General features: G+C 41.8%; 1 protein-coding gene across 2 annotated transcripts; it reads left to right on the plus strand.

The window, feature by feature from the left end:
• The first annotated feature begins 35,848 nt into the window (after nucleotides 1–35,848).
• HCF208 (chaperone (DUF2930)) lies at nucleotides 35,849–47,876 on the plus strand. 2 transcript variants are annotated; one of them, XM_086781553.1, is made up of 6 exons: nucleotides 35,849–36,176; nucleotides 36,273–36,385; nucleotides 36,476–36,547; nucleotides 43,431–43,574; nucleotides 43,721–43,871; nucleotides 47,595–47,876. In XM_086781553.1, the coding sequence occupies exons 1-6, from the start codon at nucleotides 35,903–35,905 to the stop codon at nucleotides 47,813–47,815; spliced, it is 975 nt and encodes a 324-aa protein (XP_086637679.1). In that variant the 5' UTR covers nucleotides 35,849–35,902; the 3' UTR covers nucleotides 47,816–47,876. The 2 variants fall into 2 exon arrangements, with proteins under 2 accessions (XP_086637679.1, XP_086637680.1); XM_086781554.1 differs by lacking the exon at nucleotides 43,431–43,574.
• Nucleotides 47,877–71,250: the final 23,374 nt, after the last annotated feature.

Below are 71,250 nucleotides of genomic sequence, written 5' to 3' on the forward strand. Positions count from 1 at the left end.
ATATTCACCTTTGTCCACACTCTTCAGCAGCACTGCTAGTGCCTCATCATCTTCTACCTTTTTGCCAATAGCTGCCAGTTGTTGCTGCTTAATGCTTTTATATTTGTTCAAGTGTGTGATTAAAGGTTCACTTTTCTTCATGTCCAATTTGTAGAATTGCATTAACAGATTTATCTTTGAATTTTTAGCTTGCGTGCCAAATAATTTATTGAGTTCATCCCATGCATCTTTTGCCCATTGTATCCCTGTGATGTGATGAATGATTTCATCATTTAAACTGAGTGCGATAAGTCCCAATGCTTTTTCATTCCTGCTCTTCCACTCATTTTTCCCTCTCACCTCTGGGTATTCATCTCTTCCCTCAACTAGCCCCAACAGATTTTTCCTCATGAGCAGATACATGGTTTTTGTCTGCCATGTGTAAAACTCCTCCCCATTAAATTTGGCTATTTCTTGTGCTGTACTCATGATGATGTGAAGGGGGTCTTACCTCTTGATCCAATTTCAAGATTCAAGGGTAGTGTCTACCCTTTTACAACTCAATCTGGTGTTTAAGAGATGATTACAACAGATTTATCAGCATAAAATCACCAGAAATTACATTAAATCAAGGGTAACCAATTTGTACGGAATGGTTGGAGTATCAAACCATCTCTAAATTGCAATCTGAAGTTATAGGGATATGTATCAGATTACCTAATGGTTAATTTGAACCCTCAATTGTACCAAAATATAGTGATTAGCACTGATTAATCATTGATTAGCAAATTAATCCTCTGTTTTGTGTGCAAAAAAATAGAGTATGCAGGGAGCCCAGATCTGAGGCCTTAGAGTTCAAATGAGCTCAAATGCTTTCAAGGCTATCAATAGTAGAGAATTAAGCCAAGAAACATAAGATTTGACCAAATATTAAATGCTTAATCTCTGTTTTACCAAAGTCACCCTACAGATTTGATGAAGAGCTTGGATCTCACTGTAGACTTGATCAAATCAAATTCTGACTTCACCAGCTTGTAGAGCATGCTTGAAAACCCCCGGGGCTAAGAGGAATTAGACCCATTTCATTGGATGAAGTAGAAATCTTTGATTTGCGGTGCAGAAAAACGACGCCCACTAATCAACAAAAATCGACTGCGTTTCTTGGCGGTTTGCGCTTTTGATTAGCTTGGCTGGAGCATGAGTGAGTTAGCTATGTTGGGCTAGAAGGGTTTGAGCTAATTTGATGTGTGTAAGGAGATAGAGCTCCTCCACCAGCTAGGGGTACAGAGGGTTAGTTGAAAAAGAGGGAAAAATATTAACTTTCTACTAATCCTAATTAGCAAAGTGATTAGCAAGATAATGGGCTCACAAATTGATGGATTCTAGGCTTGGCTCTGATACCATTTTAAAATTATAGCAATGTGATGAGCTATGGTGGATCAAATGCTAGAATCAATATCATTAACATAGTGATTAGATGATAAATTAAGACGTGATTAGTGAGTAATTAACTAATAGCTTAATGTAGGCATGGATAATCAAAAACCAGCAAATTCTCATTAGGCCAATGCCTCAATTTATAGAGTTTACATCCAAGCATCTAATCCCACTTATTTCTCCTTGATTCACTCCACCTCTTTTGCTTGATTCTCTCCCCTATAGAAAAACGATGCCCACTAATCAACAAAAATCGACTGCGTTTCTTGGCGGTTTGCACTTCTGATTAGCTTGGCTAGAGCATGAGTCAGTTAGCTATGTTGGGCTAGAAGGGTTTGAGCTAATTTGATGTGTGTAAGGAGATAGAGCTCCTCCACCAGCTGGGGGTACAGAGGGTTAGTTGAAAAAGAGGAAAAAATATTAATTTTCTACTAATCCTAATTAGCAAATTGATTAGCAAGATAATGGGCTCACAAATTGATGGATTCTAGGCTTGGCTCTGATACCATGTTAAAATTACAGCAATGTGATGAGCTATGGTGGATCAAATGCTAGAATCAATATCATTAACATAGTGATTAGATGATAATTAAGACATGATTAGTGAGTAATTAACTAATAGCTTAATGTAGGCATGGATAATCAAAAACCAGCAAATTCTCATTAGGCCAATGCCTCAATTTATAGAGTTTATATCCAAGCATCTAATCCCACTGATTTTTCCTTGATTCACTCCACCTCTTTTGCTTGATTCTCTCCACCTCTCCTAGAATATCTCCACACTTCCTAAATCTTCTCATGCTACCCTTTATTCTCTCCCAGTAGATTCTTCTCACCTTTTGATAGGTTCTCTCACATTTACAGATTCTCTTTTATAGCCTCTAGCCAAGGGCTTGTTCCTGCACACACACCCTATTCACTTGTATATTTCAACACCTCCCCTCATGTGAATACTCCTAGCACACCTGGACCCTATACCAAGTTTCCCTCTTACTTGATAGTCTGCGTCCAGTGCCTCAAGTCCCTAAACTCATAGTCCTTGACACTCTCTCTGTCTATGTGTCCAAGGCTACTACAAGTGCCCGCGTCCTTGACACTCTCTCTGTCTATGTGTCCAAGGCTACTACAAGTGCCCGCGACCTTGACTAAAGTGCTCACACATACATCTACCATGTGGCCTACATCATCGGTGGCTCAGAGGTGGTTTTACTTTGTTGGGGCAGGTTACATTGGGTTCTGGGGTTTCTCTCTCTCTCTCTCAGAAAAGGTGATCCGTCTCCTCTTCCTTAGGAGCCTCCATGAAGTTTGCCGATGTCGTTTCTTCTCCACTGGGTTTGTTGTAGCAATCTCTTGCCATGTATCCTGGCTTTCCACAATTGTGGCAAGTGAAGGTCCTTCCTCCTACTCTACCTCTTCCTCGTCCTCGTCCTCGAGAGAATCCTCCTCGGGTGAAGAATGCTTTTTCTTCTCCTGCTGTTGAGTCGAGCCATTTCTTCTCTTTGCCTCTACTCTCTTGCTCTAGTAGAGCTCCTTCTATCTCGTGTAGCTTCAATTTAGGTACATTCTTTAGTGTTGCTACAATATTTTCATATTCACCTTTCTCCACACTCTTCAGCAGCACTGCTAGTGCCTCATCATCTTCTACCTTTTTGCCAATAGCTGTCAGTTGTTGCTTAATGCTTTTATATTTGTTCAAGTGTGTGATTAAAGGTTCACTTTCCTTCATGTACAATTTGTAGAATTGCATTAACAGATTATCTTTGAATTTTTAGCTTGTGTGCCCAATAATTTATTGAGTTCATCCCATGCATCTTTTACCCATTGTATCCCTGTTATGTGATGAATGATTTCATCATTTAAACTGAGTGCGATAAGTCCCAATGCTTTTTCATTCCTGCTCTTCCACTCATTTTTCCCTCTCACCTCTGGGCATTCATCTCTTCCCTCAACTAGCCCCCACAGATTTTTCCTCATGAGCAGATACATGGTTTTTGTCTGCCATGTGTAAAACTACTCCCCATTAAATTTGGTTATTTCTTGTGCTGTACTCGTGATGATGTGAAGGGATCTTACCTCTTGATCCAATTTCAAGATTCAAGGGTAGTGTCTACCCTTTTACAACTCAATCTGGTGTTTAAGAGATGATTAAACAGATTTATCAGCATAAAATCACCAGAAATTACATTAAATCAAGGGTAACCAATTTGTACGGAATGGTTGGAGTATCAAACCATCTCTGAATTGCAATCTGAAGTTATAGGGATATGTATCAGATTACCTAATGGTTAATTTGAACCCTCAATTGTACCAAAATATAGTGATTAGCACTGATTAATCATTGATTAGCAAATTAGTCCTTTGTTTTGTGTGCAAAAAATAGAGTATGCGGGGAGCCCAAATCTGAGGCCTTAGAGTTCAATGAGCTCAAATGCTTTCAAGGCCATCAATAGTAGAGGATTAAGCCAAGAAACATAAGATTTGACCAAATATTAAATGCTTAATCTCTATTTTACCAAAGTCACCCTACAGATTTGATGAAGAGCTTGGATCTCACTGTAGACTTGATCAAATCAAATTCTGACTTCACCAGCTTGTAGAGCATGCTTGAAACCTCCGGGGCTAAGAGGAATTAGACCCATTTCATTGGATGAAGTAGAAATCTTTGATTTGCTGTGCAAAAAAACGACGCCCACTAATCAACAAAAATCGACTGCGTTTCTTGGCGGTTTGCGCTTCTAATTAGCTTGGCTAGAGCATGAGTGAGGTAGCTATGTTGGGCTAGAAGGGTTTGAGCTAATTTGATGTGTGTAAGGAGATAGAGCTCCTCCACCAGCTAGGGGTACAGAGGGTTAGTTGAAAAAGAGGAAAAAATATTAATTTTCTACTAATCCTAATTAGCAAAGTGATTAGCAAGATAATGGGCTCACAAATTGATGGATTCTAGGCTTAGCTCTGATACCATGTTAAAATTACAGCAATGTGATGAGCTATGGTGAATCAAATGCTAGAATCAATATCATTAACATAGTGATTAGATGATAAATTAAGATGTGATTAGTGAGTAATTAACTAATAGCTTAATGTAGGCATGGATAATCAAAAACCAGCAAATTCTCATTAGGCCAATGCCTCAATTTATAGAGTTTACATCCAAGCATCTAATCCCACTGATTTCTCCTTGATTCACTCCACCTCTTTTGCTTGATTCTCTCCACCTCTCCCAGAATATCTCCACGCTTCCTAAATCTTCTCATGCTACCCTTTATTTTCTCCCAGTAGATTCTTCTCACCTTTTGACAGGTTCTCTCACATTTACAGATTCTCTTTTATAGCCTCTAGCCAAGGGCTTGTTCTCGCACACACCCTATTCACTTGTATATTTCAACACCTCCCCTCATGTGAATACTCCTAGCACACCTGGACCCTATACCAAGTTTCCCTCTTACTTGATAGTCTGCGACCAGTTCCTCAAGTCCCTAAACTCATAGTCCTTGTTGAAACTCTCTCTCTCTATGTGTCCAAGGCTACTACAAGTGCCCGCGACCTTGACTAAAGTGCTCACACATACATCTACCATGTGGCCTACATCATCGGTGGCTCAGAGGTGGTTTTACTTTGTTAGGGCAGGTTACATTGGGTTGTGGGATTTCTCTCTCTCTCTCTCAGAAAAGATGATCCGACTCCTCTTCCTTAGGAGCCTCCATGAAGTTTGCTGATGTCGTTCCTTCTCCACTGGGTTCGTTGTAACAGTCTCCTGCCATGTGTCCTGGCTTTCCACAATTGTGGGTGGCAAGTGAAGGTCCTTCCTCCTACTCTGTCTCTTCCTCGTCCTCGTCCTCGAGAGAATCCTCCTCGGGTGAAGAATGCTTTTTCTTTTCCTGCTGTTGAAACGAGCCATTTCTTCTCTTTGCCTCTGCTCTCTTGCTCTAGTAGAGCTCCTTCTATCTCGTGTAGCTTCAATTTAGGTACATTCTTTAGTGTTGCTACAATATTTTCATATTCACCTTTGTCCACACTCTTCAACAGCACTGCTAGTGCCTCATCATCTTCTACCTTTTTGCCAATAGCTGCCAGTTGTTGCTTAATGCTTTTATATTTGTTCAAGTGTGTGATTAAAGGTTCACTTTCCTTCATGTCCAATTTGTAGAATTGCATTAACAGATTTGTCTTTGAACTTTTAGCTTGTGTGCCAAATAATGTATTGAGTTCATCCCATGCATCTTTTGCCCATTGTATCCCTGTGATGTGATGAATGATTTCATCATTTAAACTGAGTGCGATAAGTCCCAATGCTTTTTCATTCCTGCTCTTCCACTCATTTTTCCCTCTCACCTCTGGGCATTCATCTCTTCCCTCAACTAGCCCCCACAGATTTTTCCTCATGAGCAGATACATGGTTTTTGTCTGCCATGTGTAAAACTACTCCCTATTAAATTTGGCTATTTCTTGTGCTATACTCATGATGATGTGAAGGGGGTCTTACCTCTTGATCCAACTTCAAGATTCAAGGGTAGTGTCTACCCTTTTACAACTCAATCTGGTGTTTAAGAGATGATTACAACAGATTTATCATCATAAAATCACCAGAAATTACATTAAATCAAGGGTAACCAATTTGTATGGAATGGTTGGAGTATCAAACCATCTCTGAATTGCAATCTGAAGTTATAGGGATATGTATCAGATTACCTAATGGTTAATTTGAACCCTCAATTGTACCAAAATATAGTGATTAGCACTGATTAATCATTGATTAGTAAATTAATCCTCTGTTTTGTGTGTAAAAAATAGAGTATGCAGGGAGCCTAGATCTGAGGCCTTAGAGTTCAAATGAGCTCAAATGCTTTCAAGGCCATCAATAGCAATTAGTCTAGTAGAGGATTAAGCCAAGAAACATAAGATTTGACCAAATATTAAATGCTTAATCTCTGTTTTACCAAAGTCACCCTGCAGATTTGATGAAGAGCTTGGATCTCACTGTAGACTTGATCAAATCAAATTCTGACTTCACCAGCTTGTAGAGCATGCTTGAAAACCCCCGGGGCTAAGAGGAATTAGACCCATTTCATTGGATGAAGTAGAAATCTTTGATTTGCGGTGCAGAAAAACGACGCCCACTAATCAACAAAAATCGACTGCGTTTCTTGGCGGTTTGCGCTTTTGATTAGCTTGGCTGGAGCATGAGTGAGTTAGCTATGTTGGGCTAGAAGGGTTTGAGCTAATTTGATGTGTGTAAGGAGATAGAGCTCCTCCACCAGCTAGGGGTACAGAGGGTTAGTTGAAAAAGAGGGAAAAATATTAACTTTCTACTAATCCTAATTAGCAAAGTGATTAGCAAGATAATGGGCTCACAAATTGATGGATTCTAGGCTTGGCTCTGATACCATGTTAAAATTATAGCAATGTGATGAGCTATGGTGGATCAAATGCTAGAATCAATATCATTAACATAATGATTAGATGATAATTAAGACATGATTAGTGAGTAATTAACTAATAGCATAATGTAGGCATGGATAATCAAAAACCAGCAAATTCTCATTAGGCCAATGCCTCAATTTATAGAGTTTACATCCAAGCATCTAATCCCACTGATTTTTCCTTGATTCACTCCACTTCTTTTGCTTGATTCTCTCCACCTCTCCTAGAATATCTCCACACTTCCTAAATCTTCTCATGCTACCCTTTATTCTCTCCCAGTAGATTCTTCTCACCTTTTGATAGGTTCTCTCACATTTACAGATTCTCTTTTACAGCCTCTAGCCAAGGGCTTGTTCCCGCACACCCTATTCACTTGTATATTTCAACACTTCCCCTCAAGTGAATACTCCTAGCACACCTGGACCCTATACCAAGTTTCCCTCTTACTTGATAGTCTGCGACCAGTGCCTCAAGTCCCTAAACTCATAGTCCTTGACACTCTCTCTCTCTATGTGTCCAAGGCTACTACAAGTGCCCGCGACCTTGACTAAAGTGCTCACACATACATCTACCACGTGGCCTACATCATCGATGGCTCAGAGGTGGTTCAAGAAGGGATCTTATGATGGGTCCTCAGGTGATGGATTGCACACTAGGCCAAGATACTTTGAGGTTTTCACCTTAGTGACTTGATGGGTCCCCCCATCCAAAGATGTGCTTGAGTGACTTTTAGAGTTGAGGCTTATCCTTTTGTGAATAGTGTAATTGTGAGGACCACTCCTCCATTCCTTTAACTTGACTCTTATGCCTATCACATCCCGCATAGGCTACTTGACTTGTCTTTTTATGCTTTCCCTCCTCGCACAAGTAGTGACTAGACCTTGAAAGTGTAGTGAAGTGAAGATATATTGTGCTTAGGATTTATGCTTGATCTTGTTTTGGCCTTTCACTACCCAACTCTTGACTCTAATTCCCTTGGCACATTTTGGCCTCCTATGACTTGACCTTAGAATGGGTTATGCACTTAAATGCATTGTTATTGGGTGAGCGAAGACTTCTTTTGCCCCTTGATTGTGTTGCTATTAGGTGAGCAACGACTTCTTTTGCCCCTTATCGAAGTGATGTAGATAACAACAATCCCTTCATGAATAAGTTTTATGCCCATGTAGGAAATGAGGACCTGAGAGATCTTGAGTGGCTCTGGGATAGGGTTTTCTTGATAGTCTTTGAGCATGATGATGATTTTTGAAACCATTCTTTTCTCCTTACCTGTTGGGTGCACCTTTTGGTTGGCTTCATTTTTGGGACCTAGATATGGAATTGTCTTTGCTAGTATCCTTGGGGTATTAAATGAGCTTTTTATGGTTAAATGAGCTTTCTGTGGTCTTCCATCCTTGTTGGGTTGGACCCTTTCTTGAGCTTTCTGTGGTCTTCCATCCTTGTTGGGTTGGACCCTTTCTTGAGCTTCTTCTCCTTCCTTGTTTAGGAATCCATGCCAATTTATCCTTTAGTGTTCATTGTCGATGTGTCGTGTTTAAAGATTGGATTGGAATATGATCGATTGGCCTGATTGTGAATGCATAAGCATCTGATCCAGTGCCAAAATCACGTGATGAGATTGGATTGGAATATAATCGATTGGCCTGATTGTGAATGCATAAGCATCTGATCCAGTGCCAAAATCACGTGATGAGATTTTTCTTGGTTTTTTAATGTTTTGGATTTTTTTGTTCTATATTTTTTATGGGTTTTTTTTATAATTTTCTAATGTTTTTGGATTTTTATATATTTTTTTATATTTTCTTGATCAAGGTCAAAGGACTGTGCAGTAATAGTGGCAGAGGCCACTTTGGGCTTCCATTGGAGGGTTGGTAACTACGGAATGACAAGAATAGGGAGTTTGTACCTTGGTGATATGGGGACCCAAATTTGGCAATTGCCCTTATAGTAATGTTGAGCCTGAAAGAGGAGAGGTTTTGGGAGCCACCGGTAATTTATTATTGGGCAAGGCTTAGGGTGTGAGCAAGGATGGTTTGCCCTGGGGGAGCATTTGGGTTGGCGATAATCCTATACCCTTTGGGCTTGGGGTTGTCGAATTGGTTGCCTCTTCGAGAGAGAGAAGATGTGATGCTCCAAAGAGTGAGGAGCCATGTGAAAATCTCTGTGAGAGAGAGAGAGAGAGAGAGAGAGAGAGAGACCCCACAACCCAATGTAACCTGTCCCAACAAAGTAAAGCCACCCCTAAGCCACCGGATGATGTAGGCCACGTGGTAGATAGATGTATGTGTGAGCACTTTAGTCAAGGTCGCGGGCACTTGTAGTAGAGTGTCAGGACTATGAGTTTAGGGACTTGAGGCACTGGTCGCGGACTATCAAGTAAGAGAGAAACTTGGTATAGGGTCCAGGTGTGCTAAGTTAACTTGAGGGGAGGTGTGCTAGACACTGGTCGCCTCGCAGTCTATCAAGTACGAGGGAAACTTAGTATAGGGTCCAGGTGTGCTAGGAGTATTCACTTGAGGGGAGGTGTTGAAATATAGAAGTGAATAGGGTGTGTGCGGGAACAAGCCCTTGGTTAGAGGCTATAAAAGAGAATCTGTAAATGTGAGAGAACCTATGAAAAGGTGAGAAGAATCTACTGGGAGAGAATAAAGGGTAGCATGAGAAGATTTAGGAAGTGTGGAGATATTATGGGAGAGGTGGAGAGGTGGAGAGAATCAAGCAAAAGAGGTGGAGTGAATCAAGGAGAAATCAGTGGGATTAGATGCTTGGATGTAAACTCTATAAATTGAGGCATTGGCCTAATGAGAATTTGCTGGTTTTCGATTATCCATGCCTACATTAAGCTATTAGTTAATTACTCACTAATCACATCTTAATTATCATCTAATCACTTTGTTAATGATGTTGATTCTAGTATTTGATCCACCATAGCTCATCACATTGCTGTAATTTTAACAAAACTCAAGGGTGTCACATTGGTAGCAGCCTTGTAGAATGTTCGATAGGCCTAGAGTGTTGCTGAGAGCTTCTGTTCCCAATCGTTTTGCAGCTGGCTTCAACCGTTTTGGTGAGAATGGCACATAGAACTTTACTTGTGCTTTCTGCTTGGCCATAAGCTTGGGGGTAATATGGGGAAGATTTCTTGTGAGTGACAAGGAATTCTTATAAGAGGAATTGGATTACCTCGTTAATAAAGTGCGTGCCAATCTCACTCACAATCTCAAGGGCGCATCCAAAGCAAGTGATTACTGATTCATACAAGAATTTTGCAGTAGAGCATGCATCATCTTTACGGGTAGCCCTTGTTTCGTCGACCCATTTCGTGCAATAGTCTATGGCTGCGATGATATATCGAGCTTGAGTGTACCTAACTGCGGAACTAATGGGTCCAAAAAGAAATCAATGCCTCATTTTTTGAATGGTTACAAGGACACAATGGGGTTCAGGGGAATACTGTCCTCAAACCAGAGAATTGCCACTCGTTTGGCATTCATCGCACACACTGCTTGACATATTCTGCTACATCAACCATTAAGGTGGGCCACTATAACCCGGCTGGCAATACTCTGCATGTGTAGTGATATGTACCACATGAAGTGCCCCCAACACAGGCAGAGTGAGCTGTTCTAAAAGGAAGACATATTTATCTTTTCAGACACAATGTTTGATAATTTTATCTTTCCCCTGTCTGTAGAGTTAGCCTGCAATTAGTTGGTAGAGGGCGTCCTATTTAATGAGGCATCATACACAGTCCTGTTGAGGAGGGGGTCAACTGGTAAGCCATTGGCTAGAAAGTGTGCAACCTCCTCTCCTCCCCATTCCAAAATTAAACATGATTGGAACAAGGAAACGTCTGGTAAATCGTCATTAACTCCCACTGGTGGTGGCTCACCATTGGGGATGCATGACATATGGTCTACCAAGACATGCTGTGAGCTCTTTTGCAGTATGACAATGAAGGAAAACTCAAGCAATGACAAATCGTCTCATTAACTCCCACTGGTGGCTCACCGTTGGGGATGCGTGACATATGGTCTACCAAGACATGCTGTGAGCTCTTTTGCACTATGACAATGAAGGAAAACTCAAGCAAGATCAGCGACCATTTGGTGATTCTTCCTATTGTATAGGGCTTGTTCACCAGATATAGAAGAACTTTATGGTCTACAAGAAGATAAATTTGGTCGCCAACAAAAGATAATGGTGAAACTTCTTAACCGTGTAAACCATGGCCAACCCTTCCCTCTTAGTGGTGGTATAATTTTGTTCTACCTCGTTTAGTTGGTGGCTGGCAAAGATGATTGGAAAATTCATCTTATCTTCATCGGGTTGGACCCCCAGTTGGGGGACCTCAAAATAGGAGCACTTACCAAGGCTTTCTTTAGGGTGGTATAAGCCTGTTGGCAATCCTATGTCCACTCAAAGAGGATCAAGAGTCCGTAAAGGGGGAAAGCTATATCGGCATACATGAAAATGAAATGCCAATAATAGCCAACATGAAGTTCTGGACTCCCTTAAAGTTGGTTGTTGGGGGCAGCTCAAGAATGAGCCGCAGCTTGCTATTATCAATGGAGATTCCTTGTTTGGAGATAGTTTGTGTCCCAGGAGGATAACTCCATGCCTAACTCAGAAGAACTGGCACTTGAGCTTCATTTGAGAGGGTTCAATGAAATATGGTATAGCCTGCATCTTTCTAGCACCTTCCATAAACATTCGAGGTGTGCTTTCCACGTGGAATTAACACAGAGGTCATCCATAAAGACCTCAAGAAATTTCTAAAGATACTCCTTGTAGGCCATGCACATCACATGCTGGAAGGTGGCAGGGGCATTGGTCAGCCGAAAAGGCATGATGCCGTATGCATAAGTTCCCCATTCAGTAGTAGCAAAGGCCATTTTGTGTTGATCCTTAGGGTCGATCAATACTTGATTGTAGCTAGAGAATCCATCCAAGAAGTTGTAGGCTTCCTTTCGCGACTCGTTCGAGCACGTGCTCTATGAAGGGTAAGGGATAGTGATCCCATATAGTGGAGGCATTGACCTTTTTGAGGTCTATGCATACTCATACCTTCCCATTATTTTTGGATACTATTACTATGGGTGATACCCATTCTATGTGTTCAATTTCATAGATGAATCCAGCATCAATGAGTCGATTGATTTCTTTTTGGACCATCTTGGAGTACTTTGGATTCATAGGGTAAGCTCTTTGCTTGACTAGTCTTACTCCATTGACCACTCCATTGACCATAGCAATGGTGTGTTTGACTACTTCGGGAGGTACACCCTTCATATCCGTGTACTTCTAGGCGAAGCAATCCTGGAATTCAGTGAGTAGAGCATTGAGTTTAGTCTCTTCCTCGGTCAAGAGGTCATCCCCAATGTATATTGACCTCGGGTCTTCACACACGGGCCTACCAAGTTAATTTCCTTCACCTTGGTTGGACCATCATCATACGAGGTCCATGGCTGTCCATTGTGGGACCTTTAGGCCAAGTCATATTGTACAAATCTATCAGCCATCTGGAAGGTTTTGAAGTGTTTGGGCACTTGTTTAGTCTCTTCTGCCCTAGCGCTTTCCTCTTCTATCAGTTTTTTGGCTTCTTTTTTTTGCCAGCACTAACTTCTTGTTGTGTGATTTGCATGCAGAGCAACAAAGCTTTTGGGGTTCAGGTTGGGGGTCAATGGGCTCCATTGGCTTAGGGGTGGTTGTGTGGTCCAAGAGGGAGTTATATATGAACTCCTTTTGCCATATTTGGTTGAAGTGTCCATGTGCTTCAACCGCCCCTACGTATTTAAGCCAGTGGGTGTTTGAATCGCGGTGGGGAAGACATAGCATTCTTGGCCAGGGAATCCATTGGGTTTGCGAGTTCTATGTGAGCGTGTTCCTCGTGATGGTTCTGCATGATTGACCTTTTAAGGATCATGAGTGGCGACATTAGGCAAGTATGTAGAGAGATGGTTCTGCATGATTGACCTTTTAAGGATCATGAGTGGCCACATTAGGCAAGTATGCAGTGCTAAGCATGTAGAGAGATGTAATCTCCTGCTCGTCGGCTATCGCAAACCTGGTTCCCATGCACCTTGGAAGTATGTCTAAGGAAGCAAGGATATGCATCCAATTTTTGCTTCTGGAAGAGGTGCACATTCCTCGATATCCTTTTCCTCATCTATTATTTTATGGCACATTTGACATAGGTGGATTGCAGTGGATCGGGTAGCTACTCATGGGATGAACCTTCCACATGTGTAGGTTGATCTTGACTGTTTGATCTTTCCTTTGAATGTAGATGTGGTGTATCCGAGTCATGGATCATTTTGTTTCCCTCATAAAGGGTGGTCCAAAGATGCAATCGTGAAACTGGCTTTCGGTTGAAGTTCATCAAAATAAAGGTGTGGCAGAAGGTGGTTCCAAGGATCTTTATTTTTAAATCCTTCAAAAGACCAATGGGTCTAGCGGTGGCTCCATTAGCGGGTTTTACCAATAATGTCGTGCCATCCATGGGTGGTGCCCCCCATTTCTCCCAGCATTATTTGTTGGTGACAATGCTCACTCCCACACCATTCTCTAAAAAAATAATGATAATAATAAATAAATAAAAATTACCATGGACGTACCATCCTAAGTGTATAGCCGTACTACCAACCTAAGCGTACGAACGTATCATCCCAAAAAAAAAAACTTTTACCACACGAGCGTACCATCATAAGCATATGCCCATACCAACCTTAGCCACGGGCGTACCACCCTAAGTGTACGACCATATTTTTTTTTAAACCATGGGCATACCATCCTAAGCGTACGCCCGTACCAACCTTAGCCCCATGGACGTACCAACCCAAGCATACGGCAACCAACCTAAGCGTACGAACGTACCATTCTTTAAAAAATAGATTTTAAATAACATTTACCAACGGACGCACCATCCTAAGCGTATGCCTATACCAACCTTAGCGGGCGTACCATCCTAAGCGTACGGTCGTACCCAACCTAAGCATACATCCCTGATTTTTTTTTAAATCCAAATCCTTAGAGGTGCTTATGGTCTACCTCCCTGACTCACTAGGGTCATTTTAACACTCCTAAAATGCCTCAAAAGACTATTTTAAACCTTAAGAGTGTGTTCACATGTGCGAGGTAAAAGTGAGCTAAAACTCCTATTTTGGGCCCACGCGTGCATCATTGAAGCTTTTCTAAGCTTCCCTGCACAACCATGGATACATTTTGGTCATGGTTGCATGCCCTCAATGCCTCCATTCTATTCGGCGACACCCTGGCCCCAATTGCACATTCACATGTGGCCGCCCTACCACACATGGTGAAACAATTTTTGAAGAGCCCTCATCTAGTGGGGGCCCTCCATACCTGCATCCCAATGTGGATAGACGTCCCAAGCATACTCACGTACCTTCTTCTCTATCCACCACGGATCTATTCCCACCCCCACCCTTGCACCACAACTTGACATTTCGAGCTTAGCACAAGCTCTAGGAAGGGGAGTGTCACAACACTTGCACCTACAAACATCACATAAAAAACCTATCTAGGTAAAAAAAATTTAAACTTTTGTCGAAATTCCATGGAGTTGGAGACCCTGTATACCACATCGAGGTCTTTAACCAAATCTGTCAGCATTTGAAATTTTCGAATGCAACCGAAGTCCATCTCCTTGGACTCAACCTTGAAGGCAAGGCCGTGCAATGGTTCCAATCCTTGGACCCTCGGCACAATGGCACTTTCAAAGCAGTGAGAGAGGCCTTTATTCTTGGCTTTGCACCCTACGGCCCCAAATGGAGCCCCATCATCCACCAACTGTTCCAGTTGGAACAAAACCCCGAGGAAACATTACGCAACTACATTGCACACATAAAGTACCTTGATTTGCGTTGCGAAGAGAGGAAAAAATTGAGTGAAAAGCACTTAATGGATCGTTTCCTCTTGGGGTTGCACAATCCAAGACTACACATGACCACATGTTGATCAAGGACTCCTCCACCTTTGATCAGGCTTGTAAATGGGCGATCTTTCTCGATGATAACATGCGAGAAAGATTGCCCATTTACAAGCCTGATCAAAGGTGGAGGGGTCCTTGTTTGGAATGTGGCCTTCTTTAGCTTGGCCTGCAACCGTGTAACGACATTCAATGGGACAGTCAAAATCTTCCCATGTTGAATGTTTAACACGTTGAGGGATGGCATGCCTTTGACTGTGGAGTGAGAAATTGATTGCAAAGGAAAATCTTTGAAGTAATAGTCAATTCCATAGCCATGACATTGTGGTGTCACTGGTGGTGGCAGGCATTTCTTTTGAGGGCATTCAACCACTCTATGGGGTCCTTGGCAAAGGAAACACATAAGAGGAGGTGGTTTCCCTGCGGGTGCATCTATAGTATGCACAAGTGGTTTAGGGTCCATGTGAGGCACCGGCAAAGGGAGATGAGGTGTTAGGGGTGCCTCGGGGATGGTGGAGCACATGGGCTCTAGAGGTTTAGAAATGGACCTAGTTGGGATCTTTTCATGAGCAGTAGAGTGTGCGTGGAGAGGCAGCTATTGGAATGGAAAGATTGATACTGGAGAAGGTCGTGGTGGCGCTGTGTGTGAGTAGTTAGTTTGGGGTGGTGCCACTAGTGAGGCTTGGGGCCCGAGAGGAGAGGAAGGTTGTTACAAATGAGCTTTGGGTTGTTATTGGCACAGTGGCCCATTGTGTGGGGTCGTTTCCTCTTGGGGTCACACAATCCAAGACTACATGGCTACATGTACTATGTAACATTCATTGAATGACCACACGAGGAAAGTGTGGGTGTATTTCATGAAGGAGAAGAGTGAAGTTTTCACTCATTTTCAAAATTTCAGAATGATGGCTGAAAAGCAGACAGGAGGGAGAGAATACTTCTCCAATGAGTTCTCTGATTTCTTACGGAAGAATGGCATTCAGAGACAGTTTATATGTAGATACACTCCAGAGAAAAAAGAAGTTGTTGAGTGGAAAAATAGGCACATATTGCAAAGATTGCGTAAGCATTGATAGCAAAGAAGAATATGCCACATAGTTATTGGGTTGAGGCTATGTCTACAGTAGTTTATATCATGAACATGACTCCTACTGCAGCCATACATGTGTAACGCCACTAGAGGATAAGTTTAAAGGCAAGAAACCAATTTGTCTCACTTGAAAGTTTTTGGATGTATTGCATATGTGCATTTGCCAGATGAGTTGCATACTAAGCTAGATCCAAAGGTAGAAAATGTGTGTTTCTTGGGTATTCCCTTAAACAAAAGGGATATAGATGTTATAATCTTGCTACACGTACATATAGAGAGAAAGGTTGTCATATATTGTGACAATCTTAGCAGTATAGAGTTGGCTAGGAACCCAGTTTTCCAGGCACAGACACAACACATTAATGTACATTACCACTTCATTAGGGAGAGAGTCATGGGGTGGTATAGGCGACATCTACTTGGCCTACGTTAGCACATAGGATCAGGTCTCTGACATCTTCACGAAGGCCTTGGGAGTTGAGAAGCTCCACAGATTTCGAGATATGCTTGGAGTTCACGAGCTGAAGTTGAGCTTGAGGGGAGTATTAAGATGTCAAGCTTAACATGAGATGACACTCACGAGGCGCCTGCGTGACCGTTCGACATTTACATCATTGGTGAGTTTGGTAGTTAGCACCAACATATCTTCACCAGAGATTCTACATCTGGACTACACTGACTAGTCCACACCTAACCACTCCACTTTAGCATGTTCACATTATGGACCGCTTGTATTTACTCTAGTATGTGTGTTAGTCACTTTATCTCTTTGTAGACCTCCTTTGTTGAAGAAGAAGAAAAAAAAGAACAATTTTTAGCCTCTCACCTTGTGTGTTCTCTACTAGGGTTTGTGAGGGTGTGTATGTGCTTGCAAGATCTCAAGCTCCCTTCTCCCCTGCATTTTTTCAGGGGGGCCTTGGTGTCTAAGGTTCAACACATTGCCTAGATTACCCTACCATACACATATGCTTCTCTTCTATAGCATGCTATTCTTTTCATGTGGAGCAGATAGCTGCTTGCATCCTTTGACTTGTTTTTCCAATAGCCTTTTCACTTATTTCTCCTTTAGATGTCATCTACTGATTACAATCCCATGATTGATTGCATCATTTCATAATGTTCTAAACTACATTTTAGTTGATAATATCTCTTTTGAATGTTCTTTTTCTTATCTTTCAACATTAATAGGGACCACCCCCTCAACTTTGCACTTCACTACATAGGTCTGAGGATGTACCTACATCAAAAAGGGGAGAATGTTATATGATTCCTTGGTCCAAGGATGTGCCTACATCAAAAGGGGAGAATGTTATATGATTCCTTGGTCCAAGGATGTGCCTACATCAAAAGGGGGATAATGTTAACTGATTCCTCGATCCAAGGATGTACCTACATCAAAAAGGCAATAACATTAACCAATTCCTTGGTTAGCAAGGCATGGACGAGTGTGGTTGGTCCCACCAATAATAATTTTCATGGTGGCTAGAAGTGTTTATAAGTGTTCAAGCTTCAAGACATACAATTTTTGGCACTTTGCAATAATGTCTTATGCCGGAGAGGAATCTTAAAATTGTCTCCATGGTTAATTGGGCAAATGGCTATTAGTATATGGTTAATGCCTGCCTCTCAGCATGTATCTCACATTGATGTGTGGTGCACATTTTTACGGCCCCCATTATGAGGAGAAGCCATTGGTGCACATATCTTTAACCCCAACTTAGATGATGGAAGGGGTCATAGTTATGACCCCAGCTTAGATGATGGAAGGGGTCATAGTTATGACCGTTGATGGTTAGGAGATGATGAGGGGTACAAGCATTAGCTGGGACCGGGGCGTAGTCCCAGCCCGAAATGGTATAGGGAATATTCCTTAAAATATTCCCTATACCATTTCGGGCGTAGTCCTAGCCTGAAATGGTATAGGGAATATTCCTTGAAATATTTCCTTGGGTACTAAGTTCATCATTAGTGGGCGATGTTCAGTGGGGACACGTTATGAATACGCAGGCGGTAAGCCGCGTCAATGCAGCGTAGCCGCCCACATCTTGGACTCATCCACCACACTACCTGTAGCACTATAAATGGACATAGTTGTTACAAGCAAAGGTAGCCAATTCTTGCGAGCATATATTCCCTGTACTCTTAGTATGCCCTCCATCTAGAGTCTGTCTAGATCGCCCTCCATCTAGAGTCTGAGAGTATGCGGGTGGTGTTTGGTGGGGACACGTTATGAATACGTGGGTGATAAGCCGCGTCAATGCAGCGTAGCCACCCACGTCTTGGACGCATCCACCACACTACCTGTAGCACTATAAATGGACATATTTGTTACAAGAAGCAAAGGCATCCAATACTTATGAGCATATATTCCATGTACTCTCAGTATGCCCTCCATCTAGAGTCTGTCTAGATCACCATCTAAGCTCTACACTAGAGCACACGGATGGACAACACCATCATATTGTACCTATCTCTTGTTTGGTATAATTAGAATTTTAAAATTCTCTCCACTATCTCTCTATTGCATTGTCTAGTGTACTTTCTCTTGTTGTATTTGTTTCCATTGTGCCATATTCTTACAATGACATCCATGGGTCCCATTGATAAATTCACAAATTCGGAGTTATTACAAGTGATCAGCATGAAGAAATATTTTATTTTGCATCACTTTGTAATTTTTGTTCACGTCGAGTGTGATTTTTCACTTATTGTATATCTTAGGAGAATTTTTGCACAAATGAGCTCATAAGAATGTAAAACAAGGGATAACTGAGCTAAGTGTCATGCCGGCAAAAAATTCTCATGTATACTAGTAGCCTAAAACAGACTAGTTCACGAAGTCAAATAATGGCGCGCATATGTCTGAACACTTATACCCATGCCTGAGCACTTACATTTTTTGTATAAAGGATAACTCAACTAATAAGAAATGGATTTTTCCTTGTGTGAGATAGAGATCTCTTCATAAACTCTTCTCTACTCCTAATCCATTTCTCCCACAAGGTAAGATGGTGAGAGTGCTAGTGTGTGACTTGTAGGTTATCATCTCCAGCACACTAGCATAGCCACAAGCTGCCGGGCGGGAGATGTTGCACACACTAACCCAAACACATGGATACTAGATCACCTCTAAATTTAACAAAGGATTTTTCTTATGAATCAGGTGCACGTGGAGAAAGTGCAAGGAGCTATGAACATTTGTTATTTTGACTTTATGGAAGATTAGGGTAAAATACCACTTTACTGCATGCTACAAAATGATATGCCTATATTGGTGCAAGAAACTAAGAACTTGGATATTTGTTATTTTGACTTCCTTCTCCGACCTACCTTCTTTTAGCACATGAATGAAAGGCAAAATCTGTCTTTGATGCATGTGCATTTGTTATGCCCTCTCAGATGGGAGATGTAGGGCTTTTGTTGCCACTATTGTCTCCTCAGTCATTGGCATCGCCTTCTTTTTAGTGGTTATATGAGGAACACCATGGGCACTAGTGCTTCCAACCCATACACTAATTTGAACGGTATCTAACAAGTTTCGACTTTATATAATGTTATTCTAAATTCCCATAGTGTAGAATGCATCTTCTGATCCCAATCTATCTAATTTTCATTTGACAACCTTTTTAAGTACTTTTAGCAACACTTGATTGGTGGACTTGCCTATTCGTTGCACTTTAAGGATAGTAGACAATTGATTTTTTGTGTATGACCAAGTGTTGGCCGTGATCTCGGATATCACATCATTGAGGAAATGTCCTCCTCCTTGGTCACTTTTACTAGCTCCATTAGGTATCCAAACCTTGTCCTCATGATGTTCTCATATATATAAAAAATTCCACTGATTGGTTGAATTATCCCTGAGGGCCTTTTCCTCTACCCATTTAGTGTAGAGGAACGCCATGGGCACAACTGCTTCCAACCCATACACTAATTTGAACGGTATCTAACAAGTTTCGACTTTATATAATGTTGTTCTAAATTCCCATAGTGTAGAATGCAGCTTCTGATCCCAATCTATCTAATTTTCATTTGACAACCTTTTTAAGTACTTTTAGTGTAGAGGAACGCCATGCGCACAACTACTTCCAACCCATACACTAATTTGAACGGTATCTAACAAGTTTCGACTTTATATAATGTTGTTCTAAATTCCCATAGTGTAGAATGCAGCTTCTGATCCCAATTTATCTAATTTTCATTTGACAACCTTTTTAAGTACTTTTAGCAACACTTGATTGGTGGACTTGCCTATTCGTTGCACTTTAAGGATAGTAGACAATTGATTTTTTGTGTATGACCAAGTGTTGGCCGTGATCTCAAATATCACATCATTGAGGAAATGTCCTCCTCCTTGGTCACTTTTACTAGCTCCATTAGGTATCCAAACCTTGTCATGATGTTCTCATATATATAAAAAATTCCACTGATTGGTTGAATTATCCCTGAGGGCCTTTGCCTCTACCCATTTAGTGTAGTCCAATTGCATGTCCGTTGAGCTGCATGGTCGACTTTGCCCGATGAAATCTAGCAACCACTTCATGAGTGCTTCAACTGGAAAAATTGAATTATGTGGCATTCTATATGCTAGAGTCGGTTGTCCAGCCTCTGTGACACGCATCAAACTACTTGACAAAATCCCAAGAATCCAGTAGCACATTTGGCCACCATAGGTCTTCTTCTTGCTATGGTTTCAACTCCAAAGTGACACCACTTATGCCGTAATAAGCTTCCATCACAGGATGTCCCGTTACTCATAATTAGACACACATCTATATAGTATTTGATCTACTCCCATTTTACACAACTTATTAGCTATATCAACATAAACATCATGGTTTTTAGTGCCAATTCCTTACGTGTGGACCCCTTATCATCCTCTTAGGAAAAATTCCCTATATAAAGGTCAACATATTATAATAGCACTTTCCTTCATATTGTTGGACCATGCTACAAATAGGTTTTCATCCATTTTTGGTAGCAACATAATGCGGATTACCTTCACCTTTTTTACGGATCGATGACCAATCCTTCTTTTGACACAATGTGGCCTAGTAGCTCCTTGAGGATACTGCAAAGGTGCACTTTTTCATATTTAGAATGAGCTTGGTCTCCTTTACAGATCTATGGCCAATCCTTCTTTTGACACGATGTGGCCTAGTAGTTCCTGAGGATACTGCAAAGGTGCACTTTTTTGAATTTAGAATGAGCTTGGCCACTTTGTATACGTGTAACACTCTTTTGCCAAACACATGTCCACAAATAATTTCAAGAATGTGATAGATATTCATAAAATATTTCTAAACCATTATTTGGAATGTTGCACGTGCATTCTTTAAACTAAATGTCAGTACATTAGAGGAAAGTACTCCCTATTATGTGATGAATGCAGTCTTTTGTCTGTCTTCTGGTGCCATGCAGACAAGATTATAGCCGCCAAAATTATTCAAGAATGAATACCTTGCTATGATGCAACCATGGTCTTCCCCCTATTGTGTGATGAATGTAATCTTTTTCCTGTCTTTTGGTGTCATGCAAACACAATTATAGCTGCCAAAATTATTCAAGAATGAATACCTTGCTATGATGTAGCCTTTTGTCTGTCTTTTGGTGCCATGCAAACACAATTATAGCTGCCAAAATTATTCAAGAATGAATACCTTGCTATGATGCAACCATGGTCTTCCCACAAAAGCATTGGATATGAGTATTGATGTGGTATTTGGCTATCCATATCCTTTGTCCATATCTTATGGTCGTATTTCCCTAAGATTAGCACATCGACTACTTAGCATAACAAAACATGGGACTATGTCATCAACATAAGAGTTACAAGATACCATATCAAGAAGTGGTTTAAGAGTTACACATGTGGCAATTACATGAGAGTGAAGATGTGGGATAAAAAGATGTTATGAAAGTTTAAAGGTCACATGGACATGGTTATTTAAATCCCCTTGGTATGGAATGGGGAAAAAAAGGGAAATTCCCATCGAAAGTGAGATAGGGGAATCAGATGCAAATAACTCAAGAGAGGAGTTAGACTCACACGTTCCGGGCAAAAAAGAAAGGTAAGAAGAATGTGGTGAGTGCACAAAGCAAGGCACTGCTCCAAGAGATATGCTCCAAGAGATAAGAGACATTACATCAGCCCATGACCAGGTCTACCAAAAAGATCACCAAAAGTTTGAATGGGTCCGAATTTCGAGAGGGATTGTACTCCAAAAGATGTAGGTATACAGCATGTATGTTGGTAAAATGCAAGCGATGAGTGGCTTTCTGCTCAATATGGTCAAATGGATCTGGCAGGTCTTGCTTAAGCCTCTTTTTGAGAAGTTGATGGCTACTTGACACATTTGCTTGAACCATGCCGATGGTAGTAGAAGAACCGAAGCACGACAGTAGAGCCTACATAGCTTTGAAGTGAAATTTTGGATTCCTAGACAATGGGGATCATGGCATGCGACCTTTGGGGCATCATTACATCGCTTTATTTTAGCATGGTGCCCAATTGTTTCATGGAGTTTTACTGGCTTAGGTTGCATTGTTAGCTCTTCTCCCCAATTCTCTTCGTGGGGGAGGTTCTCTCTCTCTCTCTCTCTCTCTCTCTCTCTCTCTCTCTCTCTCTCTCTCTCTCTCTCATAAAGTAATTCAATTTTTTTTAAATATTTTTAGGTGATGATGTAGTGTATTTTTAATATTTTTAGGTGATGATGTGGCACTTGGTTCCACATGGCAATGTGGGGCTATGTTACCACATGGCACATGTAACCCTAAATTTTTTTACAAGATTCTAATTGGGTGATGATGTGGCACATGCAACTCTTTTTTTCAAGATTTTTTTGATGGTGACATGGCACCCTATGCCACATGGTAATGTGGGCTTGTGTTGCCATGTGGCATACCCAACCTATTTATTATTGCATCTTTAAAGATTTTACCATGTGTAGAGTGTACATGTGCGAGCATGGGTATGTGCATGTGTTGTATGCATGTAGGTGATGTGCATGTTTTAAAGTTTTTGTCATTTTATGTTTTGTTTTGGGTTTTAAGTTTTAGTTATTTCAATTATGTGTGTATGTAAAATCAATAGAAAGTGCTATGTTACATATGTTACAATAGGGTATATGTGTATGTACAATTAACAAGAAGTGATATGTTACATATATACAATTAACAAGAAGTGATATGTTACATATATACAATAAGGTTTTAAACATGTGACCTCACTAAGCAAAGGCGAAGAGTCACTTGGACCATCCACAAAGAAAGCCTTGGCACACTGCTGTCGTGCTAGCTTTATCTTTCTAGTTCCAGCTAGCAAGTTGGTGTTGGGGCAAGTGCACACAGGTGTTGTGGTGTCAAGGTAATCTTTTTGAGCCTTGGGGTTGCTCAATAGTGTCACAAAAGTATGTGTACAGCCCTCTTTGGGGTTTGACACCATGGGTGGATCTTCTTTTATGGGAACATAGATGGGTAAGGCCACTATAAAGGGGCAAGGTACTACCTCTTGCTACTTGGCATCCACCCATGGACTCCTCCCACTTCTTTGAAGATGGTGTCGTCATATGAGGCGAGATAGATGGAACCCGCTACTCTCCATTCTTACTGAAGCTTTGGAGATGATGTTGGAGGCATGGATTTTGGTCTCCACTCCATCTTTACTTTGGCATTTGATGGCTTGATTTACAAAGGCTTATGGTGTGGGTTTTCTTGATTTCAAGACCCAAATGTAGGGATTCCCTTCGCAGAAGAATTATGCTTCTAGCAGATGTATTGGGACCCAATAGAATGTCACTTGAGCTCGAACTAACATTGGAGTTTTTCACCTAACTCTCTTTGGCTTTGGAGATTGGGAGGTTTTTGGGACCCAAACGGAAAGGTTTTCTCGTAAGCCTTAAGCTTCTAACACCTTAATAGGAACAGGGATTGGGGGTTAGGTAAAACTCTATTGCATAGGGCTCTTACTTGGAAAACCTCCACTCATGGTGGGTAGGCTTCTGGTTGCCAAGTCTTTGCATAGTTTTCATGACTAGCCATGGTACTCTTGGTGGGTAGAAGCCTTTAGCTTCTAACATCTTGATAGGGAATCCAACGAGACTAACCGCGATGCCAAGTCTTTGCATACTTTCCTTGGCTAGCCATGGTACTCAGGTAGAAACCTTCAGCTTCTAACATCTTGATAGGGAATCTGACGGGGCTAGCCGCGATGCCAAGTCTTTGCATACTTTCCTTGGCTAGCCATAGTACTCTTAGGTAGAAACCTTCAGCTTCTAACATCTTGTTAAGGATCCAACAGGGCTCATTTGTCTCAATGCCTTGCACTTGTGTGGTTCCAGACCACCTAGTCGGCACTCTGGGGAGGAGACGCGACTAACGCAATTGTGCCCAATGCGATAAGCTAATGCTAATGCACTGCACCACCAATTTGCCTAGGCTAAGGGAGTCAGTCATGCCAGCACAGAGGTCAGTTCCTGCACAGCTGACAGGATTCTTGATTTGGCTCCTGATCCTGTTTCCAAATAGGAATGACTCTAAATACAGATCCCATTGAGAAGCCATATCCAAACAAGAAAGTGCTTAACACAGACTAGGAATCAAATAGACTTAAACAGTATAGAAAATGGAGAATTGCATAGACAAGTCACTTGTATCACTAGATCAGAGGCTTAGCCCAAAGTACAATGTTGTATCACACTCAGTTGTCCTCTCTCCTCTCTTCTCTATCCTGTATTCCATCCTTGGATAGTTCCTCTTTTTCCCTTTACATCTACCCGGGTACTACCCATTGGCAAGACTCGGTTACCAGGTTGTTACAAGAAAGAAGACTCATGTCCCAAGAGTTTGTTGCCCAATGGATATACTAGCTGGCAAGGCTGGATGGGCCCCAACACTCGTAGAAGCCTTGAGCTTCTAACATCTTAATGATTATCCAATGGGGCTCTCGTTTTGGGTAAAAATGTGTTGCATGTGGCTCTGGCTTGGCAAATATGTAGGCTTCTAGTAGCAAAATGGTGGTTGTTAGGTCTTTGCATACTTTCCTTGGCTAGACAGGGTACTCTTGGGTACCCACTCCTTCTTGGTGACCTCCTTGAAGGGTTGGTGAGGTTGAGGTTGAGGTTTGGGGTGGTCTTCATCTTTATTGAGAGATGAGGTTTTAGGATCTCCATAATGGTTTGAGGGGGTGGTTGCAACACGAAAAGGTGAGAAAGTTGTTAAGTATTAGGGTTTACCTAGCATGATGCCTTGTAAGTGGAGGATGAGGCTTGGGATGTTGATAGGTTTGGGACACCCTCATCCACCAAGGGTATAATAACCAAATCCCATGGGGAATCTTGTTTTGCAGTTATTTTCCTCCCAATGATTACACAATCACTAGGCTACAATCCATCCCCTCCCAAAAGGATGATGCTCTCTTTCATTGTACCTATGGGGGTTACATAAATATGTAGGTTTAGTTCTAATATAAAAATTTATCTTTAACAGTCGCAGATTAAGAATTCTTTATAGAAGTGGTAATGGTTACTACACATGGTCAGAGGGTAGGGTGGCCTAATGAGGTCCACGTCTCCTAAGACAACACATTGTGGTTGGGTAGCCCTGGTGTCAACTAAGGTGGGATATGTAGCTAGATGATCTTTATGAGGGAACTCTAGCCAAGGCGTCGAGCCGGTTTCACCGTTGGTTCTATTGCAAATACATCGAGCACAAAGAAAGGATGTGATTTTCACACCATCTAATCGTGCAAACCTTGTCCCAAGCTTTTATGAAAGAGTGTCCATGGTCATTGCCAAAACATGAACTCAATCCTCAAAACCTTGTCCCAAGCTTTTATGAAAGAGTGTCCATGGTCATTGCCAAAACATGAACTCAATCCTCAAAGTCGATAGGCTCTCAGAGGGGCTCATATTCTTGTTCCTCATATTCACCATCTCACATCTTGTTATAAGCTCTAAAGATAATTGACATGGTACAAGAGTGGTTGTGTCAAACCCATTACTAAGGATGCTCGACCCATGGGAAGATTCTTCCATGTTTTCAAGTTTATTTTCAAGGATTGGTTACCTTTATATATGTAAAATGTGATTGGTTTCCTAATTGTTAACAGCCTTGTATCCATGTAAGGCCTTTTGAGGATCATTGTGTCTTACCCTCTTCTCTGAAAATCCATCACCACAAATGTGTATGAAGGTCTTAATCTTTGTATCTTAAAGAATGCCCAAAGGTGTGTTCCCATCAGCAAGCTTGACAGTGAGGCTTGTGCCTACGAGTGGTGGGTTTCCTTAGATCTCCCCTTAATCCGGCAAAGACCATGTGCCTTTATAAACAACAAGCAACACGACATACATTTCATCACTTTTGAAATAGTGTCCTAGCTTGTTCATGGGAACTTTTGGCTATCCTTTTATCTTGGGTGTAGACAAAGAGCTCTCAATGTGCCACGGCTAATTCGCTCTCAAGTTCCCACTCATCCAGCTGAATAAGTCTCTCCAAAGTTGAGAATTTCCTTTTGAAATAGAATTTATCAAGACTTGCACTTCTGAGGACAACACGCTCACTTGGCTTGTGCTCACTCAGAGATGGGCTTGGACCTGCCAATGTATAGGGGATGTGCATTGATCATTCCCTAGAAGGCAGTGCCTCTGATGGGGTTGAAATAAAGTCATCACCTATCACATCGAAGAAAATATTATGGTGACTATGATGACCCATAAAAAGCCAACTTTCACCTTCGAATGAGTCTTTCTTCACTACATCTAGCAATGCAAAATTTGTTGGAACCTCTAAATATTAGGGTTTTGATAAATGGGCATTGGATTATGCACTGATATGGGCAGTAGGGCTACTAGTTGCATAGGTTTTGGGCGACAGGGCTACTGGTTGCATAGGCACTAGAAGCATAGGGTATCATGATGGGATTTTCTAGTACCAACAACAATGAGTTTTAATGTGGTTCTCATGGCGCTAGCAATGAGCATATTATTGTTACTTTCTAGGCCATAGCGTTAGACACTCCATACTTGTATGGTTTCAGTGGTGGCAACAGATTGCACACCAAACCATATCTCTCCGTGGAAATAAATGTGGGTGTCTCGCTTTGAGGAATTGGCTGAGGGGCAAGGTGAGGCTAGCCTTGCCAACCACCACTGGCTTGCCTAAACAGTTGAGCTAGTTTTCTACCAACTCTTCCATGCTCATGTCCTTCACTAAGACTCTAGCTAGTGCTGGTTCTTGCCTAAACGGTTGAGGTGAATTTCTACCAACTTGTCCATGCTCATGTCCTTGACTATGACTCTAGCTAGTGCTAGTTGGGTACCCATTGTGAGGCTTTGGTGGATGGTGCGCCCTTTATCTCTTTGTTCAAGTGGACGACTTCTACATCCTTATCTCTAGCTAGTGTTGGTGGGTACCCGTTGTTCAGGCTTTGGATGATGTGCCCATTACCTCTTTGTTTGGGTGGACGACTTCTATATCCTTATCTTATAGATTGTTTACTAGGTCTATTACCTCACAGGAAATAAAGATGTAGTGTCTAGACATGTAGAGATGGTCATGAAGCCTCTTGTTCCTCTTGAAACCAACCATAAAAATTGATCAATGAGTGATAAATCTTCTAGTCTCTCATGGGGGTTGTATCTCATGTGAAGATACTTGGTTCAAGAAATGTAATCCCACATTGTTTCAACCTCCTCTTGCTTGTGGTTATAGATCTATGTGATGGGGCTCTAGCTCCATTGAGAATCCCAAAATAAATGTGTTTCTCACAAGACCTCGTAGTTGGCCTTTTCATGTGGGTTTAGAGACCTAAACCATTGGCATAAAGGCAAAGTCAAATCTTAGTGGGATTATCAATCTCACGGCGTTGCAAATTTGATTGACCTTCTCTAGATACTAGATGGGCCCAATCTCCAGCTCCATTTGGTCATCATCCTTGAGATGTGGATTGGCTTTGTTTTGCCCAAATCTGAGCCTCTAGGTGCTATGTTTGTGCAATAGATCTACAAAATTGGGCTCTGGCTTGAACAAGCTTTGTTGATGGCTTTAATGTTGAATGATGTTCAATGGTCTTTGTTCCTCTGGAAGGAATAAGAAAATCTAGTTAATGAATGAAGAGGTTAGTGGTGTATTGGGAATTCCTAACAGGATGGGGGGTTTTTTTGCGAATGATTGCATTTTTTATATTTATGTGTGCCCCCTTTTTTTTGGCTCACTTTGTTTTTGGCAATCATCAGCGGCAAGGTTACATGTGATTTTTGGCTCACTTTGTTTTTGGCAATCATCGGCAAGGTTACATGTGATTTTTGTAAGTGGGGACACTACGAGATGTTAATAATGGGAGAGAAGAGAGAGAAGGATCTGGAGGAACATAGACTTAATCATCAGAATGAGATGGTGATTCTCAGTTCCTCATTTGATTCATTGAAGCGACATTCATCATTTGAAGTAATTGGCTTGTGAGATGATCTCTTTGTGGATTCTCGTCAAATGTTGTTGAGTAGGACCTGATCTTATCTTCTTTTGCCCATGTGCTTTTATGTTTTTATGCATATTTAAGTGCTCTTAGAAGTAGGTTTTCATGAAGTACAAGAATTGAGTCATATAGACTCTTATTGATATGCTCTGTTGTTGAAGTAGCCACTTGTTGGTGAGGATTGAAAGAATTACGCCGACTTGTGAGGCTAATATAGATATCTTCACTAGGGATTGAAAATCATTGAGTTGTGAAGATTGTGGCGTTGTTTGGAGAGGTTTGTAATTTGAAGGAAAATTACAGACGATGGGTTGTACCATTGACCAGGCATTCGCCCACCATGCCCCCCCCATCCAGAGATGTACCTGGATGTTGTCGATGGTGAGGCTTTGGTGCAAATGTTCTCCAGTGCATGAGTATGGATATGTACTCATGGAGCAGCTGCTATACATTAATTTAGCCAAAAGAATAGTAAGCAATAAGCTTAACAAATATATATTGGCTATTGCGTGATATGGTTTAATACGTGATGGCTTAAAATCATGAAAGTGCTGGTTCTTAAGCCATGAGATGGAACTTCGTGAATTGTAATTCTGTGAGATGGAATTCCGTGAATTTATAGATTTTGACCTCGAGGTGTTTTATTTTAAATGGGTCATCTAGGTCATGATTTGTAAACAATAGCTTCTTGTGTGCTCATTTCTCACTTACAGAGGGGTGACAAGAGCATTGTTATTTTGTTCTTGATGTGCTCCTAAGTCTCTGTATTTGATCTTGAATTTGTTGCTGAAATGATGTCGAGGCAATAGGGAAGACTGCTGATTGTTTGCTTGAACAGATAAGATCTTGTGTGCTGAATGCACGAGAGTGGTTGAGTGATTTGCTTGCTGTTTCTTGGGCCTCCATTCTTGTCGGACTTTAGGTGAAGTTGTTGGGGTTGAAGTCGGTGGTGGTAACAATGTTCGATTTTGGCAATCATATGATGGAATTACCATCATAGTATCCTTGTTGTTGATGTACATGCACAAGCACCCATCTTTGATGAACACTGTAATTTGGTGGCCGATGTGCTCGGTGTTGATATACATGCACAGGCACCCATCTTGACGAACACTGTAATTTGGTGGCCGATGTGCTTGGTGTTGAGGCTTTCTTCTTTGTGCAAGCTTAGGGGACTTTGTGATGCGCTTAGGGACCTACGCTTTGGTATTTCTTTGATAGTACCCTTGTGCTTTGCAACAGTGTTTTTGGTACACACACTTGTTGCATTGGTGGAGTTCTTTGAGGAACTCGCATAGGCTTTTGTGGACGGTGTTGTGGAGTACTCTTCTTCTTCCTTGGCTTTCGAGTGCTTCCTTGAGAAAGAGGTTTTGACTGTCAAGGCACCCAAATTTGATTGGCACCTTCATAGTAGCCTTGAGCTACAAGTAGTTGTTTCTCCGCCCACATTTTGATACTATTAAGATATCGTGATTGTGGGAGTCTTCGTGGAGTTTTCTTTAGGTTTGATGTGGAAGGTTTGGCTCGACCTTGATTTCGATAGTTTTTTGTAGTCCCTTGTTTTTCTTGGGTTTAGAAGGTTTTGTTTTCTCTTTTAGGTTCTATTTTAAAACATCTTCTACCCATGTTGAGGTATTGTCTTTTTCTTTCCTTTTGACTGTTTCTCATGCCTTGGCTTGTAAGCGTGTAAGCACATTCAAGGGTACCATGGACAATTGCCCGTTTTGTACACTTAAGATGTTAAGAGTTGTATTTTGTGAAACAAGTTGCATTGAAGCAACTCGTCTCTTGGGCAATCTTGGAACATGTGATCAATGCCACATCGTTCACACATTGGTCACAAGGTGTCAGTGACTATGGGCATGGACGTATTCCAAACTGTGCAGTCTACCACCTTGTGAGGTCCACAACAATAGAAACACTGAAGTGTCCGATTAACTTCTTCTTGAGCAGTTTCTACCCTTTGGACTGTTTCTGTTTGGTGCATGTGAGATGGTTTTGAGTCCATTGTGGATGAAGCGGGACACTTTTTAGTATCATGGTCAAAGGTTTTACAATATATGCAGTCTAGAAGAATAGGTGTCTTGTATGCACAATGAGGATTGGGATGGTCGTAGTGATTGCATTCAACACACAAGGCATTTCGCTCCTCACTTTTAGAGGCATTAAGGATGCTTGGTTTTGAAGGTTTTCATCCTGTCTTATAGATGTTGTCTGATGTAATGTTTTAAGCAAGGCTGCATAAAATTCTGGAAATGTCAATTCCGAGATCGATCTTTCTTTTGCCATTGCTTCGCTTGGTTTAGATGAGGAACACCTCGTAGCATGATCATCTTCTAGCATGTTGTCATCTAAACGTATTGCTTCTTTACACCATTGATCGAATGTTTCCAGATTGGATATAATGATCAAGTTGTGTAAGCTGTTATTCTTCAAGCCCATCATGAAACATCTCCTCAATTGAACATCATTTAATTTTTCCCATGACTCACAATGCGAGTCCAAGAGTTTTATCCAAAGGATAAAATCTCTAATGGATTCATTGGGTTGACGCTCAATTGAATAGAGTTATGTTACTGCACTTCATCGATCACCTTGTCTGGAAAAGCCATGTATAAAGGCTGATTTCAAGGTTTTGAAGTTGGTCTTGATCACTGGCATCAATGCGATGAACCATAGACTAGCTTTTCCCTCTAAGCATAAGTTCAACGCATGTACCTTAGCGGGGCAGTTGGGATTTCCAAAGGCTTCACATCTCTGTTCAAACATTTGAATGAACAGGGTCTGTTGTTCCATCATATTTGCCCATAATTTTGAAAATTTATACGGCTGTATTTCTGTATGAATCACTGAGGCCGTATGTGAGTGCTCTTGTTGTTGAAAGAAGAGACTCAGTGGGTCCTTGGGCCACCCCCTTCCTAGACTAGTCAGTATGTCCAAGGTGTGGGCATTCAGGAAAGGGTTGATACTTATAGGATTTGCAGGAATGTTAGGCAAGGGGCGAAAGCCCGATGGAATCGAAGTGACAGGGGGTGTAAAACCCGATGACACGCTTGTTATAGGCATGGCCAATGGCATTGGGAGATGAATTTGCGGCATAGATCTCAATAGCTTGAAGATGTCAGCCATTGGGTTTAGTGCTTTTGTAATCCCTGGCAATCCCTTTATTGTGGCCATGTCAGAGTGCCTAAATGCTCCTTAATGAGCAATCACAGTTTGTTTGTTTGTTTTTTATTTTTTGTTTTGTTTTTATTTTTTATTTTATTTTTTACTTTTTATACTTTCCCACAGCCCGTTATAGCCTCAAGAGGCTTGGCGTACTCTTCGTTGGATCAAACGGGTATCCGTTTGCCCTAATTAGCTTATGCGTTATACGCACGTGAACGACCTCTTAGAGATATTTTTCCAAAAAAAGCGTATGCTAAGAGCTTCCCAGATGGAAGAGGAGGCTCTAAAACCTATTTTCCATCATAGTCTCAAAATAAAAAAATTTACTGAGAATTTTTCCCATGTTTCTTCGCAGCACGTTTTTGAGGGTTTTCCAAAAGGAATTTTGAAAAACTCTGTATGAGGGAGTTGTAGTATTTTTGGAGTACTACAACTTTGTTTCCTTGAGTCGTCCGCGTGATTTTGTCGTTTAGACACTCAAAAAGTAGCCTGAATATGGCTCGTCGTCGTCGCGCTAATTTTTGTGAATTTTCGTGGTTTTTGGGCTGCCTTGATTTTTGGGTTGAATTTTGAAGCTGGTCGGAGGCCAAAATGGTCGATTTTGACTTCAAAAGACTTGTATAAATCGAAGAGCTCGATGTCAGCGTTCCGATGAGCCCTAGAGCGCCTTCATCGGATATATGGTTTAGGAGATACGGGCCTCCAAACAAAGGTGGTTTCTTGAGTTTTTTTTTTGGTCGATTTTTTTGGCTGAAAATTTTCACCGGAATTGCCTTTCATCACGGCTGGAATTTTTTGCCTGATTTGCCTTTCACGGTCGGAAATTTTCATCGGAATTGCCTTTCACGGTCGAAAATTTTTGCCGGAATTGTCTTTTTCACGACCAGAAATTTTCGCCGGAGTTATCTTTCACAGTTAGAATTGCCTCACGGCCGAAACTTTTTGCCAGAATTGCCTTTCACGACTGGAAATTTTCGTCGGATTGCCTTTCACCGGCCAGAATTTTTGCTGGATTTACCTTTCATTCACGGTCGAAATTTTGATGGAATAATCTTTCACGGCCGGATTTTTTCGCCGGATTTGCCTTTCACGACCGGATTTTTCGCTGGAGTTGCCCTTCACGGCCAGATTTTTTTCGTCGGATTTGCCTTTCACGGTTAGAATTTTTTTCACCTGAATTGCCTTTGAATGGCTGGAAATTTTTTCGCCGGATTTGTCTTTCACAACCATAAATTTTCGTCGGAATTGCCTTTCACGGCCAGAAATTTTCGCCGAATTTGTCTCTCACGGCGGCCGGAAATTTTCACCAGATTTGTCTTTCACACGGCCGAAAATTTTCGCTAGATTTGTCACACACACAGGCGTAAATTTTCGTTGGATTTGTCTTTCACGGCTGGAAATTTTCGTTGGATTTGCCTTTCATGGCCAGAAATTTTTTCGTCTCGGAATTGCCTCACACGGCCGTAAATTTTTGCCAAATTTGTCTTTACAACCGAAAATTTTCGCCAGAATTGCCATTCACGGTCGAAAATTTTTCTTATTTTTTTAAAAAGTTTAAATTTTTTTATGGGAGTCTAGTGAGAAATATGAATTTTTCTTTTTGGGGGGAATATTTTTTGAATTTAAAATGAAGGGAATATGGGCATTTTCCCAAAAAGGTAAGTAGGAATAAAAAAAGTCAACCTTTTAATGACACCCCTTACATCCTTGACATAAATGACTCCCAAAATTGACAATTGACAACTCATGAGCATCTACTCAATGAATGCTCATTAGCCTTAATGAGTTATGTAAAAAAGTGATTAAAGATTAATCTTTTCACTAATCTTTTTCTCTTATACTAATCAAGGACTCTAATTAATCATTAATTCTTAATTAATTCATACAATTGAGCACATCATTGGATAGAACAAGAGAATGCTAATCTTTGTGCATCAACAATTGTGTAAATTAATCTAAATTAGGGGATTAATTAGATTCTTAATTATAGTCTCCTCTTTTAAGGCAAATTTAAGTAAAGAGAGTCAAATTTCTCCAATTGATAAAAAAATTGATGTGATTAGGAAAACACTAAAAAACCCCAATTTCGACTACTCATATGATCCATTTAGACCCCAATTAACACATGTTCTAAATTTTTGGCCTCTTGAACAAGATTAATCACTCTTAATGACAAAAACTAGTCCATTAAGAGAAATTAGTCAAATTCAAGGGTTTTTTGATGGTTTTAAGAAATTTTTTGAAAGATTAAGCTACACTTAATGCTCGCTAACACTCTAATCCAAACAATTTCAACAAAAAATACACAATTAAACTCAAATTAATGATCTTAGATCTATGTTTAAACTACAGAGAGCTAACATTCACTAAGAATTGCATTCTCTTGCATTGTTTGATGCAATGGATGCGATGCAATGGATGCAAACTACGCCTAATACAACTATGTGCAAGCCCTAAGAACATGAAAAACAACAACAAATTAATCTAAAAATTAAGCAAAAAGCATTCTTTTCAAAAACAAAAAAGAGAGCTATTCTACACCAAATCTCACACAAATCACCATCAAATACACATCTTTTTCATGGGAAACCACTAATCAAGATAATGGGCAATGGGTTATGCGTAGATTAGAGACGAAACGATGGAAAAAGCCAAGGGATGGCTCCCCAGCAGTGGCGCCAAAAATGTTATGGCTCACCCTAACCCTCCTTGAAACACATCCAAAAAGAGATTACCTGGTGATCCGCAACTGTCGTTTGAGGATCTTTCCAATGGCCGAGCTCGTAAACTAACCCTTGAGGTCTCCAAGCTCTACAACTCCTTGAGAAGAAATTCCACCGCGTCTCCCGCGAGCGTTGTCACACCGCCGTGTTGCACTACAAGTCCTCGTCCCTCCTCTCACCTCACTTCACTCACACACTCACTAGCATGCATTAGGGAGAGAGATTAACCACCAAGAGGATTAGCAAGAGCAAGACTCAGTTGCACTACAAGTCCTCGTCCCTCCTCTCACCTCACTTCACTCACTAGCATGCATTAGGGAGAGAGATTAACCACCAAGAGGATTAGCAAGAGCAAGACTCAGTTGCACAATGGGAGAGTATGTTGTATTATGAAAGAAATTCACTTATATACATGGCCATAAGTGTTTACACTCACTTAAAATATGGCCGATCGGGCACTTTAGGCTCATAAGAGGCCTAATGCTATTACAATGACTACTCTCATAATATATCCATGAAGTACATCACTTAGGACTTCATCCTAACTTGCTACCACAGGCTCTTGAAGCGGGAATCACCATAAATACTTCGTCACACCATTACGGGCGCCTGTCCAAGTTGTAGCTTTGGACACTATTGCTTCATATCTTGAATGTATGACCCTTTGGTGTATCTACCGTGACTCCTTGATGTAAGATAATGGCAGTAGCTCTTGTTAATCCTAGAATTGGATTAACATACACATGCTAGACTCCCATGTATTTAGAGATGCGTCTTATAGATGCTATACCAGCTTAGGCTCATCCTAAGCTACAATGCTAGTCTTGAATGGCTTTCAACATTGTGATCTACCATTTCTATTTGTTTTGTGTGTGTGATAGTGGACATGTGGTAGTCCTATGTGTAACCCACCTTAGAATAGTGTAGGCCTGGACGAGGAAGATCTCCCAAAGTAGCCAAGATGGCCCCACCACATTGATAAGAGTTGTGTCCACTTTTGGACCCAAGATGGGCTTGGTTCCTAATCCCACCTCACAAGGGTGCTCAACAACAACTGGTTGGCCTCACAAATGTTGCCCACCACGTTGATAAGAGTTGTGCCCGCTTTTGCACCTAAGACAAGCTTTGGTCCTCACGCCACCTCACAAGGGTGCTCAGTAAACTGGCTGGCCTCACAAATGTTGCAATGTGAGCTGAGATGGGATGGCCTCAAGCCATGAGTCATGGCTTGAGGCAGTGCTCCAAAATATTTTTTTTTCCCAAGCAATAAAAAAAAGGAGAGATCTTAACCTTGATCGGTGGTTTTGTGTTCAACATTAGTTGTTTTTTACAACTAAAATTCCAAGAAGTCTTAGCCCGTGATTTCAAGGCAAGTTAATTTGTATCAATTTTTGTTAATCTCAACCATGAAAAATACACTAAAGGGTTGGCCGAGACTCGAGGGTTGGCAACGAGCGATCAATAGACATTTCACACACACATGCTAGAGATTGCAAAGCTCAAGCTTGGGACGGGCAATGCTGCCCACCACCATGTCTCCTATGGGAAGAGGCCTAGATATAAACCTTGATGTCCCTTTAAATTTGTAGAAGAATGGATGTGTGGTGACAAGGTACATGGGGTGTGGTGACACGGTACATGGGCCATAAAACTATACAACCATGGCTACACTATGGAGCAACTTCTGTAGCCCTCTATCTTCCTTTACCAAGCCCCCTCTTCTGCATGTCCAGGCCCGTGTAGTGCCCATCGCCATAGCTTCTTCTAGCTCTACTTTCTTTGCTCTGCGAGCCTCCATAGCTTCTTCTAGCCCTAATTTCTTTGCTCTGCGTGCCTCTACCAAAGAGGACCTTGATACATCATCATCATCATCATCATCATCATCATCATCATCATCGTCTAGCTTAGATGTTTCTGTTTTCCGGTTTACTTTAGGTGCCCGCTTCATCTTTCTTTCTTGTTCCCATGCTTTTTACACAGCTCGCATTGTGTTGGCTGTCTTCTCGGGTTTTTAATTGGTGGGTTTTGCAGGCATTCCTGGATTTGACGACTCGGATTTACCTCGAGTCTTAGGCGTAGCTTTTGGTGTAATCCTGCTGCTGAATCACTTCCTTACTGCGGATTCCATCACTGCAGCACAATGGGTCATAATCTCTCATTTCAGCCCATTATTAATCACTCTATAATCATCATCATGTTTAGCTAACTAACATTTAATCTTTGATTGCTTCCAGAGATCAGAGCTTGTGGGTCTCTGCAATGCAATCCTCTCTTTCAATCTTCCATCTATCGGAAGGAGTTTGAACGTATGATCCTTTTACCTGAAATAAAAATTATGTTGATTTGGAAAACAAATTGTCACTTCATTTAATGGCGAAATACCCTTATGTGCCCTCTTTTGGGCTTGGCCACAAGCTCACAGCGCGGGGCTGTTCTGGGCTTCCCAGTGGTCCAAATCTTTATTATGATGATTTTATGCATTTTCCAGTGTCCTAACGTTGCTTTTAACCTCGCATTCTCATAGCCATGTGTCTGGCATGTTCCTAATTTGCATTTGTGCATCCCGTATCCTCACTTCACTTTGGGCCCATATTTCACAATGGTCCCTAGTAGTCATGACACATACATCTGTGATGCACGTGGCATTACCTGCATACCTGGGAACAGTGGGGAGGAGAGTAATTGCCGATGCTCCATTTGGATGTGCCATATGTTCAAGGCTTCAATCTGGATGTGGTACAGGTTATTTTGATGTGAAATGTAACCGTGTTCTTCATTTTTGGCTTGCAAGCCTCGAAATAATTTGCCGAAAACTTCTTTAAAATGGCCTTTGCAAGTTGATCGAAAATTTTTTAGGGACAGACAACCGAGCATAAAAGTTGGAGTAGTGAGTTGGCCTGCTGAACTGTTTTCTCATGCACTTGAGGCCAAGAAAATGAAATGTTCTTATGTTGATTCTTTTGACATGCCAAACCATTGTTTAGGAACAACATGAAGTCTGGGTTACTCACACTTGTATCGAACCAATAGAATATATACATTGTGATCTCTGTTGTTGAGGCACAAGTTGAATGGCTGACAGTAAACCACTCATGCATCATGCATAATCCTTTCACACCACTAAACCTGGAAGTCTGTGGTTGAATGGTGGACAGTAAACCACCCAGTGGGACTTGTGCCCATGTCCAACTGAACATCCTAAAAGCAAGCTAGAAAGATGCGAGTTTTGGCCGTGGAGGACCAACACTTGGACCCGTGTAAGCAACCGAAGTGATTGCAGCAAGATTAACACATTTGATTATTTGCTCCAATATTGTCATGTGCATCCTGTACTTGGATGCCATGGACATTACTACAGAAAAGTGCAAGCCCTATCTCTGGATACTTGGTTCCTTTTGAGCCCTTGTTCGAGGACATAGTGAGTGTGCCACCATAGGAATGTCAGGGTCATGTGCACACTTCCTGCATAGGTCAGTCATGCTTGTCCCGCACACCGATGTAACCCTCTTGAATGATGTATTGATGTTCTGGGCACTTATTAGGCTAGTAGCTAGGTGTACAGGCATCTGTCAAAGTCTTAGGTTTAGGTAGAGGACTTAGGAGCCTGCATATGTGTGAACCGGTAATTAGCATGGTAACTAGCAATATACATTAGGGTTTATGGTGGCTATTTGGGGCCATGGGCTGTGGACAGCCCATTGGCCAAGCCGAAAAGGCAGGTGGAAGGCCATACAAGGTGCCCATGCATAGGCGCCTATCCTAGAAGAGCCACAGGTGTGAAATACATAACACATCAAATATGTGAATATTTCCTCTTTTGAAAGTCGGCCAACCCATATATCCAAGTTGGCTAGTAGAGAAATGCCCATGTTCACTATATAAGAGGGATCCCAGGCAGCCCAAGATAGGTAAAACGCAAGGTGCTGAAAACTGAGGCAACCTGATGTGGAAAGAAAACACAGCCTATAGAGGTCATCTAGTGGATTAATGCAAGCCTCAGGAGCTTTCCAGGCTGTACAACAGAAGCCAGACTGTGCAAATATCCAAATTCACGGGTTTTGGTGCTGATTTGCAGCCAACAGTCAGTCCATTACTCATTCGGCAATAGAACTTCATGGTGGCGGCCCTTCATAGGGTTTTTGGGGACCCAGTACAGTTTACTCTCTCTTGCTTCTCTCTTCATTTGTGCATATGAAATTGTCAAGTTTAAGTGCTGAATTTGGGTTCTAATCAAGTTAATGATTCATCTCAAGTCTTTCGCTTGTTGGGACCCAGTACAGTTTACTCTCTCTTGCTTCTCTCTTCATTTGTGCATATGAAATTGTCAAGTTTAAGTGCTGAATTTAGGTTCTAATCAAGTTAATGATTCATCTCAAGTCTTTCGCTTGTTGCAGCATTAGTATCAGAGCTTTGACAATGGTCAAGACAATTCAGCTGGAATTTTTTTTCTGGGTTGGGGTTGGGAAAGGTCACTATTGGGTTCTATTTGGTATTGCTGGTTCCTTGTTCCATCCTGTCCTTCCTTAGTGTGAAGGGCTGCAACACTCGCCATTTTTTCTTGTGTGGATGGTTAGGGTGCTCTTAGCCCTAGGGAACACCTGTAAGCGCAACCCACACTGGTCTTGTGCGGATGGTTTACTAGTGCGCCAGGGCAACCTGGAAGAGCAGCCCACACTGATAGCGGATGGTTTACTTGTGGTTAGGGAGAACCTCGACTGGGCCCACTATGGAGAATTCTGACGATGAGAGAAAGCAAGAGGTACAAGAAGATTTGGTTGCATCCATTGACATGACTTGGAGCAGAGTGCCCAATCCGACATCCGTCCCAATTAGTGCGGTGTGTGAATAGCTTCTACGAATATGATCGACCATGCTTTTGCAACCTGTGGGCCAGCTGTCCAATGGCTGCCCGCACCCGGCCCCCATGTCCGACTACTGCTCCTTTAATTCCGGAGCATGCCGCAAAAGCTTGAGCATGCTCACGAGATGGCAATGTGCCAGTTGGAGTTGCAGTTCAACGCTCAGCGATGTGGGCCACGAGTGGCAACAAAAATTAAATGAGGATTTGTGGCGAGAGCAAGCGGCCAAAGATATTCACGTGTGAGAGAATACAATGTGCGGTGTAGAGAATACTCACAAGAAGTAGAATCTTTTATAGCACAAAACTTTAAAATTGAAATTGCACAATAACAGAGATAGAGAAGAATATTGTATTACTGAAGTGATACAATAGATGGCAAAGCCCCACACTGGTGTGCTCCTGTGAAGGGAGCATCGATGGTTGAATTGGAACTGCTAAGACGGGGGCTGTATGCTAGTAGAAGCTAGGCAGTAAACTCACAGTGATGATTGATGATTGATCTGTGTGGAGAAGGGGCTGATTGTGTATCTATATAGGTCTATTTATGCAGTGTGGCTATGATATGATTGTGTATTTGTAGGCTTGTATAGGTGGGGTGGCCAAGATATGACAGCCAGGTCTGTGGTCATAGTTGGTGCCATTGTCGGTGGTGTAGACTTGCCCCACCTCCCATGGTCATCTGGGCTCATCTTGGGCTCTGTTTGGGCCCCGCAATGTCAAGACACGGTGTCCATGAGTTAAGTCTATCTACTCCATGTGTGGACTGTTATGAGATAACGGTCTAGCGTAGCATGTAGCCTATTTGGCAATGTGCCAAATCTAATCCAAGCCGTATGTAAACCTTTGGTCTCTTAGGCCACCCCTTTCTTTGTGAATACATGGATGTTAGGGCTCCCGGGCTGCTCAACCATGGCTACTCATAATGGGGGCTGTATAGACATGAGCTACGTGGTGCCTGTGGGCAAAACAATACAAGGGTGGAGCATTGATATTAATACCCCCCCTCAATGGCCATCCGAAGGTGAACTACTTGTGTGATTTGATCGCGAGTTGATGAAGATGCCACTCCATTTGGTCCTTGCTAAGAGCCTTTGTGAAGATGTTTGGACAATTCTCAATCGTCATCGGGTACAAAGTGATCATGTATCTCAATGTGTTTCGTGCGAGAATGAAAGAAAGGATTTTGAGCGATGGCCTTGTAACTCTCGTGGTCACATTACAACGTTGTAGGCTACTTTTGCATATTCTATAGAATCTGCCTCAGCCACAATGCCTCACATGATGCAAAGCATGCATCTTTATACGTAGCCTTTGTTGATGAGAGTGCAACAGTGGATTGTTTCTTACAGATCCAAGAAATGTATCTCGAACCAAGAGAAAATTAATTCGTTGTTACTGAGCGCATGATGTCTGATTCACGAGCCCAATCCGAGTCACAAAAGACACTAAGGGTCTTGCTTGCTGCATATGTGATGCTATACTCGTGAGTACCTTGGATTTATCACAACTCCAGCATACCTTCTTTCCAATGATTCTCTGGGGGCTTCTTGGAGACCTGCTCAAAGTACTAATAGCAAAATTGATATTTGGTCTAGTATTGCACAAGAAGATAAGACTACCAAGTAGTTCGTGTATAAGGTCTCATCCACAAGGTCTGAAGTGTCTTCGACACAAATAAATCAATCTCCTTTGAGGTATCACTTGCCTTGCATTTGGTTATGCCAAATGCCTTGTATCTCACTTGCATATTTATGTTGAAAGATGAAAATGTTATTTGGCTTTTGCTTGATCGCAATCTCCAAATAGTAATGCATGAGCCCAAGATTTGTCCTCTCAAACTCTGCACTAAGCATCTACTGTGTTTGTGAGATCTTTATCTGGTGATTCTCTATATAGATGAGATCATCTACATAGAGAACAATGAACATACACATTCCCTGCTCTCAAAAGACATACAAATTTACATCTGAAGGGTTGCGTAAGACCAATACTCACAAATTATGCATCATTCTTGTGGTACCATGCTTGTGGGGCATGTTTTTAGCCTCCAGAGTGCCTTTCATAGCTTGCAAAGTTTGCTTTCGGAATCTGGAACCACAAATCCAAGTGGTGGTTCCACATATACCTCCTCGAGGTTCCCGTTGTGGAAAGCATATTTTGCATCCATTTGGAGAACATGCCACTCCCTTGCGTTGCCAAAACAGTGCGGATTGTGGTTAACTTGGCTGAAGGAGCAAAGTGTAGAAATGGCTATGAGTTGAGAGCTTGATGCTAAAGGCATAGTTAGGGTGGATCAAAGCATAGGAAGCATCATTAAGAAATGGGATTAATACTAATGATGATAATTAGGAGTGAAGAGCTCACTATTGCAACACGAGTTAGATTAGAGCAATCTTCATCATTTTTATTCATGATTCATGCCTCTTATATAAGCAAGTTACAAGCACATAAAGCCAAGTGATGCCTCCTAGATTATCTCCTTCATTCCCTCACCTTTTCCTACATTCACTCCCCTTGATTATAGAACATCCCTTGATACATGGTGGGCTATAGTTAATGCTAAGCATCTTCTAACCCACTTGCATTTGTAGAGGATTCTTTACTGGTGCTAGATAGAGACTAGCTAGCTTTTACATGGCTTAGTTATGAGGTTTGATTGAACTCTCTAAGTTTCTTGGTCTTGCATCTTTGGCATTTTGGCAAAATGTGTGGATATTGCTGGGCACTTTCCCAACAAACTCCCACTTCAAGTTATATCCACCTACCATGGCATATATGGATTGACCTTTTTGTAGAACTCACCATCTTACTAGGTATCCTAGGTCATATAGATTTTTCTACAAGCTTTCACCATCTTAGCCTTAGTGGATTACAATGAGTAGAGTTGATTACAAAGGGGTATGGCCATTAGGCCTTTGATGTCACTACGTTGAAGAACATTCTAGAGCCACCATGGGAAGGGGTGATCACATCACTCTAAGAAGAGGAGATAAAGTTTCAAAGCAAGCAAGAAGGGGGAGATTTCAACATAGCATACTTCTCCAACAAGAACTCCAACAAAGGGCCTACCAAAGGCCCAAATAAAGCAAAGGGTAAATTCAAATGCAACTACTACGGGAGGACCAATCACTTAGGGATTGCTTCTTTAAGAAGAAGTCTCAGGCCAACTTTGCAACCAATGAAGAAGAAGGGGAACCTGCCTCAAGCTTGGAAGAGGGGCAAAGCTTGCCAAAGATGATTGGGCATTCTAAGGCACTAAAGGTCTTTAGGCCACCTCCAACTCTTACCTATGTAAAACATCACCCATTTTTAAATGGTGAAAATCGATGTATCAAAATAGGTTAAATCCATATGTCAGGCTCCTTGCGTCTTGGAGGACGATCTACAAGGTCCCAAGTGAGCAAAATTCTTGAATCTTGAGTACCTTTGTCATGAGAACAAAATTCACAAGATTCTCCGGAGCCTTGTTTTGCTCCTCTAACCTTGTTGATTTGCGATTCTTGAGGTGTTTTCACCTCCAATCTTGTCGGTTTTGGGCACGCGCTCCAAAAAATGCGGGATTTGGAAAATCTGTTGCTGGTTTGCTACTTCAAGCACCTTCTCAAGGCTTCAAAATCTACTGTTGTTCTTGTCTTGTCAAACCACTTCGTAATGCCTACAATAGGTGCTGTTAGTCTTTCGACCTTTGGAAACTGAGGCAAGTCTTCAAAAGATTTTATTGTGCTTGCCAAAATCTTCTTCAACTTGGCTCACAACGCATACTGTCTTGAAATTTTTTGTGGGTGACTGTCTCAACAATAGAGACGTACAACAACTGTAGCTAGTTCTTGACTGATACTGATGGTGTGACATCGCTAATTAATGGTTGGGTTCTACTGGTGCATGCATTTGACCCAAAATAACCTCTATCCGCTAGCACCCAAAAAAAAGCCACTGTCAATATACGCGTATTAGTTTATCCATTTAGCTCGACTTCTAGATACTTCACCTTTGAATTGGAGTAGCAGACATTGAAGAAGAAATCACTAGTCACACCATACATAAACTTTTTGATGATAGCTGGGATTTCTACACATGTTATGAGGATATTAAATCCTTCTTTTGTGTGGATTAAAGAGGACAAGTATTTCGCATCTTTGGGTGCTTTGAGTTTGTAAGCAGGGCCATGCACATTCAAACAACTTGTGACTTGCCTTGATCCTCATACCGACTCAAACTATCATCATATACGTGCTTCTGTTTTGCATTTCATTGTTTGAGCCAATCGTTACCTTGATCATGAATTCATGGTTCTTATACATTTTGTCATAGTGGGCTTTCTTTTATAGGGAAGAACATCAACGAATGCAGCAACGTCAATGCCAAGAAGTAGGCAGATATTTGCTCTAGCCAAGAATCTCTCTCTAGAAGATAAAGAGGATTTAGCATGGGGATCTTATGCTTTATTAAAGAATACGAAGACCACCTCTTTGGTATGTGCGGCAATCTTAGCCTTCATTTATGTTACGAACATCTGTTTTCTTTGCCTCTCTTTCTAGTGTGATAATTTAGTTTACAATATGCTTGAATTTTATGATATACTTTTTTGTTTCTTATTGTATTTGAGCACATATTGTAGGTTGTTTGGAGTGAGGAGCTGGTCTGCGCTCGAGGTTTTTGGGATATTCCGAATGAAGCTGAAGGAAACATTTTGAAGTGGCTAGAGGAAATGTTGAGGAAGACATCATTATTCGCATGTGACACTCTAACCTACTTACCTTTCGGAGCTGGTAAGAAATGAAGCCTTCATATCTTACTGAGAGAGAGAGAGAGAGAGAGAGAGAGAGAGAGAGAGAGATTATTATTGTCTTTTGAGGCCGAATATGGCCTATGAGTCCCAGTTGCGCTTACATGTCTACACAAGAAGATAAAAAAGGGTAAGTCAAAAGGTCTTGACACCGGATTTGTGTGGATATTCTGTCCTGAGAGTACTTCATGGTGATGTAACATTTCCTTGCAAAATATTAACAGGAGAGGCACATGGATGTGCCTTGAGAGAGAGAGAGAGAGAGAGAGAGAGAGAGAGAGTACATCGTATGGATTGGGTGAATACACAGGAGGGGAAGCAGAGGGAGTATTCCTCCTACCTCTAGAGGCTACCTTGCGGAAGATTTTCTGCCATTTGTCATCAGCTCACTGGCTCTCTCTCTCTCCCTCTCCCACACACACCACGGATATTGGCAAACCATCGAATCATCACTCGTGTGTTCAAGTAGGTGGTGAAGGGAACATCCTTGCATGATGATGTAAGGGTGGGAGTGGCCACAATACTAGTCCTGGTGGATCAGGAAGCTTTAACATAGTATAGCAGACCTGTGGTTGTGCAGCAATGATGACACAAGCGGCCGTACAATATAGCGATGATGCCACGCGGCAGGAGGACACTTAAACATGCCTCCTCTATTTTGAAGGAGATCCAGGACAGGTCCAAGTCAGCAGAGGTTGGACAGATTGGTTTTATTAATATCCAAGGTGACCCCCCCTCTGCACACCTCCCCCCGCCCATCCCCTGCCCCCCGCCCCCCCCCCCCCCCCCCCTCCGCTCTCTTCTCTCTCTTTCTCTCTCCGGCTGCCGATGCACGTTTGGTGAGATGCTATGCATCCCTTGCAGCCCGCCTAGAGAGGCAGTGTTTCCAGGCCCATTTCCAGGAATTCAGCACCAAATGTTGGCTATTTGATACCTTCGTGCGTCCAGGAACAATGTATGGGGCCCCGTTCTGGGACCGGATCTTAGTGAGACAACATAGAAGAGCATAAAGAGATTCCAGGTAATTATGCTCTCATGTATGAGCAGGAGTAAGCCATGTGTGCGGCATGAGATTGTGCTAGCAGAGTATCGAGCCGCCCCTTTGGTAATAGATGCTGTCTTTCAGACCATTACTTATATTCATCATGTATACACATTTGATAGTGAGCATCCCCTGAGATTGGTTCTTGAGTCATCGATGCAGTTACATCGGGATGGTCATGGCAGATCATGGTACTCTCAGGTGGTTGATTGGTTTGATAGGCACAGCCTCTAGATGGACCGCTTTCCTCCCTTCCGGTACAGCTTGGATTCTCCGTTTTTGGATCTTTCAAGTTTCACTGTAAGAGGCTCCACAGAAGCTGGACATGGGTGTCCCCACTAGCACTCACCATGAAACCTCAGTTTTACAAAGCATTTTTTGAGAGTTTCAGAGTATGGGTTCATTCAGAGCCCATGGTACTTACAAATGCACATGTCGCATGCCATGCGGATAGCCATTGGCCAGTTGCGAGTATCTTCTCATTGCCTTAGGGTTTAGTTTGGTAAAGTGGAGGGCATCCCACGTATAGTCACAAGAAACGTTTCGAGGTTTTGTTTTGAAAGGTTTCGTCCCTCAGCCTTGAGGTTTTGAGGTTTCGAAAAAATCAATATTTTAATTAATCATAAATATTCAAAAAAACATATAAAAGCCACCTTAAAACATAGTATGATGATGAAAAAAACTTTGAGGTTTTGAGGTTTTTTAGACAAAGGAGGAGTTGGCTGACCAGTCCTATAGACACCTTTATAAAGGTAGGTTTGAAGGTCATTCTAGGAATGGTCCATACGCAAGAATATGCAAAGCCAGAATCCAGTGCAACGAAGGGCAAGCTGTGGGTAATTAGAAGGCAGTTCTCTAAGCGTTTTTCAGTGGGACAGGAGAATCATGAGTTTAGGGTATGTATGTAGACAAGGGGAGTTGCACATGGACATGATTTTCCCTTGCAGCCGCGTGTTGGCAAGTTCCAGAGGCGTGTGTGAACAAGTTCCAGAGGTGTGTTTGAACCAAGAGGGCAATGTCAAAAAACCTCAAAAACCTCAAAAACCTTTTAATTTTTTTTTGAAAGAAAACGAAACCTGAAAATTGGGCAAAACTGCCGTATTGCGAAGGGTTTTGAGGGTTTTTGAAACTATTTCGAAAGTTTCGAGGTTTTGAGGTTTTTGAAACTTCGAAACTATTTCGAAGTTTTGAGGTTTTGAGGTTTCAAAAGTTAGAAACGGGTTTTTTTGTGACTTTGATCCCACGAGATGCACATATATGAAGAGTATGCACCATTGGTGAGGTGGAGAATGAGGGGCACTATTTGTTCAGATGCCCACCCTACTATGAGATCTGAGGGAGATTTCATTCTCTCCTCCCAGACAGATTCAGCCCTCTCTCACGGGGTCATGGGGAGAATGAAGACTAGATATGTTTAGGCATGTCTTGACTTGAGTTTTGCTGACACAGAGAGGTCCTGCAGAGGTAGCACTCGGAGAGACTGAGCCAGTGAGGCGCCTCCAGACCTCCATCACATTTTTTGTGGGTCGCAGCCACCGACTATAGTGGCTCCCACAGGAGTAGAAACAGGACCCGCCAGGTCCTTGACCGCCTACACGGATGTATAAGTGTCACTAGTGAGCATGTACGATCCCTTCTGAGAGCGAGACACCCCAGGTCTCAGATGTCTCGTCCCTCTGCCCGGAAGCTACAGATCCAGGATGTCTCTGCGGGATAGGTTCCATTGCCTTTTCTTGGCGGGTTCTAGGCCTCTCAAGTTTTATTTAATATATTCATCAGTGGGGTCTAGCTTTTCTACCAGTCCACAGAGGATTGCGTGAAGATAACTGGGCAACCTCCTAGCCTTGAACAAAGGACCAGTCCTAGAGTATCCCATGATTGTATACAGGTGTGCCCCCTAGAGATGCTTTTCACTGAGGGCCGAGGCTCTGTCTACCGACTGGAGTCATTGAGGATGTTGTCATCAGAGTCATTAATGCTTGTTGCTGCACAAACATGCGTGCAAGTCAAATCCAAGGTGTGTGTGGGAAATGAAATCTTGAAGATGCTTAGGAGTACATTGTTGTCATATAGAGATGCCCCCTATGTGAGATACATTGACCAACTCAAAGCCATCAATGCAATACGCACGGTTGCTGCCATTTTTTCTCATTATTTGAAATGTGAGACTGCTGGTAGATGTGAGCTATAGAGGATATGCAGAGTATGCTCTACAGGGGTGTGGGAGCCTGATTAGCATACCTTTTTGGAGTACCCAGATTTTGCTACTATTTGCATACGTGTCCCTCATGTTAAGAGATGTATCAACGTCTGTAGTTCTCTTTTGTAAGAGGGGAAGACTATTGCCGTGCTAGCTTTAATCAAGGTGTTGTGGCATCACTGAGAAGCAGTCAATGGATTGGACTTCCACACATAGCTATGTGGTCTCATAGTCTTTTTATAAAACTTGTACTTGCATGTTGTGGTCTCATAGGCCATAGTGGGCCTTAAGCGGATGATAATGTACTCTTTTCCCACACATGCGCACACATACACAGGCAGGCACCCACAAAATGCATTCATGCGGCATGCCTGTATTTCAAATGAGATTTAGAAAAAGGTGTTATACAGTTTGTATTGGTTATCGAACACATGGCTTTTGCTGAATGTAATTTTGATTTGCAGATAAGCAAGGTTGGAAAGTGATACCCAATGGAGTAGTTTGCTCAATTGTTTTACCATTTAAAGAATCTTGTTCAAGGACAAGCACTGTAGACTTGAAGGTCAAAAAAGGTTTTATTCTCCTCCTCTCAAATGTACCTTATGCTTTCAGTGAGAAAGATATAATGTGGGCAGATTTATTACTGGAGAAGCTTCTGAAATTGAATTCCGAAATTAAGTCTTGACTTCCAAGGTACTGAAGATGTCATTAACAAAAAAGCTTTCCAAGCAGTCTTTTGTTATCTAGCCTTCAAGAACTGTGCAAGTGTTTACTATACCTTTGTAAATCCCCCTTTAATTTGTCAAATGGTAGAAGAATGGGGAGAAGGCAGTGCTTTCTTCATAAAAGGATTCAGCTGGGCTAGAGATAATTGCAGTCAGTGTTCAAGGTCCATGGGAGGGCAATATGAAAACTTGGAATTTAAGCCTGTACCTGTACTTAAACGTGGGTTTTCCACATTTATAGTAGTCAGTGTTCAAGGTTCATGAGAGGACACTGCCAGAACTTATGCCTTTACCTGCACTTAAACATGAGCACCTTCACATGGATCCCTAGTGCTGGAGGAATCCCTTCTCTGCCTTTGACCAAACATGAGCACCTTCGCATGGATCCCTAGTGCTGGAGTAATCCCTTCTCTGCCTTTGACCAATGGATTATGGAGCTAACTCCTTCATTGGGTCAGGACAAATCACATGTGCTAAATAGCTTGGTCGTCTTAGTCAGTGAGCAAGCCCTTTTCTTCCCTTGACCAATGGAGCTAACTCCTTCACTGGGTCTTTGAGGACAAATCACATGTGCTATGTGAATAGCCTGGTCGTCTAGTCACAATTTCCAATAAACTGGTATTACTACAGGCCTTTCATTCCCAAGATCATCCACAAGCATGCATACTTTATAGGGGCCATCTTAGTCACAATTTCCAATAAGCGGGGCACGTTCCTAAAAGGTGAATTTGGGCATGTTCCTGGATTCATCTTGGTATATAATTCAGCCGTATTAGCGGACATGCAGATTTCACATTGTGAAGTTTTCGTCCGAGTTGTGGCCAGTTGATATTGTGCTAATTCTTTCTATCTTTAGCGGTGCATTTGCCCTATCAACTACTTATTTTCTGTACTAATTCTTTCTATTTGCTACTTCCCTTAGTGCTAGGCTTTATTATGGTTGAGTCTGCCCTGCATCTTCGGAGGTTTGACAGAAACTCAATACAAAGGGCTTTGTGTGAATATATGCTCTTATGTGTGTGTGTGTGTGTGTGTGTGTGTGGAGTGCGTATGTGAGAGCATATCTTGATACAGAGTTCTACACCCACTATTGGGCATTGATGATGTTAGTGGGGATGTCGTAGTATCTAGTCCATACTATGCATAATGGAATTGATAGTTATATATAGTCTTGTGGGTTGAATACCATGAGTATATAACATGCACGTTCCTAAAAGGTGAATTTGGGCATGTTCTTGGATTCATCTAGGCATATATATGTATATATAAACTGGTATTATTACATGGCTTTTCATTCCCAAGATCATCCACAATCATACTTACTTTATAGAGGGAGAGGGCATAACGTTGTGACCTTTTTTCTTTTATGAAAATATGAATCCTTTAGAGGCTTCATAGCTACCATGTTACTTTATGGCGTGTGCTGATGCTTTCATGTTGGGACAAATTGTGAGCCTCCTGTGTATGAGGCTGGCAAAGATTGCCTATGGATGTATGCAGCAGCTTTGCATTGATTATGCAGTCATCAAACTGTGTGGTAAGTGGTGTGTTAGAACCAGAGAATCCTATTGGATGTGCACGCTTTATAATCACACTACCCAATTATTATCCATGTCAAGGTAAAATATTTGTTAAAGTTTTCATTCATTCACCATAGGTTTAAAAGAAGGCAATGATGGTTAAATTGTTTGTATGGTTGTTATCATGATGTTACAAAAGGTTCAATGCTGTTTATCGATAGATCACATATGAATCTTTTCACATATTACAAAAACCAGCTTTAATGGTTACTTTGAAATCTTCAGATGCACAAGGTCACTGTGCGTTTGGTTCTCGTATGATAAACAAACGTTATCATTTGGACAAAATATTATTATCTTGTCAGGTAGCAGTCGAATGATTAGCAACCAAAGCGCGAGAAACTGGATATTGATTGATAAAAGTCACTTGAACCATTAGGTCACCTGGGTTACTTGTGATTTTGAACACATAAAATTCTCTTCATAGTGTCCTTTCATGAATGAAAGAGCCGACATGAATAAGTAATTCCCTCACCATAATATCTCACTAAAGCATCCAACTTTGACCCACCAAAATTTTTGAGCTCCTTGCTAGAAGGAAACTTCTATATGTGATCTGAAGGAGCCTATTTTGTAAATTTTTCTTGATGATATTTTGCACGATTAAGTTGCAACCTTGTTATTAGATCTTTAGGAGGAGATTTCAACCCACATTTTCTTTTTGAACCTAACAAGGTAGAAAACTTATGAAATGTCAAGTCTTCCTTTCCAATGTAGTAAGTTGATTGAAATAGATTCAATACTCCTACATCCAGATTATCTTGTTGGTGGTCTAAACCATATTGCAAAGCTTTCTTGCCTTAGTTGAGGGAAAAGCTGGCTCACTTGTGTTGATTAGATGATGCACAACAGCAAACTGCATTTACTTGAATATTGATTGACCCACATGTACCGGATACAACACTTATTCACTTGTTGATAATTTTTTTAAAAGATTTAGTATTGGCATCAAAATCAGCCCATTCAGAAAATATTTCCATGATTACATTTCTAACTTTCAATCAAATTCATTCCCATATTAGCTTTTAATGAACGCATGACTACCATCATAGGCAATAATCTCAAACAGATGAACTAATAATAACTTTTATAGCTTTAAGAACACATGGCCAAAATTCCCAAGGTATAAGCTCTCACTACACAATTTTAGAGTTGAGAGATCCGCATGATGGGCTTTATTTGCGTTCCGTATTAGAAATGCTCCCACCTAAGAATTAAAGGGACTCAGAGAAATGTATAGCTAGATTGCCCATCACTCACATTCATTTGCAAATGAATGAAGATAATCTCTTATGTAATGGGCTAACCCAAATAAAAAAACTACATGTTTCCACCTAAGAGTTAAAAGGAATCAAAGGAGTAGAAGCTAGATTGCCTATCAGTTGCATTCACTTGCAAATGAATGAAGATTCTCTCTTATATAAGAAAATGCAAGTGTAAGGTAAAAGGATCTCTTATATAAGAAAATGCAAGTATAAGGATCTATAGCCTACACACATGAAGCTAACTCATTTTTTTGCATCAACTAATAGATGAAAACTCCCACCGTTTCACTAACCTCAAGCATCAAATCCTTAGTTCATGTTAGGAAAAATTTCACCCTTCCAATTTATGCATGATGTACTACGTCAAGTTACTAGTCAACAATGGCATGAAGACTCTGAGGGGCAAACACTTAGTGAGTAAAGGTTAAAGCATCATGAGTTGTGATTTTAGAGCTTCATGAATGTGATTTGCAAGGCTTTAATTTCAAGCTCCGTGAGTATTAATTGTGAACTCTATGAATGTGAAGGCTAATGCTTCATGAGTTGTGAGTTTAGAGCTTCATGAATGTGATTTTCAAGGCTTTGTTTGAGCTTTGTGAACATGGAGGCTGGCTTTGAATAGAGAGTTAGGTTGTGTAGTTAACATCAAAGCATTATTTGTGCACAATCGTTTATGGTGCTCTCACTTGTATGCATCAATGTTAAAAGGAAGGGTTTCCCTATGCATGCAAAAGCTTATTTTATGCAGCACTGGCCCTCCTTTAGTCTCTTTGCCTTAGTTTTGCAAGTGTTGGGATCAAGTTCTTGTCTATGTATGTGTGTGTGAATGCTTCCTGTAATTGTTAGTATGTATGTGTGTGTGAATAGCCTCTTAAGGCTGGATGTTATACGTGTGAATGTTGTAACCAGTGATGTCAACACATGTGCCATGTGTCACTATTTCGGGGTGTGTGTGTGTGTGTGAGAGAGATAAAATAAATCTCTAAGCTTATAAAAGCATTGTACTTGGTGAAAGATTTACAACATCAATCAATCTAATCATTGTGTGTGTGTCATAAAATAAATCTCTAAGCTTATAAAAGCACTGTACTTGGTGAAAGATTTACAACATCAATCAATCTAATCATTGTGTGTGTGTCATAAAATAAATCTCTAAGCTTATAAAAGCACTGTACTTGGTGAAAGATTTACAACATCAATCAATCTAATCATTGTGTGTGTGTCATAAAATAAATCTCTAAGCTTATAAAAGCACTGTACTTGGTGAAAGATTTACAACATCAATCAATCTAATCATTGAGTTATGTAACACTATGAGCATTGTATTTCTCTCTCTCTCTCTCTCTCTCTCTCTCTCTCTCCACCTCTGTACACACTCACACCATGTTTCATACACCCTTAGGTGTACTTGTGTAACCCTACCCCTAAAATACAATAGTTGGTAACAGAGCTAGAGTTTCTGTGGTTTTAGGGTTTCTGCATTTGTGTCCATCACTGTGAGCATGCTGCTCCTACTATGCCTGCTCTTAGGGTTTCTGTGGTTTTAGGGTTTCTGCATTTGTGTCCATCCCTGTGAGCATGCTGCTCCTACTATGCCTGCTCTTAGCCCAGTTGCCCATGTTGCCATCACCACTAGCTAGCCTTGCTTCGCTTATATGCACCATTACTGCTGTTGTTGGAGCTACCATCCTTCACACCCCCATCTTCATCATCTTCACGACTATCCTTTCTTGTGCTATTCCCCGTCACAAGCTATGACAACAGCAACACACTCTCTGTCACTTCACCATCAGCAGCCTGTACATACGCCCCCACATCAGCATCATATTAGGGTTCTTCAACATTTCCAAAATCAGTTGAAACATGTTAAATTGATGCTACCATTTTAAAATGTTGTTTGTTTCTGGGAATTTTAAAAAATTAGAAACAAATTGGCCAAGCTGGAGCCTCAGCTATCAAATTTTGGGTTTTTTTTTTGAAAAATGAAGAAATTCATTAAATTTCACATGAATATTTATGCAAATCATTTTGTAAACTAAGTTTGTAAACCGAGATTAGACACCACCCATGGGTTATAATCAAGTCATACGACCTTCTCATTATTCATCATGACTTCTCACATGTTCATAGATAAATTCAATGGACAAGGTTTTCATACCTGGCAAATGGAACTAGAGAAAACTTATGGGGTTTAGTGAAAAACACTAATGTTACAACCTCTTCTTCAGCCACAAATGAAGGAGAAGTAAGAACAAGCCAGGATCTTTCATGAGAAGAAAAATCGTATGCCATTATTGCTCTTGGCCTAGGTGATGACTACCTACATTATATTTCTGATCTTGAATCACATGCTGCTAAAGCTTAGGCTAAGAACTTGATGTACTCTCTTTGAGTTACAATTAACATGCCAATCAAATCATGACTTACCTATAGCTACAGTTAAAATCTCCAGTGATGATTGATGATATGCCATGGCAGTGCTTCTCAAAAGCATGCTTGAAGAGTAGTACAACTTGGTCACAACCCTAAAGAATATGGGACCAAAATATACATGATTCAACCTGTAATGAAGTAGGTTTAGGTGCACATGCACATGGGGATTGGGGCCTAGGCACTTGGGCTTAGGGACATTTACATGTGTACTTTTGGGGGCCTTGGGCTATATGAGGCATAGGGCTCATCATGGACATCATACCCCTTTTTGATCATATTCACTTTATAGACATTCATGTCTTCTTGGTGCTCTTGACCAAGTGTTCATGGCCTTTCTTGGCTGTTGCCCTAGAATGGTGACCTACACCCATGTTGTCACTCCATGCTTTTTTTTTCCAGAAAGAAGACTTCTATTAAGTATGAAATTTTTTATAAAATGGAGATTTTACACCAAGCAAGGTGGAGATCTCAACCAATCAGGAACCCTGTGCTGCCAATAGGGTCCCGAATGAGAGGATGTGAAAAAGATACCAATGTCCCATTCTCTCATAAATTGGCCGCGCTTCCTCTCCGCTGCAACCCTCAAAGATCCCTGGATTCTGGCCCAGGTAGCCATAATGGTGTGAATAATATCACTCCAAATCCTGCAAAGACACTGAGAAACAAGAACGGGAGTACCCTCAATGGCCTCAGTGCATCTAGCCTTCTAGATATTCTAGGCTGAGATGCTAGCAATAATCTTCCAAGAACTGTCTAACATCTGTGCCGGAGAGGGACAAAGTGTGAAAGTGGCAAATCCTGAAGACAACACTGTCGAGTAACTCCTTGCCTAACCATAATGGCCAATAGTCCCCTCGAATCTCAGCTGAGGCCTAGACTGTGTCAACCAAATGATAGAACCAAAAGAAATGATAGCATCCCTCTTAATCCTACCAAAGAGGTGTGCAATCGCAGACCAAACCCTCTGTGCTTCCCTCCATTCCCATAAAAAATGGTAAATTGACTCTGAATCTCCTGCACATCTAGGGCATGCTAGGCAAGCACCAGTAACAAACCTCCACTGATTGGTGGCCAGACCACCATGAAGGGACACCCAGATAAAGGAGGAAATCTGTGGCTTCCTATAAGAATGCCACAATCTCCACCAAAATACCCTCTAAATGTCAATCGAAATGCCGTAAGACTCCCAATGGGGTCTAAGAGTAGGGACACTCTGAATGTGTTCCAAGATAAGATGTCTGGCATTCCGCATCATATAACTGAAAAAGGCATGATTTTCAAAGGGTTATAAGCATCCTTCCACTCCCATTCACCGGGGTCCCAATGCAAATGTTTGATAGGGCAGCCACCATACAACCAAAGGCTAACACTCTCTGTGATCATCCGGGGGGGTCAACAAAGACGTGCTTCCCTAACTTGCCAACAACTCTGATTGGACGAATCTGGGGGCCCTCAATAAGGTCCTGCACATCACATCTCTCCAGCTACCATCCATCCTATACAGAAAAAAAGACTGGTACATCATCCTCCCTAAGCAAGGAGAGACCCATAACCTGGAGAGGAACACCTGTCCCAGAAAAAACCCCAAACCAAGAATGATGACGACCTTCCAAAAAGATCCAGTAATCCAGTGGTTGGGAATGGCTGCATCAATATGTGCAATCCTCCAGTTAGAGCCTCTCAAGTGCTGCGTGAAATCCAATATCTGCACCTTGGTGAGGCTCTGAAGCCTCTTCCAAGCCAGCACTGTGGGGCATAGGGTCTCCCAGCTAGCCTAAAGAATATGCATAGCTACCCCAAGAGGCCTACCATGCACATCTAATATCAAATCATTCCACAGAATGGGCTGCCGGTTAGCTTCCTCCATTGAACGCGGGGGGATGTGTACCAAAAAACTCCTTAGGCAGTCCCAGGCCTGTAGGAGGGACCTAACCAGGGGGGACAAAGGGGAGCAGTGAACTACAATCTGAAAAAATAAAGCATGAGCTGAGAGTCCAGTCACCTCTGCGAATAGGGACACACTTCGTGATCTGTTGCATGAGAAAGTCCTTCCATGGCTCAGTGCCTGGAAGAAAGCCCCTAACAACAAGCTTACAGAGCAAAGCCTTACATTGCACCTCAGGGTCAATGATATTCAATCCCCCTTCCTGCTTAGGCTTGATAATGGTTTCGCAAGCAACTCTGGCCGCCCTGGTGTGTGCATTTCCATCAAGCCCTGACCAAAGAAAGTTTCGAATAAGGCGATGAAGCTGGCCAATGCAGCCCTTATGAAAAATCCAGCACAAAGTAATAAACCAAGCCGTGGCTAGCAAAACTTGGTTAACCACCAAAGCTCTAGAGGCCAAGTTGAGCTTTCTCCTACTCCAGTGAGATGAAGTTTGCTTTTAATGCTTAAGAGAACTGGAGAGAAAACTGTTGTGCATGTGAGATGTCAACGCCCACCTGACAACCAAGGTATCTGGCACAACATCCTCTCTCAATCCAAGTAAAACCAACATTTGTACCCAAATTTGCAAGAGGAGAATCACTGATCCAAAAACCAACTGATTTATGCCAATTGATAGTAGCTCCTGCTGCCAAACAGAAGGCCTCCAAGGCTGTCCGGAAAGCACATAAAAAAGCATGTGAAGCCTCAAGGAACAACATTGTATCATTTGCTAACTCAGAGTCCAAAAACTCTTCCTCTGTGCATAAAGGCAGCCCGAGACCCACAACACCAGGGGTAGCCCGAAGAAACCTACTCATAGCCTCAACTACAATGAGGTATAGTAAAGGGGCGAGGGGATAGCCCTACCTCACCGAACGGGAAATCTGAAAATGCTCGCCATGCCCCCCACAAGCTAAAACAGTGCTATGAGCCTCCCTGTATAGGCAGGACACCCCTCTGATCCAGTTTTGGGAAAACCCCATGTGTGCCATAGTGCCCTCCAAAAAATCCCAATCCTCTATGTCATAAGCTTTCTCAAAATCAAAATCAAGCAAAAGAATGGCAAAGAGGTTGCTGACTAGACTTTGCCCACTTGATAGCTTCCCAGAAAGAAAAGATGTTATCAAATATACTCCTTCCTTGGAGGAACCCATTCTGTGTATCATGGATAGTCCTTTGGAGAATCGGCTGCAACCTTATACTCAAGGCTTTAGCTAAGATCTTATATGCAGATCCAAGGAGAGTGTCAGGCCTCCATTGCTTGATGTCAGTCTTGTCCCCACTCTTGGGGATAAGGTGAATCAGCCCCTTCGTGAGAGGAGGTATGGCGGCATTATACCCGACAACCACATTTCTTGAAGGGCAACAGTGATAGCATCTCCAATATGATCCCAAAAAAGAATAAAGAAGGCGGGAGGAGGACCATCATCCCCTGGGCATGAACCATTGGAAAGAGCATGCAGTGCGTGAAGGAATTCATCCTTCGAGAAAGGGGCATCCAGGGAAGAACACATAGCATCTGTAATGAGCCCAGGCATGCACTCCTAAAATTTTTGCTGTGCGACATCTCTCGGAGGAGAGGGCACCTCTGCAGTCAACAAAGACCGATAAAAATTTGAAGCAATTTCCCTTACCTTATCAGGCTCAATCTGAACCTCACCGTGTGAATCCATGCAAGTACCTCACAGAATCCTGCAAGTACCTCACAGAATCCATGCTATGGGAAGGCATGTGTGCTGAAAAAACTCTTTGTTGCATCTGCCACCCATCTGAGTCATCCAAAAAGCCTCTCTCTTGCATGAAACGTGAACTCAGCCCTCCTGTCCATGGCCAACTGCAGCTTTGCTCTAACTGTGGTCAAGAGGTCTGTAATCCAAGACGCATGTGGATGCTTTTCATATTCCCTCTGAAGAGCAGCAATCCTATGCCTAATAGCTCTCTCCTTGTCCAGGCCTCCTTCTTCTTGGACAAGGCAGTGCGCTATGATAACGATGGCTGGTCCTCTCAAGAGCCAATGCAATATTATGATGAGGATCAGGACCGTCACAAGATCTCCATATCTCTCTCATCTCAAGGGACATGTCAGCATCTAGATAAAGAGAGTCAGGGATATAGACACGGGGAGAGGCCGAGCGAGCCCCAGGCTCCCTGAGACACAAAACGACGGGACAATGATTGGATTTGGTGGTGCTAGGCATAATAGCAATGGTGTCTCCTCTGTCTAGGGACCAATCATCCACATAAAATTTGTCCAGATGTGCAAAAATGCTCTCATCCCCGCTCCTGCGGTTATGCCAAGAGAAAGATAAGGAGTTTAGGCTTCTCTGGAAGTCATACTCAGTCTAGCAATCCCTGCCAAAAAAAGAAAGCGTGAACCTCTCCCATGAGGTTTTCTCCAAAGGGTGTAAACCCCCTTCACGTCCACCCTTCTTGTCAGAAGGTTTCTCAACCATATTGAAGTCTCCTCCCACTATCCAATGATCAACCTGGGGAATGACATTTGTAATGGTGTCCTAAAAGGCCACCCTTTCACTATCCAATGATCAACCTGGGGAATGACATTTGTAATGGTGTCCTAAAAGGCCACCCTTTCACCTCTCACGTTAGGTGCATAGATATTCAAGATTCCCAATTTTTGACCCTCATGCATGATCAAGATCCATTGCGTTCTAGCAAGGATGATAACACTGTGCCTAATAACATGAGGCATAACAGATGCTGCCACTGAAATGCAAAGACCCCCTCTAGTACCAACAGCCGAGGACGAGAAGGTGTGGCCATAAAGCATCTTTCCAGTTTTGCCACACTGAGATCTATCCAATTTGTTTTCCTGCAACAAAAGTATATCTATAGACCCTCCTGTACAGCAGGGTGAAGCTGGTCCTTCAGAAGGCGCTTCCTACCACGAGTGGGAAGCCCTCCAAGGCCCTGAAAATTCCATGAGACAATTCTCATGGAAGAGAAGAGGGTTTGACCCCCAATCTAAGAAGATGGGCAGCCTGAGGATGCCTCTCATAATGCTGGAGGACGGGATAATCTATGAGGCAAAGTCCAATGACATGCCCTTGTCCGAGGCCCTGCACAGTACCTGCATATGTACGAGAAACCTGTGCGCCTTGCGGGGCATCAAGGACAATGGCATCATGCTGAAAATCTTGCAATACATGGTCCCCACTGCGTTGAACATCTTGCGTATCGCCCCCTCCAAGTAGAGAGAGGACTCAACAAAATCATCCTGATCTGATATATCATCTCCCTGCAAAGATGCTGAGCTGATACATCCCTTTGCCCAGAAACATCATCTATCTGAGGTAAAAGATCCGAGGAGGTCTTCCCATCAATCGCACCAGGGGGGCGAGCATGAGAGACAGCTCGCCACACCTGGTGGGCTGTAGGACGAGAAGGATCCAAGGGAGGTGGCGCCTGAGAAGCACGCTTGTTGCGAGGCCTCCTATGACCCCAAGCCCGAGGGCAATCTCGAGCAAAGTGACCTTGTTGGTGAAAAACCCAGCACTGATCGGGTTTACCTGCAAACTCCATACGTTGCTTCAAAAAGGACCACTAGGGCCCGTAAGCAAAACATAGTCCTCAAAGAGCTCACTGTCACACGGGCAAGAACCATGACCCTGGGGATAGCATTCGTCGAGGCAGTGACCCCCTGGGCAAAAGATGTCGACAAGGCGTGGAGAGGGGGCACTTGAAGAACCAGCCCAAAGGCAGACCCGATGGCCTCTAACATAAGCCAATATGCACGAGGAAGACCTGGGAATCTGAGAGTAATCGGGGAACGGTTCGGGTCTTCCTCAACAAGGTCAAAATAGCTGGAGTAGGGAAGAAAAAAAACCTTCCTCGGGCCCAATGGCAAAGGGTTGCCCTTCAAAACCTCTGAGGCTACATCCTCATAATCAAAATCCACTTGGAAGAAAGCTCTTCCAAGCAGCCTGACATCTCGAAAGTGTGGAGTGAGGTCGGAATGCAAAGCCGCACACCAGGACCCAATCCCGAGCCTTGAGAGATAGGAAGGGTGAGATCCAAAGATTCTGGCAATGAGGGTCGTTTTAGTCTTTCTCGATTTCGGTGAAGAGGACCGCGAGCTCGGCTTCGAAAAAAACAATGGTTCGCCCCGCCGGCCGAGGGAGAATGATTAGCCATGATGTTAATCGCCGAAGAAAAAGGCCGACTTGAACCCGGATGAGGAGCAATCCAAACAAGGGGAAGAGGTAGGCAAGGAGGCGGAGGAAAGGAAGGGAGGGTGGATAAGGGAAAAGCAAAAAGGAAAGGGAAGCAACAAGGGGGAGGGGAAGATGGTTGGACACACAGGCGAAGATGGGCGGGGGTAGGGCAGCACAACATGGGCTGCGCAGAGGGATGAGGCGGAGGAAGGGGGGGAGGCAGGGAGAGGAGGGGAGGTGAATCAGTGCAAACAGGAGACAACAGCGGGAGGAAGAAGGGCGGGCAGAGGCAGGGGCAAACAACGGTGGAGGAAGGATGGGAGGCGAAGGAAGGATGGGGGCGAAACAGGCATAGAGACGGAGAGGTGCAAGTCAAGGTTCGGGGAGAGGCGCAAGTCAAGGTTCGGGGAGCTAAGCGATCGGGCCAATCTTAAAACGGTGATTTTACTTGCATACCCTCTTTTGAGCTGGAACCATAAATCAGCTCGTCACTCCATGCTTTGAGTGGCCAACTCTAGTCTCTTGCATTGGTATCAAAGCTCTTGGCTTAGATCCCTAGGATCAAAGTTCTTGGCTTAGATTTTTGTTTAGGAAATGAGTAGTGATAATCAATTTTGAATTATGCTTAATCCAATTTTTAGAATGCTTTTTCTTGATCTTGATTAATGATAATCATTTTTAGATTATTATTAATCCAATTTTTTGAAATGTATTTTCTTAATCTTGATTAGTGTTAATCATTTTCGGAATTGATTTTCACACAGTTTTTTGATTTTCTAAATTCTTTTTTGACAAGAATAGCAAAGAAATTTTTATTAATCATTTTTGAATTTGCATTAAACACTATTTTCAAAAACCTAATTCACTTTACTGTTTGATTTCTTGAACTTCTTGATCTTCTTAATCTTGATTTTTTTGAAAATTTTTGAATTAGGTTTACAGAGATTTTAGCAACCAATATTGAGGGATTTTCTTGCATTATCTTGCTTAGAGAGTCAACAATTCTAATTATTAATCCATTAAGCCTTTATTTCTATCATATTTTCCAAAATCTCGGAGTTCTTGGAGCAGATTTACAAGAAATTTGGTTGCTGAAGCAGTTTTGTAGAAATTTCATTGTAGTTTTCAAAGACTGGTGTGTAGACTATCCAGAGTATTCAGATTGCAGAGTTTATGTAGAGTACAGTTTGCTATGTAGAAATCAAGATTGTTGTGCAGAAATTTGATATAGTTTCAAGAAAGTGTGCAAAATCTTAGTGTAGATTTCAAGATTATGTGCAGTTGATACAAATTTTCGAGGATTGGTGTAGATCTACAATGTAGAACAGAGCAATATACAAATTATGCAAATTTTATTGTGCTGAAAGCAAATCTTGACATAGAAACAAAACAGTAAGTGATTCTTGATCAAATCTTTATGATCTTGATACTTTCTTGCAAAGAAAGTAGACAGAGATTATCAAATCTTTATGATCTTGATACTTTCTTGCAAAGAAGATAGACAGAGATTCCAAATCTGTTGGAGTAGCACAATCTACACAGATTAGTACAAGTGTTACAATTTCGAGTGCAGAAATTCAAAATGTTTGTTGATTAACACTATGTTTGCAAGCATGGCCTTGCTGGGAATTGAACCCAATCCACTGGTGTGAGCCAGTGTGCCCCATACACCACAAGGTTCTTATAACTTGCATACAAGGTTCCTTGAGCATGAAGATCTCTTATAGATTCTGTAAAGAACCAGTTCTGTGAAAGGAAAGGCTGTCAAGAAACAGAGCATAGTAAAGAACTTCTTTATAGATGGATAAAGAAGTGTGTAAAGTTTAAATCTTTTGCAAAAGTTCAAACTCACATAGTTCTTAATGCAGTTTTGGAACAACTTCATTGCCTTGGAGCGCTCAACATTGTAGTACTTGTTTCAAATTCTCTTCCAGAGTTGAGAAATCCTAAACCAAGACAAACCGACTACATCGGCTGCAGTTAGAGTACACGGATAAGCATTCTATGACAACAATCTCACACTGGCACATGCAAGGTCTTCAAGTTCACATCACATACATGAGAGTCTTCAGGATCAATGTTGATTAAGAGCCCTCAACTACTCAGCACTGAACATGTATGAACAAGCATAGACCTAACTTGCAAGAGCTAACAAGCCAGTTGCAGCAAGTGGAGAACTTAGAGTTGAACAAGCATTGAAGGGCGAGAAGCTACAACGAAGAGAGTTGGGGAAGACAAAAAGCTAAACACAATAGTATCACAACTACTGTAAAACAGACACAAAGATCATCCTCAAACTATTTGGAGATCAAGCAGCAAATAGGCAGATTTGGATCAACCTTAAAAGTCAAAAGCCTCTCTTCAAACAACACAAAAACGTTGACTGTAGCACAACGCGGGCAGCAGCACAACCCGCATCATCACCTGTTCGGGGCTACAGTCAGACGTGAGTAGATCTCATGCTTCATCGACTAGCTTCATAGCCGTATTCAAGGCTCAGCGCCCAAACAAACAAGCATTCTTAGAGAGTGTTATATTAACTCATGGCCTTCACACTTGAACATGCCCATGGCCCCCCATTCATCTATTTACGCTTGTTTGGCCTTCCAATTAGCCCCATAGGCTCATGGCCCTCTTCCTCATGCCCGTGGCCATCATGTACGGCTTTGTTACAAACCATTTCCACCCAATAAGTTTCGTCCTCGAAACTTGGGCATCATCAACATTCAATGTAGCAGCATTGGAGATCAATAAGCCGCACTTGGACATGATTTCACCAAAGTTAGAAGCATCACTTTCCATAGCTTGAAAACTGTGTAAAATGCTCCCAAAACAGTCCCAAACAAGTGCTCAAGGTTCACTCTTGACATGCATGAAGCTTCCAAAAGATGAGGATCCATATCTACCATGTTTAGGGCTGCATAACGGTGAATTTCTAGGAATTCCTGCAAGTATATTCACTGCTATCCGCTCCATTTTCATTCCTCATTTGCATGCCAAACCTCTTCATGACCCTCCAACATTGATGCAGGCTACTATGAATCTTCTTCCTCGGGTAAACCCTTCCATTTGATGAGGTATTCCACAATGGAACGGCTGCACAACACTCTTTCTCTAGTGCCCAACACCCTTTCCGGAACATACTCAATCATGCCACCCTCTTCATTCATTGGTGGCAGCTCATCAAAGGCTTACACTGCTGGTCCCACATAAGGCTTCAATTGAGATACATGGAAGACATCATGTATCCTTGTTGTTGGTGGAAGCAAGAGTTGGTATATGCCACTTCATTAACCTTCCTCAAGACCTTGTATGGGACCATAATATCGATGAGCCAATTTAGTGTTAGTGTTGCCTTTGAGAGAGGCATATCTAGACTTAGGGATTCTCAAAAACACAAAATCCCCTTCCTTGAACTCCATTGGCCTCCTATGTCGGTCCTCATAAACCTTCATCCTCTCTTGAGCATGCTTCATGTTCTCTTTGCATTGTTGAAGACATGTAAGCATCTTCTCAACCTCTTCCTTGGCACTTGGATTCACATCCTCTTGCTTGGCAATCATGCTTGGTACATTCACCTTGTACCCATACAAAGCCTCAAATATGGCGGCATTCCAATGCTAGCATGATATGTACTATTGTAAGCAAATTCAGCAAGAGGTAACCACTCATCCCAAACACTTTGAGTCTCATGGCAATAGTGTCTAAAATAGGTCTCCACCCACTTATTCACTCTCTCCATTTGACCATCGATTTGAGGATGATAGGCGGTGCTCGGTGTGAGCTTGGTGCCCATGATCTCAAACAAAGTCCTCCAAAATGAACTTTTGAATTTGGCATCTCTATCACTAACAATTTGTTGTGGCATACCATGCAATTTGAACACACTTTCCACAAATTGTCTTGCAACCATAGATGCCGTGTACTTCACTACTTTGGTAGGGATAAAATGTGCCACCTTAGTCAACCTATCCACCACCATCCCCTCCTTGTGTGTGAGGAAGTGCCGTGATGAAATCCATCAAAATATGAGGAATGGGTAAGGGCCACCCGGCTTATGTGTTGGATCCTTGTTGAGTTGACATGGCATACATCTTGTCAAATAATCATGCACATCTTTCCACATGCCCTTCCAAAAGAAGCTCTTTCTAATCTTTTCAAATGTTTTGTAAAGGCCCAAATGTCCCGCCATTGGTGACGAATGCATCTCCTCAATCGCCTTAGCTTTGTACTCTGAGGTAGGAACAAGATAGACCTTATCCTTGTAGTAAAGAAGTCCATTTTGTAGCTTAAAATTGGGAAAATCCTCATGAGACCCTTGCTGTAATTTTTGCACCAATTGAGACCCTTCATCATCCAAAAGATATTCTTCTTGGATATTCATCACCCAATCTTTGTGGACCTCTAAAATGGCCGATAATGAACATGCCCACATCCTTGACAAGGCATCGGCAACTACATTGTCTTTCCCCTTAGTATAAGTGATCTCAAAATCATAATTTTGCAATGTAGCTAGCATAGAAATGACTACCATAAAGGTAGCGATGCTAATTTTTTATAACATGCATGATAGCAACCATCTCTTGATCATAGACATGCATTTGCATTTCCTTCTCATTCAACTTCCGACTCTCATAAGCAATAACCCCATGATCTTGGTAGAGTACCACCCCAACACCTTTCCCACATGCATCCGCTCTCACGGTGAATGGTTTTGTGAAATCCGGACATACAAATATAGGGATTGTAGAGTGAGCAACCTTTTTAACTCTTCAAAGCATTTATCCGCAATTGCATCCTAAAAGAAGGCCTCCTTCTTAAGCTTATCGGTGAGAGGGGCTGCTATGGTGGCATACCTCTCTATGAATCTTCTATAGAAAGAAGATAGACCTAAAAATCCCCTAAGTTGAGTGACATTTGTTGGTATGGGCCAATTTCTCACACAATCAACCTTCTTGGGATCCACTTTGATTCGCTCTTTGCTCACAATATGACCAAGATACTCCACCTCATGAGCCATGAAAGTGCATTTTCTCTCTTTAGCATAGAGTCGATTGGCACACAAAACCTGTAAAACCTCCTCCACATGCATCAAATGTTCCTTCTCCCCTTTGCTATAGATGAGAATATCATCAAAGAACACTAACACAAACTTGAAGATAAAGGGCTACAAAATTTTGTTCATCAAGGCTTGGAATGTTGCGGGTGCATTGAACAATCCAAATGGCATCACCATAAAGTGAAACAAGCCTCTTTCTGTCCTAAATGCTGTCTTGTACTCATCCCTCATTGTAATTTGATGATACCCCGACCTTAAGTTGATCTTGGAGAAGTACTTTGCATCCTTTAGCTCAGCTAGGAGGTCATCCACCTGGGGTATAGGGAACCTATTCTTCATCGTAATCTTGTTAAGATCCCGATAATCTATGCACATCCTAAAGGATCCATCCTTCTTCTTCACAAGTAGTACGAGAGAAAAAAATGGTGATTGGCTAGGTTCCACCCAACCCATCTCTATCAACTCCTTAACTTGCTTGGCAACTTCATCCTTCTCCACCTTTGAGAGCCTATAGGGTGGCTTGTTAATCGCTTTTGCATTCGACGGTTCAAGCTCAATACCATGATCTACATCCCTCTTAGGTGGTAAGCTCTTGGGCATTTGAAACACATCTTTGTAAGCCTCTAAGAGCTTGGCCATGTCACCATGCATTTAGTTTTGCTTTCCTTTGAAGACTCCTCTTTACAAAGCTGTAGCACATACACACATCCCATCCTTTTTAGCTCTCTCTTGAGCTTCATGCCATTAATCAAGGTCAACTTGGATGTAGTAGTACCCGACAATGTCACTTGACTTCCCTCATGCATAAAGCTCATGAATCCTCTCTTCAAATTCATAGAGAAGGTGCCAAGTGTGGATAGCCAATCACATGCCAACACTAAGTCAATTGGCCCCATGTCCAACACTAACAAATCAGCTTTACAACAAGCATAATCCTTTGAAAGCAACACCTCCGTGTCCTTACACACCATTGTGCAATCCATACTTTCCCCATTTTCCACTTGCACAACATGCAAAACACATCCAAAGCATCCGGGTACAACTTGAGATTGCACAATGAATTCCGATTGACAAAGCTATGCGTACTACCGCTGTCCACAAGTACATGTGCTTCTCTACCATTGATCATAGCCTTGATTCTCAATGTCTTAGTGCCCTTGCAACAACCGGCGTAAGCATCATGTGTGACAACGTGCAAAGAATAGCATCTTTCTTGCATGCACTTGTAGTACACATAGGCAAACCATCATCAAATGAATTGCTCTTCATGGATCCACCCGGATCGAAAGGAAATTCACCATCAGCTTCATGATCATCTTCTTCATCATATTTTTCATTGGCAATCCGTAAATTTTTCTTCCTCATCCTCGAGTTCATCACCATCCATCGGTCAAGATCATACTCAAGGATAGTTTTCTAGCCTTGCAACACCTTGTAATGCTCCTTAGACCATTTCTCTCCACACTTATAGCATGCAACTCATTGATGCGGTCCTCCTTCATCATCACCATGCTCTTGCCCTCACCCTTGTACTTGATGAGATTCACTTTGTCCTTCACACCTTTGAACTCATCACCATCTTGTGATGCATGATTCCTTTGATTACCACAAACTCTTACGGGAGCTTTGGAAGTCTTCCAAGATCCATCAATAGTTTGGGCATCAAGGTTGAACACCACTTGCTTGCCTTTTCCAACATCCCTTAAGGTTGAAGGCATAGCTCTATCCATGTCAACATTATGCATCTTGGGTCCATCAATGTGCAATGATGCATTTGGAGGTCGATTCTCCTTGTCACCATTGTCCACATACTCATTCCCACCATTGCTTCTTGCATTGAAGGCACCACCCTTGAGATCTTTGCGGAGTATGGTAAATGCTTCAATGAAGGCTTGTTGTTGATCCTTCATCATTGATTCCATGCGGTTGTTGTACCTTCGTTTCTCTTCTATGCTTGCTGTCATGTTTGCTATCATACTATGCATGAGCATCATCATACCATTAGTTCCGGCTGGGTCTGGCATTCCCCTCATGCATTTGTACCCTTTCATGTACATTTGCCTCAACATAGACCCCATGCTCATGTAATCTTTGCTCATCTTCATGAAGATCTTGCACAATGGCTTCATCCTCAATCACATTGTCCCTCATATCATATTCACCAATCTCCAAATCATTGATTGCATCCACACCCTTCCTTGGTTTTCTCCGCCCCATGGCTAAAAATGGAATTTTACGGTTTGGGTGGTGATGAAAAGTTGTCGGAATTGGGTGATCTAGGGCTATATGGGAAGCTCTTGAGGTATACTACAAGATCCAAGTGTCCGTTTGACTTCGGTCAATGTGCAATATGCCTCTGTTTTGACTTCTTTAGAAAGTCAACAAGATTAGGTTGACCTAGCTAGGGTTATCCAATTGGAGAGGTTAATAGCTCAAATTGTAGCTTAGAATAAGTACACTAAGGCTTGTAAACCACTCAAATTCAGTCCTTAGCATTTGTGACTGAATCACGCTTTCCCATGCAATCAAAGTTGGTCAGTTGACCCACAAAATGAACTCCAATTTGGGCACTTGATAGAAAGGTTTTTCCACGTGCTATCCAAGGGTATAAACCACTTCACTTTAGTCAACCCTCCGGACTGAATTGCACTTTTTAGATTCATCACACAGAACACCCTATTTTGGGTCAAAAAGTGCGCAATCCTTGTGCACCACCACTTGGCAAGTGTCAATAAGCAATAGGAAATGGCAAGCAACCTTATGACACCCTTTTTGTAATGTCCTTTTTTTGGAAATGACTCCCAAAAAATTTCAGCAGTCTCCTTTATATTTTGAACCAAATCTCAAAACAGAATAGCCTCAATCCACAATGCCTTTTTCAATAGCATGTATACATCCACTTTGCTCAATACATTGACTCATATTAAGACCCCCCAGTGCCCTCATGCAAAACTCAATAATGTCGATGTAGATCGTGTTGATGGAGAGCTCTTGCTTGTCGATCTCCCGGCCAAGCCTTCCCACCCCTTTACCGAGTTCGGACCTCAAGGTAAAGGTTGGGGCCAAGTCTTCACGCCAAGTACCTAGTCCCCCTCCTTGCCGCTTTACCAAAAGCACTCACGACAAGGAGAGTTCAAGCCATGCTCCCCCTTGTCCTCTCCACCAATGCCAAGGGTACCCTCACACACATACTAGATTCTATGAATCAAAGTGGGTACAATGTGTGTGTGAGAGTGGTATGTAATCCAAAATGTAAAGTAGAGTGACTTACATACACATTAGCATGGACTCATGCTCATTTATCTCATAAACTTGGAATGTACTCATGCCCACTCGTTTCCCAAATAGCTCCAATCACATCAACACCACCAAAAGACAATGTGAAGCATGAAAAAGCATCATATCACATCATATGGCATCCCCATTGGCATCTCATGTGACATATAGGCATCCCCACATCCTATAGCATGTAACTACACATCCATAAGGCTCAATGGCATGCAAATGGCCTATGGAATCACTCAATGGCAAGCTTATAGTCTCAATGCTCATAAATCCCCAATCTAGTGCATTAGGGTTGGCATTTGGCTCATGTGGTAGCCATTCCAATCAATATGAAGCATATTACATGCATAGTAGATGCCAATAGAATCTTCAATTTCAACTCTAGCTCAAGAACTTGCGGTTTTCTTGAGATAAACCCTAAATCTTGCCCTTAGATGCCAAGAATCACCAATTTCAATGAAATATTGAATATAGGTACTCACCTTAGCTTCAAATTTGTAGAAATTGTTGAGAATGTAGCTTTCTTGGAAATCCCTTGTTCTTCTTGGCCTCTTGATCTCACAAGTCTTCAATCCATTCAATGAGAAGCTCCATTTGGCAAGAAATGGTCTCCAATATATATAGTAACTGTGAATAAACTCACACTAAGCATCACATGGGTGTAATCAACATCAAATCAAAGCTCAAAAAACTACTGGAAATTGCGAATCTGCACTTGCTCACAGGGGGTTTTGTGGCCTTCAAATCACCTAACAATAGTGATCCAAAACATATGGCTAGTGTAGAGATTAATCTAGTTACATTGGAGATGGGAAATCTTGCAACTGTGGGCCATACCCAGGGTTCTTGGAATTGAAAGAAAAGCTGCAAACAGGGCTTGGAAATGGAAAAGAAAACAGAGAAAAGATGCAAGAAATGGATCAAAGTGGAGTCTCTGATACCACTGCAAGCAATTGTGAGGGCTCACATGCATTCTCAAGGGAGAAGCCACCATGAAAGCTTGAGAGAGAGCTCAAAGCTATAAATCTTGATTAGTATTGGTTAATTATGACTAGACTATTACACATTGTCTTTTATACTTGGACCCTTGTTCACACTTATTAACTCATGGCCTTCACACTTGACCATGCCCATGGGCCCCCATTCATCTATTTACACTTGTTTGGCCTTCCAATTAGCCCCATAGGCTCATGGCCCTCTTCCTCATGCCCGTGGGCATGAGTTCACATTTGACTCTACATGAGGCCAACCTTGAGCTACATTCATTTGGCTCCTACAGATGTCGACACACGATCCTGTTTTCTTTGGAGTCAGGACATTTTCTTTGGATGCATTCTTTGCCATTTGAGGAGCATATTTTTTGGACAGTGGCTGGACATTCAGATGCATCTATAACATATTCAAGTCTTAGCCTACATGATGATTATTTTGTGTTAGGACCACTTGACATTTTGGCGAGGAGTTTCGAGCTTCTTCGTGGATACCTTTCATGCCAAATTCACAGTGTGGTTGTGAGGATGGGCTTATGAGTTTTCCTTTCGACACCCTAGGGCTACTATCTCATTAGAGTCAAGCTTTCCTTTTGATCCTGGAGCTACTACCATTCTAGTTTCGACGGTTCAGGGCGTATACCATACATATCCCTTTGATCCTGGAGGATACTTGGGTAGCTTCATCATCGACAGTGGTTCCTTATCCTCTTCACTTGCACCAGATTATCATGGGACCATTGCCTTGGATTTCCTTTTGATCCAAGGGGTTGCATAGATAGCCTCATCATCAACAGGAGCCCTCCATCCTTTCCATTTGACCCAAGGGTTCATATGATTCATGCACATGTCTTCTGCTACATTCAGTCATGGATGTGATTTTTGGCTTTTGTACATAGTAAATTGTATATGTCTTTTCTTTGGGCACAACCACCCTTCGATTTCAAGGACGAAATCATTGTAGGAGGGGATGGTTTGTAATGAAGTAGGTTTAGGTGCACATGCACATGGGGATTGGGGCCTAGGCACTTGGGCTTAGGGACATTTACATGTGTACTTTTGGGGGCCTTGGGCTATATAAGGCATAGGGCTCATGGACATCATACCCCTTTTTTATCATATTCACTTTATAGACATTCATGTCTTCTTGGTGCTCTTGCCCAAGCTTTCATGGCCTTTCTTGGCTATTGCCCTAGGATGGTGACCTACACCCATGTTGTCACTCCATGCTTTGAGTGGCCATCCCTAGTATCTTGCAAAAGGAATCATCAGTGCCTTGTAGGAAGAAGAAAGAAAGAAGAAGCAAAGGTCAACGGAAGCTGTCACTCAAGGCTTTGCTTCAAAGTTCAATAGTTTTTTCAAAGGAGGACAAGCCAAAGATAACCATTGCAGATTGTGTGGTAAAAGAAATCATTTGGAAAAAGATTACTTTAGCCTTAAACCATGTGGTATTTGTGGGAAAAAATGATCATGAAAAAAAAAATGTTTTTCCAAGAAGAATATTGCAAATGTTACTGAAGAAAAGGAGCTTTCCAAGATAGAAGCCAACTTTTGTGAGGATGACCGGGATTTTTACTCCAAGTTCTATGTTGTTTTAATTTGTTTGTATTACCTAATATTTTGTTTGTCTCTACCCTTGGGATTCCATTTTTGGCATGAGAAACTAGAGACAATGTGCCTAGATTTATCCTTAACAAAGTATGAGGCAATCCCTTGAGGGGGGGTCTGTTGGGATTAAGGTCTTCTCTATGTATGTGTGTGTCAACACTTCCTATAAGTGTTAGTATGCATGTGTGTGTGAACAACCTATTAAGGCTAGATATTATGTATGCAAATGTAGTAAGCAATGATGTCAGCATATGTGCCATGTGTCACTATTTCAATATGTGTGTGTTTGAGTTATAAGATAAGGATCTAAGCCTATAAAAGCATTGTAGTGAAGGATTTACAACATCAATCACTCTAACCATTAAGTCGTGAAATGCACTGAGCATTCTCTCTCTCTCTCTCTCTCTCTCTCTCTCTCTCTCTCTCTCTCTCACACACACACACACACACACACACACACACACACACACACACAATGCACTCACACCATCGATATCTTCCATCCATTGTAGGTGTACTTGTATAACCCTAACCCTAAAATGCAACAACAAGCTACTTGACACGGATCTAGAAGCAATAACATCAAAATAGGGAAGGATAGAGTTTTGTGTAGAAGAGAGGCATTAAGTGCAAGTATTTCCTGTCATAAACCTTTAATAAAAAATGCAAGTTACTTTTTTTTGTAAACATTTTTTAAAGACAAACTAGTTTTAGTGTGCTTTTGTCCTTAGCTTGTCTCATGTGAATGATATTTTAGCTTTGACTGAATTGAAAGTGTTGGACATTGAGTTAGCCATTTACAACCTTGAAATTCTCATGTGAATGATATTTTAGCTTTGACTGAATTGAAAGTGTTGGACATTGAGTTAGTGAAATTCACATCACTTTCTTAAGAAAAATAACAAACTAGCATTTTTGGATGTTTGAAACTTAAGGTTGATGCAGAGTTTAATGTATATGCTTTTCTTTCTGATTCAATCTTTTTACTCTTTAATTCAATCAAGTGCCAACCGATCCAAAAAATAACCACTAGTATTTTTTGATGTTTGAAACTTAAAGTTAGTGTTGTGTAGAGTA

Source organism: Cibotium barometz, chromosome 43 (assembly GCF_041138505.1).
Source record: "Cibotium barometz isolate CiBa-2024 chromosome 43, ASM4113850v1, whole genome shotgun sequence".
In the NCBI taxonomy this organism is placed as follows: Eukaryota; Viridiplantae; Streptophyta; class Polypodiopsida; order Cyatheales; family Cibotiaceae; genus Cibotium; species Cibotium barometz.

Excerpts from the sequence above, each read along its gene's own strand:
- HCF208 (XM_086781553.1), top strand. The coding sequence starts at position 35,903 with ATGGCTACACTATGGAGCAACTTCTGTAGCCCTCTATCTTCCTTTACC. Across the intron at positions 36,177-36,272 it reads TGTTTTCCGGTTTACTTTAG|GCATTCCTGGATTTGACGAC; the intron begins GTGCCCGCTTCA and ends TGGGTTTTGCAG. Across the intron at positions 43,575-43,720 it reads ATACGAAGACCACCTCTTTG|GTTGTTTGGAGTGAGGAGCT; the intron begins GTATGTGCGGCA and ends CACATATTGTAG.